The sequence below is a fragment of the Somniosus microcephalus genome, unplaced genomic scaffold, assembly GCF_052327205.1.
Source record: "Somniosus microcephalus isolate GS21.2 unplaced genomic scaffold, FLI_Smic_1.0 unresolved_chr7, whole genome shotgun sequence".
In the NCBI taxonomy this organism is placed as follows: Eukaryota; Metazoa; Chordata; class Chondrichthyes; order Squaliformes; family Somniosidae; genus Somniosus; species Somniosus microcephalus.
Window position 1 is genome coordinate 11,007,108 of NW_028225185.1, and position 71,047 is coordinate 11,078,154.

At 52.3% G+C, this 71,047-nt stretch overlaps 2 protein-coding genes and 1 long non-coding RNA gene across 3 annotated transcripts in view; 2 read left to right on the top strand and 1 right to left on the bottom strand.

The window, feature by feature from the left end:
• Positions 1–14,846: 14,846 nt before the first annotated feature.
• Positions 14,847–30,234, bottom strand: LOC147086526 (uncharacterized). The gene is made up of 4 exons (XR_015075711.1): positions 30,067–30,234; positions 26,865–26,905; positions 20,349–20,477; positions 14,847–15,072 (listed from the first exon to the last, which is right to left on the bottom strand). It is a non-coding gene; the product is annotated as an uncharacterized LOC147086526 (long non-coding RNA).
• Positions 30,235–38,689: 8,455 nt separating this feature from the next.
• mrpl9 (mitochondrial ribosomal protein L9) lies at positions 38,690–56,195 on the top strand. Its single transcript, XM_085978636.1, has 7 exons — positions 38,690–38,850; positions 44,413–44,572; positions 44,690–44,814; positions 45,024–45,077; positions 47,287–47,388; positions 50,314–50,397; positions 55,831–56,195. Exons 1-7 carry the CDS (start codon positions 38,776–38,778, stop codon positions 55,975–55,977), a joined length of 747 nt encoding a protein of 248 aa, XP_085834762.1. The 5' UTR covers positions 38,690–38,775; the 3' UTR covers positions 55,978–56,195.
• Positions 56,196–70,941: 14,746 nt separating this feature from the next.
• LOC147086528 (zinc-binding protein A33-like) overlaps positions 70,942–71,047 on the top strand; it is a 39,514-nt gene continuing 39,408 nt past the window's right edge. The window contains exon 1 of the mRNA XM_085978637.1: positions 70,942–71,047. This exon is cut by the window's right edge and continues 947 nt beyond it. The gene's annotated coding sequence lies outside the window, so the exon portion shown is untranslated.

The window sequence follows — 71,047 nt, forward strand, 5'->3', positions numbered from 1 at the left end:
TTGTGGGAGGACCTGCCGAAGGTTGGCCTGGAGGGCGCCGAAAAATTGGACGCTCCTCTGAGTTTGGAGGAGCTGTCCGGCGCCCTCCGCCAGCTCTCTAGGGGGAAGTCCCCGGGGCTGGACGGGCTGACCGTGGAGTTCCACAGGGCGTTCTGGGACGTCTTGGGGGGCGACTACGCGCGGGTCCTGGGGGAATGTTTGGCGACCGGGGAGATGCCCCTCTCTTGGCGCAGGGCGGTGATTGTCCTGCTGCCTAAGAGGGGTGATCTCCGCCTCCTTAAGAACTGGCGCCCGGTCTCCCTCCTCAGCACGGACTATAACATTTTTGCCAGGGCTATGTCTGCTCGCCTAGGCGCCGTGCTGGCCCACATGATCCACCCCGACCAGTCCTACACGGTCCCGGGCCGGACCATCCACGATACTATCCATCTGGTCCGGGACCTGGTCCACCATTCCCAGAGGGCTGGTCTGTCGGTCGCCTTCCTTTCCCTGGATCAGGAGAAGGCGTTCGACAGGGTGGATCACGAGTATCTCTTCGGGACTCTGCGCGCATTCGGGATCGGGACGCATTTTGTCGCCCGGATCCGACTTCTGTACGCTGCCGCGGAGTGTCTGATTAAAGTTAACGGGTCCTTGACGGCGCCCCTTCGCTTCGGGATGGGGGTGCGTCAGGAATGCCCCATGTCCGGCCAGTTATACGCTGTTTGCGTAGAGCCTTTCCTGCGCCTCTTGCGGAAGAGGTTGACGGGACTGGCTCTGCAAGGGCCGGGCGTGGAGGTGGTCCTCTCGGCTTATGCCGATGACGTGCTCCTCATGGTCACGGATCCCGCTGACTTGCGGAGGATGCGGGAATGCCAGCAGATTTACTCGGACGCATCCTTCGCCAAGATCAACTGGGAGAAATGTTCTGGACTCCTGGTGGGTCGGTGGCAGGTGGACCCCCTACCGGAGGAGTTCAGGCCCTTCGCACCTCCTCTACTTGGGAGTCTACCTCAGCCCTACCGAGGACGCCTGGCCGGCGAACTGGCAAGAGTTGGAGGCCAAAGTCACCACTCGCTTAGGACGCTGGACAGGATTGCTCCGAGTGTTGTCCTACAGGGGTCGAGCGATGGTCATAAACCAACTGGTGGCCGCCCTGTTGTGGTACCGGTTCGTCACTTTGATCCCTCCCCCTGCGTTTGTCGCCAAGATACAGAAGAAGCTCGTCGACTTCTTCTGGGACAAAAGGATGCACTGGGTCTCTGCCGCGGTTCTGAGTCTCCCGCTTAGGGAGGGCGGTCAGGCGTTGGTGTGCCTCCGAACCCAGGCTGCGACTTTCCGTCTTCGGACGCTGCAGAGATACCTGTACGTCGAGAATCCTCCGAGATGGTGTGCGCTGGCGACGTACTTTTTCCGCCAGCTGCACGGCCTCAATTACGACATGCAGCTCCTGTTTTTGGAAGTGGGCGGCAGGCGTACCAGCCTGCGGGAGCTGCCTGTCTTCTACCAGGAACTGCTATGGGTTTGGAACTACGTCGCCTCCAGGCGGAGCTCTCCCCCGTCAGGAATGGCGGCTGTCCTTCGGGAGCCGCTGTTCAGGAATCCGCACCTCCACGTCCGCGAGTTCGGGTGGCTGGCGGAACGCAGGGCTGTGCCTGGCAAGGTGACTAGAGTCAGGGATCTACTCGATGGCGGAGGAGCGGGCTGGATGGCGCCGGAGGAGTTGGCGCGGCGCATGTCTTGGGACAACGTCCGGCTCGCGGTCGATGCCATCGAGTCGGTGAAAGCGACGCTGCACCCCGGCGCCACGAGGTGTATCGAGGCGGCTCAAGCGCGTGGGGCGATCCCGTCCGAGCTTTCCCCCGTTCGGACGGAATTCCTTATCGGCGCCCTGCCCCGAAACCACCCTCGGGAACCGGCGCCTCACAACTTGAGCCGTCTCAAGGAGATGCCCTCCGTGCCTTTTCATTCCGCATGGAGGGGTTTCCTGTACGGGCTGCTCCTGCACACTTTCCACTTTGTCATCTTCGCCCGCCGTCCGGACACGCCGTGGCGTGCCCTTTTGCCTTCCGGCGGAGGCGGAGGTCCCCAATGGAGGGCTCTCTATACGGGAGTCCTCCCTTGTTCTATTGGGGACTTGGCCTGGAGGGTGTTGCACGGAGCAGTCCCGTGCAATATATTGTTAAATAGGTTCACGGACTCCCCGACCGCCTGTTTGTTCTGCGGTCTGGAGGAGTCCGTTTTTCATGTTTTTGTTGAATGTGAGAGGTTGCAGCCCCTCTTCCATTATTTGAAGGGGCTGCTCCTCGATTTTTGGTTGCACTTCAGTCCCACGCTCTTGATCTACGGTCACCCGGTGCGGAGGGGAGCGGGCAGGTTGGAGGACCTCCTCGTGGGTCTGCTCCTGGGCCTGGCGAAAAAAGCCATCAATTGGTCCAGGCAGCGGGCGGTCGAGGGGGTCATCCAGCCAGATTGCCTCCCTCTCTTCCGCGGCCATGTTCGCGCCCGGGTGGCCCTGGAGATGGAGCACGCGGTGTCCGCCGGCGCGCTCGAGCACTTCTGTGACCGGTGGGTGCCGCGGGGACTGGAGTGCATAATTGGATTGGACAACCAAATTTTAATTTGATTTGTTAATGTTTATTTAAAGATTTTTTTAGAGGTTTAGTTACAGATTATTTGGCCCTACCAAAAGAGGAGAAACAAGTAACAATTAACAAAGGGAAACCAACCAGTGAAGGTGCCATCTAGGGGTTACTGAAGGAACTGACCGGCACCCTCACGACCGGCTTAAGAACACAAGAAATAGGAGCGGGAGTCGGCCATTCGGCCCCTCGAGCCTGCTCCGCCATTCAATGAGATCACGGCTGATCTTCGATCTTATTGAATGGCGGAGCAGGCTCGAGGGGCCGAATGGCCAACTCCTGCTCCTATTTCTTGTGTTCTCATCAGAAAAATGTTATTAGCATCTAAACAGTGCGTTGGGTTTACGCACACGTTAGAATTGCCCTAACAATACAAGAATTCCTTCTGAATTTCCAAAATCTTCAATAATGAAATGTCTGTCCTCGACTAACCCCACCACGAAAGTCATATGCTCGTGATTGGCGCAAGTTTGATGGGAAGACTGGCAGAGAAGAAGACGCCAGGTTAGGTCGCACCACCAAAGGCGAGGTTGGCGTGGTTGCGGTGAGGTGTTCTGGCGAGGCCACATGGCACAGGATGTGCAGGCAGTGGGCCCCAGCTCTCCTGCCATGTTAGCATGCCTTTCCTCACAGCAGGCTCCCACAAACAGCAATGTGACTACCTAGAATTTACAGCCATTCGGCCCTATCCTATGCCGGTGTTTATGCTCCACAGGCGCCTCCTCCCACCTCTCTTCACCCTATCAATATATCCTGCTATTCCTTTCTCCCTCACCAGCTGATATCTAGCTTCCACTGATAAAAACCTATTAATGACCCGATCATCTGTTTTTTAGTGATGTTGGTAAAGGGATAAATATTGGCCCCAGGACACCGGGGAGAACTCCCCCCTGCTCTTCTTCCAATAGTGGCCGTGGGACCTTTTATGTCCACCTGAGGGGGCAGACGGGGCCTCGGTTTAACGTCTCATCCAAATGACAGCCCCTCCGACAGTGCGGCGCTCCCTCAGTACCGTCCCTCCGACAGTGCGGCACTCCCTCAGTACCGCCCCTCCGACAGTGTGGCGCTCCCTCAGTACCGCCCCTCCGACAGTGCAGCGCTCCCTCAGTAATGCCCCTCCGACAGTGCGGCGCTCCCTCAGTACTGCCCCTCCGACAGCGCAGCGCTCCCTCAGTACCGCCCCTCCAACAGTGCGGCGCTTCCTCAGTACTGCCCCTCCGACAGTGCGGCGCTCCCTCAGTACCGCCCCTCCGACAGTGTGGCGCTCCCTCAGTACTGCCCCTCCGGCAGTGCGGCGCTCCCTCAGTACCGCCCCTCCGACAGTGCGGCGCTCCCTCAGCACCGCCCCTCCGACAGTGTGGCACTCCCTCAGTACCGCCCCTCCGACAGTGCGGCGCTCCCTCAGTACCGTCCCTCCGACAGTGCGGCGCTCCCTCAGTACTGCCCCTCCGACAGTGCGGCGCTCCCTCAGTACTGCCCCTCCGACGGTGCGGCGCTTCCTCAGCACTGGCACTGGGAGTGTCGGCCTGGATTTTGTGCTCAGGTTTCTGGAGTGGGACTGAACCCACAGCTGACACCATGTAGAGGGGGAAGGCCTCAAAGCCAGTAAACCAATTAACAAAAGTGCTGGGACAGATTTACAGAAAAGCTGACACAGTCACATTGACAGGGCGTGCTAGCTGCAAAAACCTGTTGAACTTGAATGTCCGAGAGCAGCAACATTTCAGACAGGAACAGGTCCGTTCACAAATTAGTCATTTCAATTCTTTCTTTATTCAATCCTGGGATGTGGGCGTCGCTGGCAAGGCCGGCATTTATTGCCCATCCCTAATTGCCCTCGAGAAGGTGGTGGTGAGCCGCCTTCTTGAACCGCTGCAGTCCCGTGTGGTGAAGGTGCTCCCACAGTGCTGTTAGGGTGGGAGTTCCAGGATTTTGACCCAGCGACGATGAAGGATCGCCAGAAAACCCTTCTCACTCCCACTCACAGACCAGCATCCTCTCCCCGTCTCGCACCCACTCTCAGGGCCCAGTGACCCCCTCCCACTCGGAACCCAGTGGCCCCTCTCAGCCTCGGGCACCCTTCTATGGAACAGCCCTTAGCGATCTGTGATGGACACCACGTGCACAGAATATAAGATAGTCGGTAAAAGAACCAGAGAGGGAGATGAGGAGAATGTTTTTTTTAACGCAGTGAGTTGTTGTGATCTGGAACGCGCTGCCTGAAAGGGCGGTGGAAGCAGATTTAATAGTGACTTTCAAAAGGGAATTGGAGAAATACTTGAAGGGGAAATATTTGCAAGGCTGTGGGGAAAGAACAGGAGGTGTGGGACTAATTGCCTGCAAAGTCAATTTCAAAGGTTATTTCAAATTGTTTGTTTAGCTTTAAGGCTATTTAGTAGTTCAGCTAATAATAAAACTGTGACGTATTGTCACACGGTTTGGTATGAGCAGGCCCAGTTCGCTCTGGTCTAATAAGACAAGCACCCGGACGAGCAACTCCTGTGGCTCTGTCCTTCATTTGTTCAATCCAAGGTATATTACAACAGCGATAAAACTCTAATTGGAGAGCTCTTTCGAAGAGCCGGCACAGGAACATAGAAACATAGAAGATAGGAGCAGGAGCCGGCCATTCGGCCCCTCGAGCCTGCTCCGCCATTCAATGCGATCATGGCTGATCATCCAAATTCAGTACCCTGTCCCTGCCTTCTCCCCATATCCCTTGATCCCATTAGCCTTAAGAAATATATCCAACTCCTTCTTGAATATATTTAATGAATTGGCCTCTACTGCCTTCTGTGGTAGAGAATTCCACAGGTTCACCACTCTCTGGGTGAAGAAATTCCTCCTCATTTCTGTCCTAAAAGGCCTACCCCTTATCCTTAGACTGTGACCCCTGGTTCTGGACTCCCCGACCATCGGGAACATCCTCCCTGCATCTAGTCTGTCCAGTCCTGCCAGAATTTTATAAGTTTCAATGAGATCCCCTCTCATTCTTCTAAACTCCAGCGAGTACAAGCCCAATCGACCCAATCTCTCCTCATACGTCATTCCTGCCATCCCAGGTATCAGCCTGGTGAATCTTCGCTGAACTCCTTCCATGGCAAGAATATCCTTCCTCAGGTAAGGCGACCAAAACTGCACACAATACTCAAGGTGTGGTCTCACCAAGGCCCTGTACAACTGCAAACCCTCTCGCTATGAAGGCCAACATACCATTTGCCTTCTTAACCGCCTGCTGCACCTGCATGCTTACCTTCAGCGACTGGTGCACAAGGACACCCAGGTCTCGTTGCACTTCCCCTTCTCCCAATCTATTGCCTTTCAGATAATAATCTGCCTTCCTGTTTTTGACACCAAAGTGGATAACCTCGCATTTATCCACATTATACTGCATCTGCCATGCATCTGCCCAATCACCCAACCTGTCCAAATCATCCTGGAGTTTCTCGGCATCCTCCTCACAGCACACACGCCCACCCAGCTTTGTGTCATCTGCAAATTTGGAGATATTACATCTAGTTCCCTTGTCTAGATCATTAACATATATTGTGAATAGCTGGGGTCCAAGGACCGATCCCTGCGGTACCCCACTCGTCACTGCCCGCCACTCGGAAATAGACCCGTTTATTCCAACTCGTTGCTTTCTATCTGCCAACCAGTTCTCTATCCAAGTCAATACCTTGCCCCCAATCCCATGTGCCTTAACTTTACACGCTAATCTCTTATGTGGGACCTTATCGAAAACCTTCTGAAAGTCCAAATACACCACATCCACTGGTTCTCCCTTATCTATTCTACCAGTTACATCCTCAAAAAATTCCAGTAGATTAGTCAAGCACGATTTACCTTTTGTAAATCCATGTTGACTTTTTCCGATCCTGTCACTGTTTTCCAAGTGCTCTGCTATTACATCTTTTATAATGGACTCTAACATTTTCCCCACTACCGATGTCAGGCTTACTGGTCTATAATTCCCCGTTTTCTCTCTACCACCTTTTTTGAATAGTGGGGTAACATTAGCTACCCTCTAATCCATGGGTACAGTTCCAGATTCCATCGAATGTTGGAAGATGATCAACAAAGCATCTACTATTTCTAGGGCCACTTCCTTAAGTACCCTAGGATGTAGATTATCAGGCCCTGGTGATTTATCGGCCTTCAATCCCATCAATTTCCCTAACACCATTTCCCTACAAATACTGATTTCTTTCAGTTCCTCCCTTTCATCAGACCTTATGTTCCCCGACATTTCTGGGAGGTTATTTGTGTCCTCCTTTGTGAAGACAGAACCTAAATATGTATTTAACTGGTCTGCCATTTCTTTGTTCCCCATTATAAATTCCCCTGATTCTGACTGCAAGGGACCTACGCTTGACTTCACCAATCTTTTTCTCTTCACATATCTATAAAAGCTTTTACAGTCAGTTTTTATGTTCCCTGCAAGCTTACTCTCATATTCTATTTCCCCTTTCTTAATTAATCCCTTTGTCCTCCTTTGTTGAATCCTAAACTACTCCCAATCCTCTGGGTTACTGCTTTTTCTGGCCAATTTATATGTCCTCTCCTTGGATCTTATGCTATCCCTAATTTCCCTCGATGGGCCGAATGGCATCCTTCTGTGCTGTGTGATTCTATGCCAGCCACATTGTACATAGCAGCAGGCCCTGTACAGTCTGTAGCCTGTACTGAAACATGACCTGATAAAGCCTATGATTCAATCTATTTAAATAATGGGTTTAATTGATTTATGGGTTTATGTCCCAAAGGCACTTTAGAACTGAGTAAGCATGGGGGCGGGAGGATGGACAGGCCCTGTTCGCTGACCTTGAGGTTGGTATGGCACAAGTGTGGGTGAAAGAGGTTCTGAGGGAGCGCCGCACTGTCGGAGGGGCAGTACTGAGGGAGCGCCGCACTGTCGGAGGGGCAGTACTGAAGGAGCGCCGCACTATCGGAGGGGTAGTACTGAGGGAGCGCCGCACTGTCGGAGGGGCAGTACTGAGGGAGCGCCGCACTGTCGGAGGGGCCGTACTGAGGGAGCGCCGCACTGTCGGAGGGGCAGTATTGAGGGAGCGTCGTACTGTCGGAGGGGCAGTACTGAGGGAGCGCCGCACTGTCGGAGGGGCGGGTACTGAGGGAGCGCCGCTCTGTCGGAGGGGCGGTACTGAGGGAATGCCGCACTGTCGGAGGGGCGGTACTGAGGGAACGCTGCACTGTCGGAGGAGCGGTACTGAGGGAGCGCCGCACTGTCGGAGGGGCGGTACTGAGGGAGCGCTGCAATGTCGGAGGAGCCGTCTTTCAGATGAGATGTTAAACCGAGGCCCCCGTCTGCTCTCTCAGGTGGGTGTTAAAGAGCTCACGGCCACTATTGGAAGAAGAGCTGGGGGAGTTCTCCCCGGTGTCCCGGGACCAATATTTATCCCTCAACCAACATAACACACCAAATGATCCAGTCATTATCACATTGCTGTTTGTTGGAGCTTGCTGTGCGCAAATTGGCTGCCGCGTTTCCTACATTACATCAGTGACCACACTTCAAAAAGTACTTCATTGGCTGTAAAGCGCTTTGAGACATCCGGTGGTCCTGGTAGAAATGCAAGTCTTTTTCTTTTTGTTCTGCCCCTCGCCCCGTGTCTCTGCCTCCCCAACCCCCATCAGCAATGGAGCCTGGTCACACCAAACCGTGTCACAATACATCACAGTTTTATTATTAGCTGAACTGCTAAATAGCCTTAAAGCTAAACAAATAATTTGCAACAACCTTTCACGATCACCGGACGTCACAAAGGGCTTCACAGCCAACAGAGCACTACTGTGTTTTGGAGTGTGGTTGTAATGTAGGAAACGCGGCAGCCAAATAGTTATTTGTGTCCTCTTCCGTGAAGACAGAACCAAAGTATTTGTTTAATTGCTCTGCCATTTCCTTGTTCCCCATTATAAATTCTCCCGTTTCTGACTGTGAGGCACCTACATTTGTCTTCACTAATCTTTTTCTTTTTACATACTTGTAGAAACTTTTACAGTCCACTTTTATGTTCCTTGCAAGTTTACTGTCATACTCTATTTTGCCCCTCTTAATCAATCTCTTGGTCCTTTTTTGCTGAACTCTGAACTGCTCCCAATCCTCCCAACATTGATGGGCCAATGGCGAGAGCGTGGGGGTGGGGCGGTTTGCGCAGAGAAGTCATGTGAGGAAAACGCCAGGAATTCGCCCAAGGTGATTTGGCAGCCCTCGCACACGAGGCAAGCAGAAAGCCAGCAAGTGGGAATAGTTTTCTCAATAGGTTGCTTCAAGGAGTCTGGGCCGAGGCAAAATAAGAAATAAAATTAAGCCCCTTGTGCTCGCTGACCTACACTGGCTCCCGGTCCAGCAACGCTTCGATTTTAAAATTCTCATCCTCGTTTTTAAATCCCTCCGTGGCCTCCTCGCCCTCCCTCCCTATCTCTGTAACCTCCTCCAGCCCCACAAACCCTCCGAGATCTCTGCGCTCCTCCAATTCTGGCCTCTTGAACATCCTCCGATTTTCATCTGTAAGATTTGGTTCACAGGTCACACACAGACACCCAAAGGGTTTTAGGAGTTTTAAGGTATTTTATTAAAGAGCCATAGTTCAAACCATAATCAGATATTACACGTGGTTAAGATAAGTACAGTAGACACACAACCCGTGACTGTAGAGAGCGATCTACGACCCCCCGAAGCAGAATGCCACAACCGGACAGACAGACGGACGGTTAGATGCCCGATCTACGGCCCTGGAACCGAACGAAACGAAACGGACGGACGGTGAGGCGGTACGGTGATCTAGGATTGGCTGGATTCCTGCTGTCTGCGGCAGCGGTCACTTCCGTTGGGCCGTCCCCTCGAGCTGTCGGAGGTGTTCGGCCGTCAGCCAGCATCGATCCTCCTCAGGGGCTAAACTTGACTGAGGTTGCCACCTCGAGGAAGCCTTCGCCCCCTAGCTGCCTGGCTATTTCCTACTCGGTCCCCTATTTTACACTTTATTTCGATGGGCTGGAGATTGCCTGGTGTCAATCATCTTTACCCATCCCATTGTTCAATTACAAGGGAGAGATAAGGGGTGGGGGGGGGGGGGAATTGGGGCGCTAACTTCGCTGGGGACCTACTTTGAGCGCCCCGAAAAAGTTACCGCCCCCGCACCTGAAATTCATCAGTAGCGCCCCAAGAGGGAAGCAGGGCGCTACAGGAAGCGCGCCCCCTCCCTCCTGGGGCGCTGCGAGTGAATATCACGGTGCTACGTGCCGCAACGCCACACACTTATTAAAGGGGAGGGGCCTAGTGCAACAAAATGGCCGCCCGGCACCTGCCCTTGAATTAGCGCCGCCCTGGCCGCAGGTAGGCCCCCCTTGACCCTGTCGGACATAGCGTCCGGTGGTAAATCAGGGGGTGCTACCAAAGATCGTGAGCGGGGCGCGAGCCGGGCACTGCGCACGGCGATGACGTCACCACTGGCGGCGCAGTGCCGCGGGGCGTTAACTGTTACCGCCGCCGCTAACCCGCTGAATTTCGCGGGAGGCGTTAGCGGCGCCGCGTTCGGGCGCTAGTTGCTTTGCGCCCTCTTAGGGCGCTAACAGGAGGCGCAAATCAACCGAAGTTTTTCCCCCGCAGGGTATCCCTGACAGCCCCCTCCCTGCCTCATGAGCTGATTTTCCTTCCTATCTCTGTTCCAAAGGTCTTGTTATGTTTCTTTGAGAACATTTTGTGACTCGTTTATCATTTCCGTGCCCTGGCCTTGGCCATTTGTCTTTTGTACTTGTTATCTAACCTTGCTGCGGAATATATTCAAGGCGGAGATCGACAGATTTTGGAGCAATAGGGGAGTCGAAGGTTCTGGGGAGCGGGCAGGGAAGTGGAATTGAGGCCAAGATCAGATCAGCCATGATCTCATTGAATGGCGGAGCAGGCTCGAGGGGCCGAATGGCCGACTCCTGCTCCTATTTCTTATGTTCTTATGTTTAGCTCTCCGTTTAAATTTCTTACACATCGCTCCACCACTGGCGGCCGTGCCTTCAGCTGCCTGGGCCCCGAGCTCTGGAATTCCCTCCCTAAACCTCCCCTCCTTGAAGACGCTCCCGAAAACCGACCCCTTGGACCACGCTTTTGGTCACCTGTCCTAAATATCTCCTTATAGAGTCATAGGGGGAGAAATGCAGTGGGCTGCGCCACCCATTAGCGCTTTAAGAGGGCGCTAAGTGGGTCGCAAGCCAACTGGTGCCCGGGCGCGGCACTGCCCACGCCTCCCGCTAAATTCCGCGGGACGTTAGTGGTGGCGCTAACCGTTAGCGCTGCGCCGCTACCGATGACGTCATCGGAGTGCGCAGCGCCCCGCTGACGCCCCGGCCGCGATATTTGGCAGCGCCCCCTGATTTACCGCCGGACGCTGTGTGCGACCAGTTCAGGGGGGGGCGCACCTGCGGTGGTAGAGGCGCTAATTAAAGGAGAGGTGCGGGGCGGCCATTTTTTTTGCTGGCCGCCTGCCTGCGCTCCCGTCCCCGGGCTCCTGAACACCACCCTCCACCGCGGAGTGCCGGCTGCGCTCCAAGAGCCCGGCACTTCTCCTCGGTGCCGGGCTCTTTTGCCGGCACTCGCGAGTCCAGCTGGGCCCCAAATCGCACTGAACAAGGCCCCCTCCCCTTTAAGAAGGGGAGGAAGGCCTGCAGTACCGCAGCGCGACGTGCCACATCGTGCGGCGCTGCGGCACGTTGCGCCGCGATATTCAGCTGCAGCGCCCCAAGAGGGATGCGGGGCGCCTCCAGTAGCGCCGCGCTTCCCTTTGGGGCGCTACCACTGAATTTCCGGCGGGCGGCCGCGACTGCATCCGAGGCGATACTTTTAGCGCCCTGGCGAGGCTGGCGCCCCAAATGGGGTGAGAGCCAATTTCTCCCCCTTAGAGTCATAAAGGCACAGAAGGAGGCCATTCGGCCCATCGAGTCTGTGCCGGCTCTCTGTAGAGCGATCCAGTCAGTCCCATTCCCCCGCTCTATCCCCGTAGCCCTGCAAGTTTATTTCCCTCCAGTGCCTATCCAGTCTCCCCTTGAAAACATGGAGTGTCTCCGCTTCCACCACTTCCGTCGGCAGCGAGTTCCAGGTCCTCACCACTCGCTGCATAAAATAGTTTTTCCGCACATCCCCCCTGTATCTCTTGCCCAAAACCTTAAATCTGTGTCCCCTAGTCCTTGTACCGTCAATTAGTGGGAACAGCCTTTCCCCGTCTAGCCTTAGGTTGTCCAATCTTTTTCTGACAAGGCTCCTGCGAAGCGCCTCGCGATGTTTTGCTACATTAAAGGGGTGGTGTAAATGCAAGGTGCTATTGTTGTTGTTGACACTCCCGAAACCCAGATTCAGTCTCTGGGGCATTTGACCGTCAAGTCACCAGATGTCATCCACACCTCTGTATCCACTCTGGGGCTTCAGGGAAATCAGCAGGGAGCTGGTGCCCTCTGGTGGATGCCGGGAAATCAGCAGGTAATTCAGAGTTCCGGGGCTGCAAAAAATTCAGAGCCTCAACGCCCGGAAGCGTGCGGAGCAGGCAGAGCGTGGCGCCCAACCATCCTGCCGACGCTCTCCCTTAAAGCTCGCGCAACCGAACGCGAGGGGCCAGCTGAAGGATCTTATCCTGGCTTCAAGGCTTCTGCTGCCCCTTGGAGCACAGCATGACTCGGGGAATGAGCAGAGGGCACGCAGAGCAGGACAAGCTGCTGGAAGAGGGAGGAGGAGGAGGAGAGTACTGAGGGAGCGCCGCACTGTCGGAGGGGCGGTACTGAGGGAGCGCTGCACTGTCGGAGGGGCGGTACTGAGGGAGCGCCGCACTGTCGGAGGGGCAGTACTGAAGGAGCGCCGCACTGTCGGAGGGGCGGTACTGAGGGAGCGCCGCACTGTAGGAGGGGCAGTACTGAGGGAGTGCCGCACTGTCGGAGGGGCAGTACTGAGGGAGCGCCACACTGTCGGAGGCGCTCCCTCAGTACTGCCCCTCCGACAGTGCGGCGCTCCCTCAGGGCTGGAAAGGAGGAGAGATGTTCTGTATCCTCAGTGGGGGGTGGGGGGGGGCGGTGGCAGGAGGCTCTGCAGACACATGGGGGTCGATTTTCCCGAACCTGTCCGGAAGAATAGTGGCTGACGTAAGAAAACTACTAGGCACTTGGTCTAAGCGTTAAACAAAGATTTAATCAACTGTTTTACAACATGGCGGTCTAGTTGTGTCCTTCACTAGTTCCTTTTAAGAATGTCCTGCGCAAGCTGGGCCCGTGCACGAGTATTTATACTCTCCCTGGACAGCGCCACCTGCAGGCCGCTCAGCATTATTTCATAAGTCTTTCTTTCATGAATGAATGATTCATGTCAGTGGCTGCGGAATCTGTCGCGTCCGCCCAAGTTGGTCAGGCAGGGCCCTCGGTTTTAGCGCCTCATCAGAATGAGGGCAGCTCCGACAGTGCGGCGCTCCCTCAGTACCGCCCCTCCGACAGTGCGGCACTCCCTCAGTACTGCCCCTCCGACAGTGTGGCGCTCTCTCAGTGCCGCCCCTCCGACAGTGCGGCACTCCCTCAGTACTGCCCCTCCGACAGTGCGACGCTCCCTCAGTACTGCCCCTCTGACAGTGCGGCACTCCCTCCGTACCGCCCCTCCGACAGTGCAGCGCTCCCTCAGTACTGCCCCTCCGACAGTGCGGCGCTCCCTCAGTACTGCCCCTCCGACAGTGCGGCGCTCCCTCAGCACTGCCCCTCCGACAGTGCGGCGCTCCCTCAGTACCGCCCCTCCGACAGTGCGGCGCTCCCTCAGTACTGCCCCTCCGACAGTTACATAGTTACATAGAGATAGGAACAGGAGTAGGCCATTCGGCCCCTCGAGCCTGCTCCGCCATTCAATGAGATCATGGCTGATCTTCGTCTGAGATCATAGCTGATCTTACCAGTTCAGTACCCCGTCCCCGCCTTTTCTCCGTAACCCTTAATCCCCTTAGCCTTCAGAAATATATCCAATTCTCTCTTGAAAATATTTATTGAATTAGCCTTCACAGCCCTCTGTGGCAGGGAATTCCACAGGCTCACCACTCTTTGAGTGAAGAAATTCTTCCTCATCTCTGTTTTAAATGATTTGCCCGCTATTTTTAGACTGTGGCCCCTGGTTCTGTGCTCCCCGGCCATTGGAAACATTCTCTCTGAATTCAGCCTGTCCAGGCCTGCCATAATTTTATATGTTTCGATGAGATCCCCTCTCAATCTTCTAAACTCCAGTGAGTACAAGCCCAAACTATTTAATCTCTCTTCGTAGGTCATTCCCGCCATTCCAGGTATCAGCCTGGTGAATCGCCGTTGCACTCTTTCCATGGCAAGAACATCCTTCCGCAGATGGGGCGACCAAAACTGTACACAATACTCCAGATGCGGTCTCACCAGCACCTTGTACAGCTGTAGTAAGGTATCCCTATTCCTATACTCGAACCCCCTTGATATGAAGGCCAACATACCATTTGCCTTCTTAATCGCCTGTTGCACCTGCATGCTCTCCTTCAGTGACTGGTGCACAAGAACACCCAGGTCCCTCTGCACTTCCCCATCTCCCAATCTATTGCCATTTAGATAATAATCTACCCTCCTGTTTTTACCCCCAAAGTGGATAACCTCGCATTTATCCACATTATAGTGCATCTGCCACGTATCCGCCCATTCCCCCAACCTGTCCAAGTGTGGCGCTCCCTCAGTACCCGCCCCTCCGACAGTGCGGTGCTCCCTCAGTACTGCCCCTCCGACAGTGCGGCGCTCCCTCAGTACTGCTCCTCCGACAGTGCGGCGCTCTCTCAGTACTGCCCCTCCGACAGTGTGGCGCTCCCTCAGTACTGCCCCTCCGACAGTGCGGCGCTCCCTCAGTACTGCCCCTCCGACAGTGCGGCGCTCCCTCAGTACCCGCCCCTCCGACAGTGCGGCGCTCCCTCAGTACCGTCCCTCCGACAGTGCGGCGCTCCCTCAGTACTGCCCCTCCGACAGTGCGGCGCTCCCTCAGTACTGCCCCTCCGACAGTGCGGCGCTCCCTCAGTACTGCCCCTCCGACAGTGCGGCGCTCCCTCAGTGCTGGCACTGGGGAGTGCCGGCCGGGATTTTTGTGCTAATGTCTCTGGAGCGGCGACTCGAACCTGCAACCTCCTGGCGAGAGTGAGAGAGAGTGCTGCGCGCGAGCGACCCAGGAGAAATCAAACTGCAAACCTGCGGAAGTATGGTATAATGAAAGAGTTTATTTGGCAGCGCTAATACATCCCAATACATCAATACCCTGCCAGGGCTCTAGGACAATGATGGAGTCTTTTGAATGAGGTGGGGGGTTACTGTTCTCTCGGCTCAGAGGCTGGTCTTTATAGATGGTCTTCCCCTTCAGGTGTAGCTCTTCCAGGTACTGTTGGGATTCAGACTCAAGCAGCATTTTCATCGCCGCCTGCCGTATCTTTAAAGAAAGAAAGAAAGACTCACATTTCTCCAGCGCCTTTCACGAGCACTGGACGTCCAAAGCGCTTTACAGCCAATTAAGTACTTTTGAAGTGTGGTCACTGTGATAATGCGGCAGCCAATTTGCGCACAGCAAGCTCCCACAAACAGCAATGTGATAATGACCGGATAATCTGTTTTGGTGATGTTGGTTGAGGGATAAATATTGGCCCCAGGACACCGGGGAGAACTCCCCCTGCTCTTCTTCCAATAGTGGCCGTTGAGATCTTTTACATCCACCTGAGAGGGCAGACGGGGCCTCGGTTTAACATCTCATCTGAAAGGTGGCACCTCCGACAGTGCGGCGCTCCCTCAGTACCGCCCCTCCGACAGTGCGGCGCTCCCTCAGTACTACCCCTCCGACAGTGCGGCGCTCCCTCAGCACTGGCCTGGGAGTGTCAGCCTGGATTATGTGCTCAAGTCTCTGGAGTGGGGGCTCGAACGCACAACCTTCTGACTCAGAGGCGAGGGAGCTACCCACTGAGCCACGGCCGACACTTTAAGGGAGACATGCGGGTGGTGGTGGGGGGAGGGGAGGTTGGCAGTGGGTTAATTCGTGTCAACATTGGCGGGGAGGGGGGTGGGGAGGCGTTTCTGTAGGCACCGTCCGCCCACCCAGTCAAAGTGTGTCCAGCCTTAAATGATCACAGGATCATCGAATAGCACAGCACAGAAGGAGCCCGTTCGACTAATCGAGTCTGTGCCGGCTCGTTCGAAGAGCGATCCCGTTAATCCCGCTCCCCGGCAATGTTCCCTCATCATTTTTTTTTGCCCGGGTGCGCCGGCCCTTTAAGGGGCCGTGCGGCCCATTTAATTCTTAGCGCACGCGCGGCTATATCCGTTATAAGTGAGACCCCTAGACCGCCGCGGGGCTTGGCGGGAACGTTGCTTCCCCTGCTCATTCCCCACAGCCCTGCAATTTTTTCTCCTTCGCGTACTTATCCAACTCCCTTTGGAAAGCCACGGTTGAATCTGCGTCCACCGCCCCATCAGGCAGTGCACTCCAAACCCTGACCACTCGCTGCGTAGAAAAAAATGAGTTTCTCCTCCTGTCGTCTCTGGTTGTTTTTGCCATTGACCTTAAATCTGTGCCCTTTGGTTATCGACCCTACAGCCATTGGAAACAGTCTCTCTTTACAAATGCCCGCAGACGGTTAAGAAGGCAAATGGTATGTTGGCCTCCGTAGCGAGAGGGTTCGAGTACAGGAACAAGGATGTCTTGCTGCAGTTGTACAGGGCCTTGGTGAGACCACACCTTGAGTATTGTGTGCAGTTTTGGTCGCCTTATCTGAGGAAGGATGTTCTTGCCATGGAGGGAGTGCGGCGAAGATTCACCAGGCTGATACCTGGGATGGCAGGAATGACGTATGAGGAGAGATTGGGTCGATTAGGCTTATATTCGCTGGAGTTTAGAAGAATGAGAGAGGATCTCATTGAAACTTATAGGACTAGACAGACTAGATGCAGGAAGGATGTTCCTGATGGCCGGGGAGTCCAGAACCAGGGGTCACAGTCTAAGGATAAGGGGTAAGCCATTTAGGACAGAGATGAGGAGGAATTCCTTCACCCAGAGAGTGGTGAACCTGTGGAATTCTCTACCACAGAAGGCAGTAGAGGCCAATTCATTAAATATATTCAAGAAGGAGTTAGATATATTTCTTAAGGCTAAAGGGATCAAGGGATATGGGGAGAAAGCAGGGACAGGGTACTGAATTTGGATGATCAGCCATGATCACATTGAATGGCGGAGCAGGCTCGAGGGGGCCGAATGGCCTACTCCTGCTCCTATCTTCTATGTTTCTATTTTTATGCGGAACCTTGTCGATTGAGCCCGCCCTCCACCTGTCCGTCTGTGGGCGATTGCGGGCAACTACTACGGTTATACAGGGCCTTGGTGAGACCACACCTGGAGTACTGTGTGCAGTTTTGGTCTCCTTACCTAAGACAGGATATACTCGCCATAGAGGGAGTGCAGCGAAGGTTCACCAGACTGATTCCTGGGATGGCAGGACTGTCGTATGAGGAGAGATTGGGTCAACTAGGCCTGTATTCACCAGAGTTTAGAAGAATGAGAGGGGATCTCATTGAAACGTATAAAATTCTGACAGGGCTGGACAGACTGGATGCAGGGAGGATGTTTCCCCTGGCTGGGGGATCTAGAACGAGGGGTCACAGTCTCAGGATACGGGGCAGGACATTTAGGACTGAGATGAGGAGAAATGTCTTCACTCAGAGGGTGATGAACCTGTGGAATTCTCTACCACAGAAGGCTGTGGAGGCCAAGTCACTGAATATATTTAAGAAGGAGATCGATAGATTTCTAGACACAAAAAGGCATCAAGGGGTATGGGGAGAGAGCGGGAATATGGTATTGAGATAGAGGATCAGCCATGATCATATTGAATGGCGGAGCAGGCTCGAAGGGCCGAATGGCCGACTCCTGCTCCTATTTTTCTATGTTTCTTCTGTGTTTCTAGCACTCCCCCGCTCCCAACCCCTGCCTGCGCCACCACCCCCCGTCCCCCACCCAATACGTCCTTGCAAGCTCCACTTAAAAATTGGCTCCGACGAGACGACCAGGATAATGAGTGTCGCCGTCAGGGATGTTCGACCGGGTGGGGCGTCACCCTCGAAACCCACACAGACACCTGGGGCTGGATTTCGTCAATGGGGACGTGATGGAGGCGGGACTCCCACTTTTTGGGTTGTAGTCCCGCCTCCATTGACTTGTGGCCAACCCACGCGATTTTCCCTTGATTGACCTTGTTAAACCCGCCCAGCGAGCTCAGCAGGCCAATTAAGGGACACCTGGTTACTGGTGACGTCAGTGATTGACATTTCATCTGTCAAGAGCTTTTGACAGATGAAGAATCAGCACTTGACAGCTCTGTGAAGCTGTCAAACACTGACAGTCTGACTTCTAACTTGAGTCCTTCTACTCAGACTCAGTTAGAGATCTCTCCAGACCAGAAAGCAGAGGCTGCAGCTTTTGACAGTTCAGCGGCCATTCTGCTTTCTGTGCCGGTGAGCTCAGGGACTCCCGAGAACTGAAGGGAGGAAGCCTGCAGGAGAAAGTAAAGGTAAGTAAAACTTATTAAAACACTTTACACTTACCTCACACACTTACCTCTGCACTCATGCACCCATCACTCACCTGCACAACGGACATCTCGACCCCTCCAACCCCTGCAGACCGACGGTCCGGCCTCGCTAACTTGGCGTGGTTCGGAGCCATCGGGAAGCCCACACTTCAGGGCTAAAAATAGGGATTAGGCCAAAAGCTGCCTGTTAACTACCTGTTAACAGGCAGTTAATTGGCACTAATCCCCTCCCCGCCTCGGGGAGGCGGCTCCCAGCACAGGTCGGGTACCCCGCCTCCTGGGACATTGGCACGGAGGCGGGCTGGGGGGCGGGATGGGTTCCTGCACCCCCCCCCCCCGATTCTGCAATTTTCCCACCACTCCCGCCTCCAAACCCACCTCCACGGGGCTCGGACATTTGAGGCCCTGGACTTTGCATCAAGGGGGTGACTGATGCTGATCAGGCTTTGCACCTCTGACCTTGAGGCTAGTTGTAAAGACGGGCTCACATTTCGACCGCGCCTTTCACCAACCCCCCCCGGCCCTCCCTCCCACAGCGCTTTACAGTCAATGGAGCTCTTTTTTTTTGAAGTGTGGTCACTGTCGCAATGGGGGAAACACGGCAGCCAATTTGCGCACAGCAAGCTCCCGCAAACAGCAAATGAGATATAATCTGTAGTTTTAACATAGAAACACAGAAGATAGGAGCAGGAGTAGGCCATTCGGCCCCTCGAGCCTGCTCCGCCATTCAATGAGATCATGGCTGATCATCCAAATTCAGTACCCTGTCCCTGCTTTCTCCCCATATCCCTTGATCCCTTTAGCCTTAAGAAATATATCCAACTCCTTCTTGAATATATTTAATGAATTGGCCTCCACTGCCTTCTGTGGTAGAGAATTCCACAGGTTCACCACTCTCTGGGTGAAGAAATTCCTCCTCATCTCTGTCCTAAATGGCTTACCCCTTATCCTTAGACTGTGACCCCTGGTTCTGGACTCCCCGCCATCGGGAACATCCTTCCTGCATCTAGTCTGTCTAGTCCTGTTAGTATTTTATAAGTTTCAATGAGATCCCCTCTCATTCTTCTAAACTCCAGCGAGTATAAGCCCAATCGACCCAATCTCTCCTCATACGTCATTCCTGCCATCCCAGGTATCAGCCTGGTGAATCTTCGCTGGACTCCTTCCATGGCAAGAACATCCTTCCTCAGATAAGGCGACCAAAACTGCACACAATACTCGAGGTGTGGTCTCACCAAGGCCCTGTACAACTGCAGCAAGACATCCTTGCTCCTGTACTCGAACCCTCTCACTACGAAGGCCAACATACCATTTGCCTTCTTAACCGCCTGCTCCACCTGCATGCTTACCTTCAGCGACTGGTGCACAAGGACACCCAGGTCTCGTTGCACTTCCCCTTCTCCCAATCTATTGCCATTCAGATAATAACCTACCTTCCTGTTTTTGACACCAAAGTGGATAACCTCGCATTTATCCACATTATACTGCATCTGCCATGCATCTGCCCAATCACCCAACCTGTCCAAGTCATCCTGGAGTTTCTCGGCACCCTCCTTACAGCACACACGCCCACCCAGCTTTGTGTCGTCTGCAAACTTGGAGATATTACATCTAGTTCCCTTGTCTAGATCATTAATATATATTGTGAATAGCTGGGGTCCAAGGACCGATCCCTGCGGTACCCCACTAGTCACTGCCTGCCACTCGGAAAAAGACCCGTTTATTCCAACTCTTTGCTTTCTGTCTGCCAACCAGTTCTCTATCCAAGTCAATACCTTGCCCCCAATCCCATGTGCCTTAACTTTACACGCTAATCTCTTATGCGGGAGTGATGTTGATTGAGGATAAATATTGGCCCCAGGACACTCACACTCACACACTCACTCACACACTCACTCACACTCACACACACTCACTCACACTCACTCACACTCACACACACACTCACACACACTCACACACACACTCACTCACACTCACACACACTCACTCACACACTCACTCACACTCACACACACACACACTCACACTCACACACACACTCACTCACACACACACACTCTCACATACACACACACTCACACACAAAGTGTGTAAGAAATTGTGGAAGTTTAAAAAGAAAAGTTTGAATTACGAGAAGAAGTGCTTTTGACGCCAATTTAGTTTCTCCGTTGATTTGCTTCAATTGTTGTTGGTATATCTTTCGATGGACCCCGCTTCAAGGTACTTCAGTGTGGCGTTACAGGCAGCGACTTTTCTCCACCTGCCAAGGCACAACACAGAGCTCAGAGAGTTAAACATCAACACCTTGTGACGTAAGCAAACTACTAGGCACTTGGTCAAAGCGTTAAACAAAGCTTTAATCAACTGTTTTACAACATGGAGGTCTAGTTGTGTCCTTCACTAGTTCCTGTTAAAGAATGTCCTGAGCAAGCTGGGCCCGTGCCCGAGTATTTATACTCTCCCTGGATAGCACCACCCGCAGGCCGCCCAGTATTATTTCATATAAGTCTTTCTTTCATGAATGACTGATTCATGTCACCTTGCATTTATATAGTGCCTTTAACGTAGTAAAACGTCCCAAGGCGCTTCGCAGGAGCGATTATCAGACAAAATTCGACACCGAGCCACATAAGGAGGTATTAGGAATAAAAACAGAAAATGCTGGAGACACTCAGCAGGTCAGGCAGCATCTGTGGAGAGAGAAACAGAGTTAACGTTTCAGGTCGATGACCCTTTTCGTCAGAACTGGAAAAAGCAGAGATGGAACAGATTTTTAAGCAAGTGTAGGAGCTGGAAAGGGGGGAGGGGAGGAAAGAACCAAAGGGAAGGTCTGTGATAGGAGAGAAAGCAGGAGAGATTAAGAGACATTGAGAGATATTCAAGGCGAGAGGAGATGGTAATGGGACAGGTTAAGGAACAAAGGATGGCTCGAGATGAAGTGTGAATTGCGCTGGCAGAATGAAGGACAGCTGGCACGTGGGAGGGAAGAACAGAAGACACAAACAAAAGAAAAGGGTGGGAAAAAATATATATACGATAGGGGCCGAGGTTATGATCTGAAATTGTTGTGTAAGGAGATATTAGGACAGGTGACCAAAAGCTTGGTCAGAGAGGTCGGTTTTAAGGAGTGTCTTAAAGGAGGAGAGAGAGGCGGAGAGGTTTAGGGAGGGAATTCCAGAGCTCGGGGCCCAGGCTGCTGAAGGCACGGCCGCCAATGGTGGAGCGATGGAAATCGGGGGGGGGGATGCGCGAGAGGCCAGAATTGGAGGAGCGCAGAGATCTCGGAGGGTTGTAGGGGCTGGAGGAGGTTACAGAGATAGGGAGGTGGGGTGAGGACCATGGAGGGATTTGAAAACAAGGATGAGAATTTTGAAATCAAGGCGTTGCCGGACCGGGAGCCAGTGTAAGTCGGCGAGCAACAGGGGGCGATGGGCGAACGGGACTGGGTGTGAGTTAGGACACGAGGCAGTGAGCACAGGGGGCGATGGTGTGAACGGGACTGGGTGCGAGTTAGGACACGGGGGCAGCAGAGTTTTGGATGGGCTGATGGTTACGGAGGGTGGTAGGTGGAAGGACGGCCAGGAGGGCGTTGGAATAGTTGAGTCGAGGTACCAAAGGCTCGGACGAGGGTTTCAGGAGCAGAACTGTGTGAAGTTTGCACATTCTCCCCGTGTTTGCGCGGGTTTCCTCCGGGTGCTCCGGTTTCCTCCCACAGTCCAAAGATGTGCGGGTTAGGTTGATTGGCTATGATAAATTGACCCTTAGTGTTAGGGGATTAAATACGTGGGGTTATGGGGATAGGGTGGGATATGTGTTGGTGTAGGGGTTACGGGGATCGGGTGGGATATGTGTCGGTGCAGGCTCGATGGGCCGAAATGGCCTCTATCTGCACTGTGGGGTTTCTGTGATTCTGTGAGAACGGTCTCAACACGGGTTCTCAACTTCACCCTTTTCTCTCTCCCACATGGCAGCTGTCGCTCATTCTGCCATCGCCATTTAAGAACATAAGAAATAGGAGCAGGAGTAGGCCAATCGGCCCCTCGAGCCTGCTCCACCATTCAATAAGATCATGGCTGATCTGATCCTAACCTCAAATCTTCTATCACTCTGCATCCCACCTGAACCCATGTGATCTCCCGGGAGAGGCGAAAAACCAGATAAAAAACCCAATGGCCAATTTGGGAGAAAAAAATCTGGGAAATTCCTCTCCGACCCATCTAGGCGATCGAAATTCTTCCAGGAGATCACTCTGTCCCTATAATTTCTACAGTACTTGCCTTCTGTAAAAGGTGATCTCCACCCCAGCCAGGAACAGGAATAAAACCATCTCCTGAAGTCTAACACAGAATTAGAACACAAGAAGTAGGAGCAGAACAAGGCTACACGGCCCCTGGGCCCGCTTCACTACCCACAGGGCCATGACCATTCCGAACCTAGACTCATGTCCAATTTCCTGCCCGCTCCCTGTAACCCCTAATTCCCTTTACTTCTAGGAAACTACCTATTTCTGTTTTAAATTTATTTAATGATGTAGCTTCCACAGCTTTCTGGGGCAGCAAATTCCACAAACCTACCACCCTCTGAGTGAAGAAGTTTCTCCTCATCCATCTCAGCTTTGAAAGAGCAGCCCCTTATTTTAAGATTATGCCCCCTAGTTCTAGTCTCACCCATCATTGGGAACATCCTCCCCGCATCCACCCGATCAAGCCCCTTCACAATCTTATATGTTTCAATAAGATCATCTAGAGCCAGCTTTTGTTTCTTAACTTGTCCCATTACCATCCCCTTTTGCCTCGCACCGACATCCCTTTTGTCTTTTAATCTCTCCTGCCCTCCATCCCATCACAGACATAGATACATAGATACATAGAAGATAGGAGCAGGAGTAGGCCATTCGGCCCTTCGTGCCTGCTCCGCCATTTAATGAGATCATGGCTGATCCTTTAATTCAGTATCCCGTCCCCGCCTTCTCTCCGTAACCCTTAACCCCTTTTGCCCGTAGAAATATATCTAATTCCCTCTTAAATATATTTAATGAGCTGGCGTACACTGCCCTCTGTGGCAATGAGTTCCACAGGTTCACCACTCTCTGAGTGAAGAAATTCCCCCTCATCTCTGTCCTAAATGGTTTAGCCCTTATCCTTAAATTATGTCCTCTAGTTCTGTTCTCACCCGCCAAGGGAAACATTCCTTCTGCATCCAGTCTGTCTAGACCTGTCAGAATTTTATACACTTCTATGAGGTCCCCTCTCAATCTTCTAAACTCCAGTGTGTACATCCCTAAACTACATAGTCTCTCCTCATAGGTCATTCCCGCCATTCCCTTTTCTTTCCTCCCCTCCCTCCCCTTTCCCTGCCCCCTGCATTTACTAAAAAATGTTACATCTCCAACTTTTTCCAGTTCTGACGCAGGGTCATCGACCTGAAACGTTAACTCTGTTTCTCTCTCTCCACGGATGCTGCCCGACCCGTCGAGTGTTTCCAGCCTTTTCTGTTTTTATATTTCTTGCATTTCTCCAGCGCCTTTCGCCACCTCAGGACGTCCCGAAGCCCTTTACCGCCAATCCAGCGCCCTTGTCGAAGTGTGGTCACTGTTGTAATGTGGGAAAACGCGGCAGCCAATTTGCGCACAGCAAGCTCCCACAAACAGCAAATGCGATTACATCGTATTTACAGCACAGAAACCGGCCATTCGGCCCAACTGGTCTATCCCGGTGTTTATGCTCCACACGCGCCTCGTCCCACCCCTCTTGGAATGGATAGAGGATTGGTTAACGGACAGAAAACAGAGAGTAGGGATACATGGGTTGGCAGGCTGTAGCTAGTGGCGTGCTGCAAGGATCAGTGTTGGGGCCTCAGCTATTCACAATCTATATTAATGACTTAGATGAAGGGATCGAGTGCAATGTATCCAAGTTTGCAGACGATACAAAGTTAGGTGGGACAGTGAGCTGTGAGGAGAACACAAAGTCTGCAAAGGGATGTAGATAGACTGAGTGAGTGGGCAGTAAGCTGGCAGATGGAGTGTAATGGGCAGAAATGTGGTACAGAGTACTGGTGAGGCCACACCTGGAATACTGCGTGCAGTTTTGGTTTCCATATTTAAGAAAAGATATACTTGCTCTCGAGGCGGTTCAGAGAAGGTTCACTCGGTTGATTCCAGAGATTAGGGCGTTGACGTATGAGGAAAGGTTGAGTAGGTTGGGCCTCTACTCATTGGAGATCAGAAGAATGAGAGGCGATCTTATCGAAACATATAAGATTGTGAGGGGGCTTGATCGGGTGGATGCGGTGAGGATGTTTCCACTGATGGGTGAGACTAGAACTAGGGGGCATAATCTTAGAATAAGGGGCTGCCCTTTCAAAACTGAGATGAGGAGAAACTTCTTCACTCAGAGGGTAGTAAATCTATGGAATTTGCTACCCCAGAGAGCTGTGGAAGCTGCGACATTAAATAAATTTAAAACGGAGATAGACAGTTTCCTAGCTGATAAGGGAATTAGGGGTTACGGGGAGCGGGCAGGGGAGTGGACGTGAGTCTAGGTTCGGATCAGCCATGATCCTATTGAATGGCGGAGCAGGCCCGAGGGGCCGTGCGGCCTACTCCTGCTCCTACTTCTTATGTTCTTATGTAAATGTGAGGTTATTCACTTTGGTAGGAAGAATAGAAACACAATATTTTTTAAATGGTGAGAAGCTATTAAATGTTGTTCAGGGAGACTTGGGTGTCCTCGTACAGGAAACACAAAGTTAGCATTCAGGTACAGCAAGCAATTAGGAAGGCAAATGGTATGTTGGCCTTTATTGCAAGGGGGTTGGAGTATAAGAGTAAGGAGGTCTCGCTACAATTGTACAGGGCCTTGGTGAGACCACACCTGGAGTACTGGGCACAGTTCTGGTCTCCTTATCTGAGGAAGGATAGACTTGCCTTGGAGGCGGTGCAACGAAGGTTCACTAGATTGATTCCTGGGATGAGAGGGCTGTCCTATGATGAGAGATTGAGTAGATTGGGCCGATACTCTCTGGAGTTTAGAAGAATGAGAGGCGATCTCATTGAAACATACAAGATTCTGAGGGGGATTGACAGGGTAGATGCTGAGAGGCTGTTTCCCCCTGGCTGGAGAGTCTAGAACCAGGGGTCACAGTCTCAGGATAAGGGGTCGGCCATTTAGGACTGAGATGAGGAGGAATTTCTTCACTCAAAGGGCGGTGAATCTTTGGAATTCTCTGCCCCAGAGGGCTGTGGAGGCTCAGTCGTTGAGTATATTCAAGGCCGAGATCGAGAGATTTTTGGACTCTCGGGGAATCAAGGGCGATCGGGCGGGAAAGTGGAGTTGAGGTCGATGATCAGCCATGGTCTTATTGAATGGCGGAGCAGGCTGGAGGGGCCGAATGGCCGACTCCTGCTCCTAATTCTTATATTCTCTTCTTCTCAGCCTATCAACATATCCTTCTATTCCTTTCTCCCTCATGTGTTTATCCAGCCTCTCCTTAAATGCATCTGTGCTCTTCGCCTCAACCACTCCCTGTGGTAGCGAGTTCCACATTCTCACCACTCTCTGGATTATTGAGTAGATTGGGACTCTACTCATTGGAGTTCAGAAGAATGAGAGGCGGTCTTATTGAAACATATAAGATTGTGAGGGGGCTTGATCGGGTGGATGTGGTGAGGATGTTCCCAATGATGGGTGAAACTAGAACTAGGGGGCATAGTCTTAGAATAAGGGGCTGCTCTTTCAAAACTGAGATGAGGAGAAACTTCTGCACTCAGAGGGTGGTAGGTTTGTGGAATTTGCTGCCCCAGAAAGCTGTGGAAGCTGCATCATTAAATACATTTAAAACAGAAATAGACAGTTTCTTAGAAGTAAAGAGAATTAAGGGTTACAGGGAGCGGGCAGGAAATTGGACATGAGTCTATGTTCGGAATGGTCATGGCCCTGTGGGTAACGGAGCGGGCCCAGGGGCCGTGTAGCCTGGTTCTGCTCCTACTTCTTGTGTTCTAATTATGTGTTAGATTTCAGGAGTTGGTTCTATTCCTGTTCCTGGCTGGGGTGGAGATCACCTTTTACAGAAGGTAAGTACTGTAGAAAATATAGGGACAGAGTGATCTCCTGGACGAGTTTCGATCGCCTAGATGGGTGGGAGAGGAATTGTCGGAGAGGAATTTCCCAGATTTTTTCTCCCAAATTGGCCAGTGGGTTTTTTATCTGGTTTTTCACCTCTCCCGGGAGATCACATGGGTTCGGGTGGGATGTAGAGTGATAGTAGATTTGAGGTTAGGATCAGATCAGCCATGATCTTATTGAATGGTGGAGCAGGCTCGAGGGGCCGATTGGCCTACTCCTGCTCCTATTTCTTATGTTCTTATGTTCTTAAAGAAGTTTCTCCTGAATTCCCGATTGGATTTATTAGTGACGATCTTCTATTGACGGCCCCTAGTCCTGGTCTCCCTCACAAGTGGAAACATCTTCTCTGCGTTGACCCTATCGAACCCCCTTCATCATTTTAAAGACCTCGATCAGGTCAACTCTCGATCTTCTCTTAGGTCCAGCCTGTTCAGTCTTTCCTGATGGGTATAAGCTCTCAGTTCTGGTATCATCGTGGTAAATCTTTTCTTGCACCTTCTCCAGTGCCTCGACATCCTTACCTTGCTAGATTCTGCTCAATGTCTTGAATAAAGGCTTCTCTCTAAAACGGAAAATACAAAACAGTAACGAAAGGTCATCGAGCTGAAACGTTAACTCTGTTTCTCTCTCCACAGAGGCTGCCCTGACCTGCCTGAGTATCTCCAGCATTTTCGGTTTTTATTTCAGATTGCCAGCGCCTGCGGTATTTTCTTTTTGTGTTGTTGTTGTAACATATAACCGTTTGAGTGAAATCCAGGCCGTGTATTTACCCTCTTACATCTGTGAGTTTTGGCAGGCTATTCGACTGCGGGCTTCCTCACAGCCAAGCTTGGTCACGTCCTCATCCCTGACACCTAGCCTCATGCAATTTCTGGAATTGCGGGGGGGTTGGGGAATTGCAGGAGAGCGATGAGGACTGTGGCTGGAATTATCATAGACTCATGCAGCACAGAAGGAGGCCATTCGGCCCATCGTGCCTGTGAAAGAGCTCTCCAATTAGTCCCACTCCCCCCTGCTCTTTCCCCATAGCCCGGCGAATTTTTCCTTTTCGAGTATTTCTCCAATTCCCCTTTTGAAAGTCACTATTGAATCTGCTTCCACCGCCCTTTCAGGCAGCGCGTTCCAGATCACAACAACTCGCTGCGGAAAAAGAACACTTCTCCAAGCAGCACTTGGTGCGAGTTCGGAGACGGGACAACAGAGCGTCGGAGGAGCTGAGGTTTACGGAGGGCGGAAGATGAGAGGAGACCATTCAGCCCCTCGAGCCTGTTACACAGGAACAGGAGGAGGCCATTCAGCCCCTCGAGGTTGTTACATTAGGAACAGGAGGCCGTTCAGCCCCTCGAGCCTGTTACACAGGAACAGGAGGAGGCCATTCAGCCCCTCGAGCCTGTTACACAGGAACAGGAGGAGGCCCATTCAGCCCCTCAAGCCTGTTACACAGGAACAGGAGGAGGCCATTCAGCCCCTCGAGCCTGTTACACAGGAACAGGAGGAGGCCATTCAGCCCCTCGAGCCTGTTACACAGGAACAGGTGGGGGCCATTCAGCCCCCTCGAGCCTGTTACACAGGAACAGGATGAGGCCATTCAGCCCCCTCGAGCCCGTTACACAGGAACAGGAGGAGGCCCATTCAGCCCCCTCGAGCCTGTTACACAGGAACAGGAGGAGGCCCATTCAGCCCCTCGAGCCTGTTGCATTAGGAACAGGAGGAGGCCGTTCAGCCCATCAAGCCTGTTACACAGGAACAGGAGGAGGCCCATTCAGCCCCCTCGCGCCTGTTACACAGGAACAGGAGGCGGCCCATTCAGCCCCTCGAGCCTGTTACACAGGAATAGGAGGAGACCCATTCAGCCCCTCGAGCCTGTTACACAGAAGAGAAGGAGGCCACTCAGCCCCTCGAAACTGTTACATAGGAACAGGAGGAGGCCATTCAGCCCCTCGAACCTGTTACATAGGAACAGGATGAGGCCCATTCAGCCCCTCCAGCCTGTTATATAGGAACAGGAGGAGGCCCGTTCAGCCCCTCGAGTGTGTTACACAGGAACAGGAGGAGGCCGTTCAGCCCCCTCGAGCCTGTTACACAGGAACAGGAAGAGGCCATTCAGCCCCTCGAACCTGTTACATAGGAACAGGATGAGGCCCATTCAGCCCCTCCAGCCTGTTATATAGGAACAGGAGGAGGCCCGTTCAGCCCCTCGAGTGTGTTACACAGGAACAGGAGGAGGCCGTTCAGCCCCCTTGAGTGTGTTACACAGGAACAGGAGGAGGCCGTTCAGCCCCCTCGAGCCTGTTACACAGGAGGAGGCCATTCAGCCCCTCCAGCCTGTTACACAGGAACAGGAGGAGGCCATTCAGCCCCTCCAGCCTGTTACACAGGAACAGGAGGAGGCCACTCAGCCCCTCGAAACTGTTACACAGGAACAGGAAGAGGCCATTCAGCCCCTCGAACCTGTTACATAGGAACAGGATGAGGCCCATTCAGCCCCTCCAGCCTGTTATATAGGAACAGGAGGAGGCCCGTTCAGCCCCTCGAGTGTGTTACACAGGAACAGGAGGAGGCCGTTCAGCCCCCTCGAGTGTGTTACACAGGAACAGGAGGAGGCCGTTCAGCCCCCTCGAGCCTGTTACACAGGAGGAGGCCATTCAGCCCCTCCAGCCTGTTACACAGGAACAGGAGGAGGCCATTCAGCCCCTCCAGCCTGTTACACAGGAACAGGAGGAGGCCACTCAGCCCCTCGAAACTGTTACACAGGAACAGGAAGAGGCCATTCAGCCCCTCGAACCTGTTACATAGGAACAGGATGAGGCCCATTCAGCCCCTCCAGCCTGTTATATAGGAACAGGAGGAGGCCCGTTCAGCCCCTCCAGCCTGTTACACAGGAACAGGAGGAGGCCGTTCAGCCCCCTCGAGCCTGTTACACAGGAGGAGGCCATTCAGCCCCTCCAGCCTGTTACACAGGAACAGGAGGAGGCCATTCAGCCCCTCCAGCCTGTTACACAGGAACAGGAGGAGGCCCATTCAGCCCCTCCAGCCTGTTACACAGGAGGAGGCCATTCAGCCCCTCCAGCCTGTTACACAGGAACAGGAGGAGGCCATTCAGCCCCTCCAGCCTGTTACACAGGAACAGGAGGAGGCCATTCAGCCCCTCCAGCCTGTTACATAGGAGCAGGCCGTTCAGCCCCTCCAGCCTGTACTGCAATCCAATCATGGCTTATCTGTACCTTAACTCCATCTAACAGCCTTGGTTCTGTAACCCTCAGTACCCTTGACGAACAAAAATCTATCAATCTCAGTCTTGACATTTTCAATTGACCCCCCCAGCCTCGACAGCTTTTCTGAGGGGCGGGGAGAGTGCCAGATTTCCACCACCCTTTGTGTGAGGAATTGCTTCCCGACATCAACCCCCCCCCCCACCCCCCCGGATGGCCTGGCTCTAATTTCAAGCTCCGCTTGTCAGGGTCCCCTCGAGCGCGAAAGATTCAAGCCCCTCCGCCATCCGCGTCCCGGATGGACGAGGGTTTAAAAAAATATATATATATATAAATTTTGGGGGGAAAAAATATAAGAATTGATAGTGGATGCTGACAGATTGCAGCAAGGTCAAAGGAGTGGTGTTGGGAGAGTTGGGCCAGTTTGAAAGGCTGCAGGGGAGATTGGAAAGGGGGCGTTTTGTAGGTTCTGTGCGCCCCCCATGGTTGAATAGCCGGCTGGGTCCTGCACCTTTAAGTTGTCGCCGACCTTGCTCAGCTTGATCTTTTGGGTCTTCGTGAGATCGCACATGTCGGCGGGGGGAAGAAATCGCGATTTAACAAGTCAAAAACAGCCGGCCGGCTGAGGTTTGGAAAAGTTCCGAAAACGCGGCCCCTTTTATTTGTTGACGGAAGCGGCGTCCGGTTGCCAGGGTAACGACGTCGCAAAAGACGTCTTAAAGGGACAGAGGCACCGGCAGAATCCTTAAAGGGCCCCGGCTGAAATGGAAGGACCTGCATTCTTATTGCACCTTTCACCACCTCAGCACCTCCAAAAAGCGTTTCACAGCCAATTAAATACTTTTCTTTTTTGAAGTGTGGTCACTGTTGTAATGTGGGAAACATAGAAGATAGGAGCAGGAGGGGGCCATTCGGCCCCTCGAGCCTGCTCCGCCATTCAATGCGATCATGGCTGATCATCCAAATTCAGTACCCTGTCCCTGCTTTCTCCCCATATCCCTTGATCCCTTTAGCCTTAAGAAATATATCTAACTCCTTCTTGAATATATTTAATGAATTGGCCTCCACTGCCTTGTGTGGTAGAGAATTTCACAGGTTCACCACTCTCTGGGTGAAGAAATTCCTCCTCATCTCTGTCCTAAATGGCTTACCCCTTATCCTTAGACTGTGACCCCTGGTTCTGGACTCCCCGCCATCGGGAACATCCTTCCTGCATCTAGTCTGTCCAGTCCTGTTAGAATTTTATATGTTTCAATGAGATCCCCTCTCATTCTTCTAAACTCCAGTGAGTATAAGCCCAATCGACCCAACCTCTCCTGATACGTCATTCCTGCCATCCCAGGTATCAGTCTGGTGAATCTTCGCTGCACTCCCTCCATGGCAAGAACATCCTTCCTCAGATAAGGCGACCAAAACTGCACACAATACTCAAGGTGTGGTCTCACCAAGGCCCTGTACAACTGCAGCAAGACATCCTTGTTCTTGTACTCGAACCCTCTTGCTACGAAGGCCAACATACCATTTGCCTTCTTAACCGCCTGCTGCACCTGCATGCTTACCTTCAGCGACTGGTGCACAAGGACACCCAGGTCTCGTTGCACTTCCACTTCTCTCAATCTATTGCCATTCAGATAATAATCTGCCTTCCTGTTTTTGCCACCAAAGTGGATAACCTCGCATTGATCCACATTATACTGCATCTGCCATGCACCTGCGAGAGGATCAGAGTGAAGAGCGAGAGAGGGGATCGGAGTGAAGAGAGAGAGGATCGGGGTGAAGAGAGAGAGGATCGGTGTGAAGAGAGAGAGGATCGGAGGGGGGGAGAGAGAGGATAGGAGTGAAGAGAGAGAGGGGATCGGAGTGAAGAGAGAGAGGATCGGAGTGAAGAGAGAGAGGGGATCGGAGTGAAGAGAGGGGATCGGAGTGAAGAGAGAGAGGATCGGAGTGAAGAGAGAGAGGGGATCGGAGTGAAGAGAGAGAGGGGATCGGAGTGAAGAGAGAGGATCGGAGTGAAGAGAGAGGATCGGAGTGAAGAGAGAGAGGGGATCGGAGTTAAGAGAGAGGATCGGAGTGAAGAGAGAGAGGGGATCGGAGTGAAGAGAGGGGATCGGAGTGAAGGGAGGGGATCGGAGTGAAGAGAGAGAGGATCGGAGTGAAGAGAGAGAGGGGATCGGAGTGAAGAGAGGGGATCGGAGTGAAGAGAGAGGATCGAAGTGAAGAGAGAGAGGGGATTGGAGGGGGGAGAGAGAGGGGATCGGAGGGGGGAGAGAGAGGATCGGAGTGAAGAGCGAGAGGGGATCGGAGTGAAGAGAGAGAGGATCAGAGTGAAGAGAGAGAGGATCGGAGTGAAGAGAGGAAGGGGCTCAGAGTAAAGAGAGAGGATCGGAGGGGGGGAGAGAGATCGGAGTGAAGAGAGAGGATCGGGGGAAGAGGATCAGAGGTGGGAGGGAGAGGGGATCGGAGGGGGGGAAGAGAGGAGATCGGAGTGAAGAGAGAGAGGGGATTGGTGGATCGGAGGGGGACAGAGGATCAGGGGGGAGCGAGAGGATCGGAGGGGGAGAGAGGGAATCGGAGTGAAGAGAGAGAGGATCGCAGGGGGGAGAGAGGAGATTGGAGGGAGAGAGGGGATGGGGGAGAGAGGAGATCGGGGGGGGGAGAGAGGGGATCGGAGGGGGAGAGAGAGGATCGGAGTGAAGAGAGAGAGGATCGGAGGGGGGGAGAGAGAGGGGATCGGAGGGGGAGAGCGAGGATCGGAGGGAGGGGGAGAGAGAGGATCCGGGGGGAGAGAGAGAGGGGCTTGGAGTGAAGAGAAAGAGGGGATTGGTGGATCGGAGGGGGACAGAGGATCAGGGGGGAGAGAGAGGATCGGAGGGGGAGAGAGGGAATCGGAGTGAAGAGAGAGAGGATCGGAGTGAAGAGAGAGAGGGGATCGGAGTGAAGAGAGGGGATCGGAGTGAAGAGAGAGGATCGAAGTGAAGAGAGAGAGGGGATTGGAGGGGGGAGAGAGAGGGGATCGGAGGGGGGAGAGAGAGGATCGGAGTGAAGAGCGAGAGGGGATCGGAGTGAAGAGAGAGAGGATCAGAGTGAAGAGAGAGAGGATCGGAGTGAAGAGAGGAAGGGGCTCAGAGTAAAGAGAGAGGATCGGAGGGGGGGAGAGAGATCGGAGTGAAGAGAGAGGATCGGGGGAAGAGGATCAGAGGTGGGAGGGAGAGGGGATCGGAGGGGGGAAGAGAGGAGATCGGAGTGAAGAGAGAGAGGGGATTGGTGGATCGGAGGGGGACAGAGGATCAGGGGGGAGCGAGAGGATCGGAGGGGGAGAGAGGGAATCGGAGTGAAGAGAGAGAGGATCGCAGGGGGGAGAGAGGAGATTGGAGGGAGAGAGGGGATGGGGGAGAGAGGAGATCGGGGGGGGGAGAGAGGGGATCGGAGGGGGAGAGAGAGGATCAGAGTGAAGAGAGAGAGGATCGGAGGGGGGGAGAGAGAGGGGATCGGAGGGGGAGAGCGAGGATCGGAGGGAGGGGGAGAGAGAGGATCCGGGGGGAGAGAGAGAGGGGCTTGGAGTGAAGAGAAAGAGGGGATTGGTGGATCGGAGGGGGACAGAGGATCAGGGGGGAGAGAGAGGATCGGAGGGGGAGAGAGGGAATCGGAGTGAAGAAAGAGAGGATCGGAGGGGGGGAGAGAGAGGGGATCGGAGAGGGGAGAGAGGGGATCTGAGGGGGGGAGAGAGAGGAGATTGGAGTGGGGGAGAGGGGAAAGGAGGGGAGGGGGGGGATTTAAAAAAAAATTATATGTTTATGGGATGTTGGCATCGCTGGCAAGACCAGCATTTATTGCCCTTCTCTAGTTGCCCTTGAGAAGGTGGCGGTGAGCCGCCTTCTTGAACCGCTGCAGTCCCGTGTGGTGAAGGTGCTCCCACAGTGCTGTTAGGGAGGGAGTTCCAGGATTTTGACCCAGCGACGATGAAGGATTGGCGATATACCTCTAAGTCAGGATGGTGTGTGACTTGGAGGGGAACTTGGAGGTGGTGGTGTTCCCATGCGCCTGCTGCCCTCGTCCTTCGAGGTGGAAGAGGTGGCGGGTTTGGGAGGTGCTGCCGAAGAAGCCTTGGCGAGTTGCTGCAGTGCATCTTGTAGATGGTACACACTGCAGCCACGGTGCGCCGGTGGTGGAGGGAGTGAATGTTCAAGGTGGTGGATGGGGTGCCGATCAAGTGGGCTGCTTTGTCCTGGATGGTGTCGAGCTTCTTGAGTGTTGTTGGAGCTGCACTCATCCAGGCAAGTGGAGAGTATTCCATCACACTCCTGACTTGTGCCTTGTAGATGGTGGAAAGGCTTTGGGGAGTCAGGAGGTGAGACACTCGCCGCAGAACACCCAGCCTCTGACCTGCTCTTGTTGCCACAGTATTTATGTGGCTGGTCCAGTTAAGTTTCTGGTCAATGGTGACCCCCAGGATGTTGATGGTGGGGGATTCGGCGATGGTAATGCCGTTGAATGTCATGGGGAGGTGGTTAGACTCTCGCTTGTTGGAGATAGTCATTGCCTGGCACTTGTGTGCGCGAATGTTACCTGCCACTTATCAGCCCAAGCCTGAACGTTGTCCAGGTTTTGTTGCATGCGGGCATGGACTGCTTCATTATCTGAGGAGTTGCGAATGGCACTGAACACTGTACAGTCATCAGCGAACATCCCCATTTCTGACCTTATGTTTGAGGGAAGGTCATTGATGAAGCAGCTGAAGATGGTTGGGCCTAGGACTCTGCCCTGAGGAACTCCTGCAGCGATGTCCTGGGGCTGTGATGATTGACCTTCAACCACCACAACCATCTTCCTTTGTGCTAGGTATGACTCCAGCCAGTAGAACGTTTTCCCCCCAATTCCCATTGCCTTCAGTTTTACTAGGGCTCCTTGATGCCACACTCGGTCAAATGCTGCCTTGATGTCAAGGGCAGTCACTCTCACCTCACCTCTGGAATTCAGCTCCTTTGTCCATGTTTGGACAAAGGCTGTAATGAGGTCGGGAGCTGAGTGGTCTTGGCAGAACCCAAACTGGGCATCAGTGAGCAGGTTATTGGTGAGTAAGTGCTGCTTGATAGCACTGTTGATGACACTTTCCATCATTTTGCTGATGATTGAGAGTAGACTGATGGGGCGGTAATTGGCCGGATTGGATTTGTCCTGCTTTTTGTGGACAGGACATACCTGGGCAGTTTTCCACATTGTCGGATAGATGCCAGTGTTGTAGCTGTGCTGGAACAGCTTGGCTAGAGGCACGATTGAAGGGGGGAGAGGAGATCGGAGTGGGGAGAGAGTGGATCGGAGTGGGGGGAGAGAGGATAGGAGGGGGGAGAGGGGATCGGAGTGGGGGTAGAGAGGATAGGAGGGGGGAGAGAGACTGTATCGGAGAGGGGGCGAGAGAGAGGGGATTGGAGTAGGGGGAGAGAGAGTGGATCGGAGTGGGGGGGAGAGAGGATAGGAGGGGGGAGAGAGGAAGATCGACCTACTGCTCACCTCTTGGCTGCAGCACAGTAGACTATATGATTACAGACTTGGACCCATCCTCTTTCAGAGCATTCACAGTCAAACCACAAACAACACTGTCAGATCACAGTCAAATTACTATGTTTCTCAAAAAGACAGAAACAAACAACATAGAAACACAACCCAGTAAACTGTACAACACCAAAAAATCGTACAGATGGGCCAAAAACGACACGGAAAAATACCAGAAAACAATTAGCAATGCATCAACTCAAGCTCTCTTAGACACCTTTCTGGATAACATATACACTCACAATAAAGAAGGCGTAAACCGGGCAGTTAGTAAACTAAACAATATTTTTGATAATTTGGCAACAAATGCAAACTTGAAAGCTCGCAAGAACAAACCCAAAACAAAAAACTATGAAAAATGGTTTGACCATGATTGCCATAACATGAGGAAAAAACTTAGAAAACTATCAAACCAAAAACACAGACATCCAGAAAACGAGGAATTACGCCTTACTTATTGTCAGACGCTAACACAATACAGAAACACACTCAGGACCAAAAAAGAGCAATTTATTAAGAATACACTCAGCTCCATGGAGGAATCCATTGAGTCGAATTGTTTCTGGGACAACTTGAAAACACTACACAAAAAACAACACGACGATTTGTCCATTCAAAATGGGGACACATGGGTAAACCACTTTGAAAAATTATACCAGAAAAACACACTAGGACCAGAGCAACACCAAATACGCAAAAAACTTGAAAAGCTTGAAATGGCCATAAAAGATAACCAAAACCCGCTAGACGCCATAATAACAGAAAAAGAACTTCTTGAAAAACTCAAGGACCTGCGACCAGGAAAAGCTTGCGGGACAGACGGCATACTAAACGAGATGATTAAACACGCAGACGACAAACTGAAACTGGCTATCCTAAAACTCTTCAACTTGGTTCTGAGTGTCGGTTATTTCCCTGACATCTGGAACAAAGGACTCATAACACCCATATACAAAAGTGGGGACAAAATCGACCCAAACAACTATCGAGGCATCTGTGTAAACAGTAACCTGGGGAAGGTATTCTGTAGCATCATAAACAAAAGACTTATAAACTTCCTTGAAGAGCACAATGTCTTGAGTAAAAGCCAAATTGGATTCCTGCCAAACTATAGAACATCCGATCATATCTTCACCCTACAGACCCTAATTGACAAACACGTTCACCATAACAAAAGCAAAATCTACGCATGCTTTGTAGATTTCCAGAAGGCTTTCGACTCCATCTGGCATGACGGTTTATTCCTGAAACTTATCGAAAGCGGGGTAGGAGGGAAAACATATGATGTAATTAAATCAATGTATACAAACAATAAATGTGCAGTTAAAATTGGAGACAAACAAACAAAATACTTCCCACAGGGGCGGGGGGTGACGCAGGGCTCGCCAATCTCACCGACACTCTTTAATATTTACATTAATGGATTGGCAAAACTACTTGAACAATCTACAGCACCCGGCCTCACCCTATATGAATCCAAGGTTAAATTCCTCCTCTATGCCGACGACCTGGTTCTGCTGTCACCAACTAAGGAGGGTCTACAGCAGAACCTGGACCTGCTGGAGTCGTACTGCCAGACTTGGGCCCTGACAATAAATCCCCAAAAAACCAAAGTCCTTGTGTTCCAGCAAAGATCCAAACAACATGGACCCACAATAAATTTCACAGTAGGAACAACCAAAATTGAACAAACCACTCACTACACATACTTGGGCTTAAAAATCAGTTCTACGGGAAACTTCAAACTGGCTGTGAGTGAACTGAAAGAGAAAGCAAGAAGGGCTTTCTATGCCATCAAAAAATCAATCCAAATAGAAATCCCAATTAGCATTTGGCTCAAAATTTTCAAATCAGTAATTGAACCAATTGCACTCTATGGCAGTGAGGTCTGGGGACCACTAACACAACAAGATTTTGCAAAATGGGACAAACACCCAATTGAGATCCTACATGCGGAATTCTGTAAAAGTATCCTCCGGACTCAAAGGAAAACAGTAAACAACGCATGCAGGGCGGAACTAGGCCAATACCCATTAATAATCACTATCCAAAAAAGAGCCACCAAATTTTGGAATCACCTACAAATGAGCAACCCCCAATGCTATCACTACGACGCCCTGAAATGCCAAGAGCTGACCATAAAGAAGAATACCCTCAGTCAACTAGTCCTGGGACTCAATAAAGTAACTAATAACAATACTAACAATAACCAGCCCCAGGACAGTGACAGGGTAACACAAAGAATTCGACCCAACACAATCGTCGCTGAGCAAAAGGAAAAATATCTGTCATATTGGGCAGAAACAACAAAAACCCAAAGCAAACTCAATTGCTACTTGGCCCTAAACAGACAATACAACATAGCTGATTACCTGACCATGGTAAAGGATAACAAACTGAGAAGAACCTTGACAAGGTACAGACTTAGCGAACATAGCCTAGCGATCGAAAAAGGCAGACACAGGCAGACCAGGCTGCCAAGAGAAGACAGGATATGCTCTCACTGCAGTCAGGGAGTAGTTGAGACAGAGATGCACTTCCTCACAGCCTGTGGAAAATATCAGGGCATCAGAGAGAATTTCTATCAAAAATTCTCACAAATATGCCCTGAATTCAGAAATCTGACTGACAACCAAAAACTCCCATTCCTACTGGGGGAGGAGAGAAGCTGTGTAACACTGGCGGCACACTATGTTACAGCTTGCCATGAACAGAGAGACAACCAGTAAACTAAGACAAGAGTATATATAAACAAGGCGAAAATATATTTATAAACTCAAGGATATACCTGTTTAAACACTGTATGAATGGAACCGCGTTTATGTGTTCAACCATAAATGTATTTTGATGCTTTGGCAACATAAGATGTACCTTATCATGCCAATAAAGCGATTTGTATTGTATTGTATTGTATATTGAGAGGATCGGCGGGGGTGAGAGAGAGGATCGGAGGGGAGAGAAAGCGGGATTGGAGGGGGGAGAGAGGGATCGGAGGGGATGAGAGAGAGGATCGGAGGGGAGAGAAAGAGCGGGATTGGAGGGGGGAGAGAGAGGAGATCCGATGGGAGCAGAGAGCATGGAGGGGGGTGAGAGAGGGGATCGGAGGGGGAGAGAGGAGATAGGAGGGGGGGAGAGAGTGAGGAATTGGAGGGGGAGAGAGGGATTGGAGGGAGAGAGGAGATCGGAAGGGGAGAGAAGGATCGGAGGGGGAGAGATGAGATCGGAGGGGGGGGAGAGAGAGGGATCGGAGGGGGGGAGAGAGAGGGATCGGAGAGGGGGAGAGAGAGAGGGATCGGAGGGGGGAGAGAGAGGGGAGTTGGGCTGTGGCTTTGAAAGTGTTTGTGTGGATAATCAATCCTTAAATTATTAGCTCCAAAACATTGTAAATGGAGAAAAACAAATGAATTCTCCTGAAACAAGATTTAAAATTTAAAATTTTTAAATTTCAAAAGTGCTCTGTTTATAAAAAATGTAAAGATTGAAAAGCCACTGATTATAAAAAATGTAAAGATTGAAAAGCCACTGATTATAAAGCAGGTGAAGTTTGAAAAGCTGGGTTTTGTGAGGGGTTTTCAGTCAGGCGGCGCGGTGGACGGCCGGTCGCGCGGTTGCCGGGGAGACGCGGCCTAGTCGGCGGCCCGAAGCCTCAGCCTTTCCCTCCAGGTGCGGGATGTGGTGGCTGGCCGGCTGGCGGTGGCTGCTGCGGAGGAGCGGGGAGCGCGGGCTGAGGCTCAGCGCCGCCCCGGTGAGGAGATGGCGGCGGATGAGCGCCGTTCTCGTTATTATCGCGGATTCCTCTCCTCCCCTCCCCTCAATGCGATTAATGCCCATTATTGTTGATTATCGGCCGTCATCGTGAATCAGCGCCCATTATTGCCCCATATCGTGGATTAGCGCCCATTCGCGTTGATTATTGGTCGTTATCGTGGATTAGTGCCCATTATCGCCAGTTAGCGCCCCGTATCGTGGATTAGTGCCCATTATTGCCGGTTAGTGCCCCATATCGCCGGTTAGCGCCCCATATCGTGGATTAGCGCCCATTATCGCTGGTTAGCGTCCCATATCGTGGATTAGTGCCCATTATCGCCAGTTAGCGTCCCATATCGTGATTAGTGCCCATTATTGCCGGTTAGCGCCCCATATCGTGGATTAGCGCCCATTATCGCCGGTTAGCACCCCATATTGTGGATTAGCGCCCCATATTGTGGATTAGCGCCCCATATTGTGGATTAGCGCCCATTATCGCCAGTTAGCGCCCCATATTGTGGATTAGCGCCCCATATTGTGGATTAGCGCCCACTATCGCCGGTTAGCGTCCCATATTGTGGATTAGCGCCCATTATCGCCAGTTAGCGTCCCATATTGTGGATTAGCGCCCCATATTGTGGATTAGCGCCCATTATCGCCGGTTATTGTCCCATATTGTGGATTAGCGCCCCATATCGTGGATTAGCGCCCATTATCGCCGGTTAGCGCCCCATATCGTGGATTAGTGCCCATTATTGCCGGTTAGCGTCCCATATTGTGGATTAGTGCCCATTATCGCCGGTTAGCGCCCCATATCGCCGGTTAGCGCCCCATATCGCCGGTTAGCGCCCCATATCGCCGGTTAGCGCCCCATATCGTGGATTAGCACCCCATATCGTGGATTAGTGCCCCATATCGTGGATTAGCACCCACTATCGCCGGTTAGCGTCCCATATTGTGGATTAGTGCCCATTATCGCCGGTTAGCGCCCATTATCGCCGGTTAGCGCCCCATATCGTGGATTAGCGCCCCATATCGTGGATTAGCGCCCATTATCGCCAGTTAGTGCACATTATCGCCGGTTAGCGCCCCATATCGTGGATTAGCGCACATTATCGCTGGTTAGCGTCCCATATTGTGGATTAGTGCCCATTATCACCGGTTAGCGTCCCATATCGTGGATTAGCGCCCATTATCACCGGTTAGCGCCCCATATCGTGAATTAGCGTCCATTATCGCTGGTTAGCGCCCCATATCGTGGATTAGCGCACATTATCGCTGGTTAGCGTCCCATATCGTGGATTAGTGCCCATTATCACCGGTTAGCGTCCCATATTGTGGATTAGCGCACATTATCGCTGGTTAGCGTCCCATATCGTGGATTAGTGCCCATTATCACCGGTTAGCGTCCCATATTGTGAATTAGCGCCCATTATCGCCAGTTAGCGCCCCATATCGTGAATTAGCGTTCATTATCGCTGGTTAGCGCCCCATATTGTGGATTATCGCCAGTTAGTGCCCCATATCGTGGATTAGCGCCCCATATCGTGGATTAGTGCCAATTATCGCAGGTTAGCGCCCATTATCGCTGGTTAGCACCCCATATCGTGGATTAGCGCCCATTATCGCCGGTTAGCTCCCCATATCGTGGATTAGCGTCCATTATCGTCGGTTAGCGCCCATTATCACCGGTTAGCACCCCATATCGTGGATTAGCGCCCATTATCGCCAGTTAGCGCCCCATATTGTGGATTAGTGCCAATTATCGCTGGTTAGCGCCCCATATCGTGGATTAGCGTCCATTATCGTCGGTTAGCGCCCCATATCGTGGATTAGCATCCATTATCGCCAGTTAGCACCCCATATCGTGGATTAGCGCCCATTATCGCCGGTTAGCGCCCCATATCGTGGATTAGCACCCATTATCACCGGTTAGCGCCCCATATCGTGGATTAGCGCCCCATAACGTGGATTAGCGCCCATTATCGCCGGTTAGCGCCCCATATCGTGGCTTAGCGCCCATTATCGCTGGTTAGTGCCCCATATCGTGGATTAGCGCCCCATATCGTGGATTAGCGCCCATTATCGCCGGTTAGCGCCCCATATCGTGGCTTAGCGCCCATTATCGCTGGTTAGTGCCCCATATCGTGGATTAGCGCCCCATATCGTGGATTAGCGCCCATTATCGCCGGTTAGCGCCCCATATCGTGGATTAGCGCCCATTATCGCTGGTTAGTGCCCCATATCGTGGATTAGCGCCCCATATCGTGGATTAGCGCCCATTATCGCCGGTTAGCGCCCCATATCGTGGATTAGCGCCCATTATCGCCAGTTAGCACCCCATATCGTGGATTAGCGCCCCATATCGTGGATTAGCGCCCCATATCGTGGATTAGCGCCCATTATCGCTGGTTAGTGCCCCATATCGTGGATTAGCGCCCATTATCGCCGGTTAGCGCCCCATATCATGGATTAGCGCCCATTACCGCCAGTTAGCACCCCATATCGTGGATTAGCGCCCATTATCGCCGGTTAGCGCCCCATATCGTGGATTAGCGCCCATTATCGCCTTTTTTTATTCGTTCCTGGGATGTGGGCGTCGGTGGCGAGGCCGGCATTTATTGCCCATCCCTAGTTGCCCTCGAGAAGGTGGTGGTGAGCCGCCTTCTTGAACCACTGCAGTCCGTGTGGTGAAGGTGCTCCCACAGTGCTGGTAGGGAGGGAGTTCCAGGATTTTGGCCCAGCGACAATGAAGGAACGGCCCGATCTATTTCCAAGTCAGGATGGTGTGTAACTTGGAGGGGAACTTGGAGGTGGTGGTGTTCCCATGCGTCTGCTGCCCTCGTCCTTCTAGGTGGTAGAGGTCGCGGGTTTGGGAGGTGCTGCCGAAGAAGCCTTGGCGAGTTGCTGCAGTGCATCTTGTAGATGGTCCACACTGCAGCCACGGTGCGCCGGTGGTGGAGGGAGTGAGTGTTTAAGGTGGTGGATGGGGGGCCAATCAAGCGGGCTGCTTTGTCCTGGATGGTGCCGAGCTTCTTGAGTGTTGTTGGAGCTGCACTCATCCAGGCAAGTGGAGAGTATTCCATCACACTCCTGACTTGTGCCTTGTAGATGGTGGAAAGGCTTTGGGGAGTCAGGAGGTGAGACACTCGCCGCGGAATAACTAGCCTCTGACCTGCTCTTGTTGCCACAGTATTTATGTGGCTGTAGTTAGCACCCCATATCGCGGATTAGCGCCGGTTAGCGCCCCAGATAGCGGATTAGCGTCCATTATCACCAGTTAGCGCCCCAAATCGCGCGGGGGGGATTGTCGCAGGGGCGGGGGAGATTATAACGAGGGGAGCGTGGATTATCGGGGGGGGGGGGAGGCGGGGGGAGTTTATAGTGTGGGGGGGGATTATCAGGGCCGGGAGCAGATTATTGGAGAGCCTATAACTGAATTTAAATACAATTATGAATGTACCTCCACCTTCTCGAGGGCAATTAAATAATGAATTTGTCTCATTTATATTGAACGCACAGGGTTACGCTGATGTGGCGGTCACGTTACTGGACTAATAATCCAGAGAACGGGAGTTCACATCACACCGCAGCATTTTGAGAATGTGAATTCAGTTTGGAAACTCTGTAAAACTCCGTAAAAGTGACCATGAAGCTGTCGGGTTCTTGTAAAAGCCCAACGGGTTCACTAATGTTTCTTTTTAGGGCAGGAAACCTGCTGTCCTTACCCGGTCTGGGCCTGTATATGACTCCAGTCCCACATCAACGTGGTTGGCTAACTGCCTCTCTGAAGTGGCCCCGGCGAACTAACATAGAAACATAGACGATAGGAGCAGGAGTCGGCCATTCGGCCCCTCGAGCCTGTCCCGCCATTCAATGAGATCATGGCTGATCATCCAAATTCAGTACCCTGTCCCTGCCTTCTCCCCATACCCCTTGATCCCTTTAGCCTTAAGAAATATATCCAACTCCTTCTTGAATATATTTAATGAATTGGCCTCCACTGCCTTGTGTGGTAGAGAATTCCACAGGTTCACCACTCTCTGGGTGAAGAAATTCCTCCTCATCTCTGTCCTAAATGGCCTACCCCTTATCCTTAGACTGTGACCCCTGGTTCTGGACTCCCCGACCATCGGGAACATCCTTCCTGCGTCCAGTCCTGTCAGAATTTTATAAGTTTCAATGAGATCCCCTCTCATTCTTCTAAACTCCAGCGAGTATAAGCCCAATCGAACCAACCTCTCCTCATACATCATTCCTGCCATCCCAGGTATCAGCCTGGTGAATCTTCGCTGCACTCCCTCCATGGCAAGAACATCCTTCCTCAGATAAGGCGACCAAAACTGCACACAATACTCAAGGTGTGGTCTCACCAAGGCCCTGTACAACTGCAGCAAGACATCCTTGTTCCTGTACTCGAACCCTCTCGCTACGAAGGCCAACATACCATTTGCCGCCTTAACCGCCTGCTGCACCTGCATGCTTACCTTCAGCGACTGGTGCACAAGGACGCCCAGGTCTCGTTGCACTTCCCCTTCTCCCAATCTATTGCCATTCAGATAATAATCTGCCTTCCTGTTTTTTGCCACCAAAGTGGATAACCTCGCATTTATCCACATTATATTGCATCTGCCATGCTTCTGCAGTTTATACCGGGTGTATAAACTAATAAACAGGCAGCAGGGTGGCATAGTGGTTAGCACTGTTGCCTCACAGCGCCAGGGACCCGGGTTCAAATCCGGCCTCGGGTGACTGTCTGTGTGGAGTTTGCACATTCTCCCCGTGTTTGCGTGGGTTTCCTCCGGGTGCTCCGGTTTCCTCCCACAGTCCAAAGATGTGCGGGTTAGGTTGATTGGCCATGATAAAAAATTGGCCCTTAGTGTTAGGGGGGATTAAATACGTGGGGTTACGGGGATAGGGCTTGGGTGGGATGGCTGTCGGTGTAGAGCCCGGGTGCTAGGGTTTGGATGATCAGCCATGATCTCGTTGAATGGCGGAGCAGGCTCGAAGGGCCGAATGGCCTACTCCTGCTCCTATCTTCTATGTTTCTATGTTTCTAAATGTCCTCCTCGCCTACGACCCCAACACCACAATCTCCTCTAAAGGTCATTTCTGGGAGAAACTCTTTCTTCTGGCAAGTGGGTCGGTAACCAAAGCTCACAGATTTAAAATAATTGGCAGAGGAACCAGAGGAGAAATTTCTTCACACAGAGGGTTGTTAACATCTGGATCGCTCTACCTGAAAGGATTCAGATTCTGTAGGAACTTTCAGAAGGCAACTGGACAAGCACCTTGAAGAGGGGTAATTTGCAGGGTTAGTGGGGGGGGGGGTGGGAAGCTGGAGTGAGGGAAAAAATTGGACAGCTCTTTCAAAGAGCACGACGGGCCAAATGGCCCCATTCTGTGCTGTAAGAGTCTTTGCTACCAGGCCCCAGTGACTTTCCCCGACAGTCGCCCGCTCAGTGCCTGGGCCACCTCAACTGTGCAATCCTAGCAGGGGTCCTCCGGTCCTGTGCGGAAAGCCTGCTAGCGGCTTCTTAACGGTGCTCTGTTCTCACAGCGGACGGTGATCGTGGAGCGCTGGTGGCAGGTTCCGCTCCCTAAGGAAGGCAAACCGGCCAGACTGCACCCCAGGAGACACCGGGTGTATAAACTGGTGGAAGACACGAAGCGGACACCCCAGGAGAAGCTGGAGCTGATTCTGACGCAGACGGTTCCCAGTATGTATTTACAGTAATTGCAGCAATAAAGCCACGTAACTGGTAACGTTCTGGTAAATCTTTTTGATGTGCTTTTTTTTTTGTCTAACCCCCCACCCCGCCCCCCACCAAACCAAGAACTCGGAGGCCGAGGGGACACGGTGTTTGTGAAAAAGTCGATCGGTCGCAACCAGCTACTTGCGCAGGCTCTCGCCGTTTACGCATCCCCGGAGAACAAGGCCGTGTTCGAGCAGGAGCGACGGGTCAGTGCCGTGTTGCCGCGCCGCCTTTTTTACTTCTTCCGCCCCTCGATTCAACGGTCTCCTCTCCTGCAGAGCGTAGGCTTCCGTTCCCAGTGCGCGCAGGTGTCGGCTGGGAGGAGGGGTGTGGGAGAGGGGAGGGGAGGGGTGGGGTGGGGGGAGGAATTGAAATAGAATAATCCTTCTAAACGAGGTTTCTTGTGTTGCGACAGCTGCTCCGAGAGGGGAGACCAGAGGAGAGAACGCAGACACGGACCGGAGAAATGGTGAGTGCGTCTCGCTGCTCTTGTAACCTCCCCATCTCTGTAACCCCCTCCAGCCCCTACACCCCTCCCCATCTCTGTAACCTCCTCCAGCCCCTACACCCCTCCCCATCTCTGTAACCTCCTCCAGCCCCTACACCCCTCCCTATCTCTGTAACCTCCTCCAGCCCCTACACCCCTCCCTATCTCTGTAACCCCCTCCAGCCCCTACACCCCTCCCTATCTCTGTAACCTCCTCCAGCCCTACACCCCTCCCTATCTCTGTAACCCCCTCCAGCCCCTACACCCCTATCTCTGTAACCTCCCCCAGCCCTACACCCCTCCCTATCTCTGTAACCTCCTCCAGTCCCTACACCCCTCCCTATCTCTGTAACCCCCTCCAGCCCCGACACCCCTCCCCATCTCTGCAACCCCCTCCAGCCCTACACCCCTCCCTATCTCTGTAACCCCCTCCAGCCCCTACACCCCTCCCTATCGCTGTAACCTCCCCCAGCCCTACACCCCTCCCTATCTCTGTAACCTCCTCCAGTCCCTACAGCCCTCCCTATCTCTGTAACCCCCTCCAGCCCCTACACCCCTCCCCATCTCTGCAACCCCCTCCAGCCCCTACACCCCTCCCTATCTCTGTAATCTCCTCCAGCCCCCTACACCCCTCCCCTATCTCTGTACCCCCCTCCAGCCCCTACACCCCTCCCTATCTCTGTAACCCCCTCCAGCCCCTACACCCCTCCCCATCTCTGTAACCCCCCCTCCAGCCCCTACACCCCTCCCCATCTCTGTAACCCCCTCCAGCCCTACACCCCTCCCCATCTCTGTAACCTCCTCCAGCCCCTACACCCCACCCTATCTCTGTAACCCCCTCCAGCCCCTACACCCCTCCCCATCTCTGTAACCCCCTCCAGACCTACACCCCTCCCTATCTCTGTAACCTCCTCCAGCCCCTACACCCCTCCCTATCTCTGTAACCCCCTCCAGCCCCTACACCCCTCCCCATCTCTGTAACCCCCTCCAGACCTACACCCCTCCCTATCTCTGTAACCTCCTCCAGCCCCTACAACCCTCCCCATCTCTGTAACCTCCTCCAGCCCCTACACCCCTCCCCATCTCTGTAACCTCCTCCAGCCCTACACCCCTCCCTATCTCTGTAACCTCCTCCAGCCCCTACACCCCTCCCCATCTCTGTAACCTCCTCCAGCCCCAGAACCCCTCCCTATCTCTGTAACCTCCTCCAGCCCTACACCCCTCCCTATCTCTGTAACCTCCTCCAGCCCTACACCCCTCCCCATCTCTGTAACCTCCTCCAGCCCTACACCCCTCCCCATCTCTGTAACCTCCTCCAGCCCTACACCCCTCCCCATCTCTGTAACCTCCTCCAGCCCTACACCCCTCCCCATCTCTGTAACCTCCTCCAGCCCTACAACCCTCCGAGATCTCTGTAACCTCCTCCAGCCCTACACCCCTCCGAGATCTCTGCGCTCCTCCAATTCTGCGCTCTTGCCCATCCCCCGATTTCCATCGCTCCACCATTGGCGGCCGTGCCTTCAGCTGCCTGGACCCCGAGCTCTGGAATTCCCTCCCTAAACCTCTCCGCCTCTCTCTCTCCTCCTTTAAGTCGCTCCTTAAAACCGACCTCTTTGACCCAGCTTTTGGTCACCTGTCCTAATATCTCCTTATATGGCTCGGTGTCAAATTTTGTCTGATAATCGCTCCTGTGAAGCACCCTGGGACGTTTTACGTTACAGGCGCTGTATCAATACAAGTTGTTGTTGTACAGTGCAGTTTTTTATGTTTAGTTTTATTGAGGAGCCCAGGTGAAGGGTTGAGGCCCACGGTGCGGGATAGCGCCATGGTTTAAAAGAGCATTTGAGAAGATGAGGTTATCGGTAACCAGAGGACACCGATTGAAGATAACTGGCAAAAGAACCAGAGGGGGAGATGAGGAGAATGTTTTAACGCAGCGAGTTGTTGTGATCTGGAACGCGCTGCCTGAAAGGGCGGTGGAAGCAGATTCAATAGTGAGTGACTTTCAAAAGGGGAATTGGAGAAATACTTGGAAAATGAAGATTTTGCAGGGCTGTGGGGAGAGAGCAGGAGGGGAGTGGGACTAATTGGAGAGCTCGTTCAAAGGGCCGACACAGGCCCGACGGGCCGAATGGCCTCCCCCTTCTGTGCTGTCCCCCATTCTGAGAGTCCCTCTGCTTCCGCCACTCAGACCGTCGAGTTCCTGAAGAATACCAAGCTGATGGTGAGGATGAAGAACAATGTGAAGTGGGAGCTGACAAAGGAGATCGTCTGTCGCCAGTTCCTGAAGGAGGTGAGTGAGACGGCGATGGAAGGGCCCAGGTACCGCCCCCCCTCCCCTCCCCAGGCATTAAAACGAGGCCCCCCGTCTGCCCTCTCAGGTGGGTGTAAAAGTTCGCACGGGCCACTATATCGAAGAAGAGCAGGTGGGAGTTCTCCCCGGTGTCCTGGGCCAATATTTATCCCTCAACCAACAGAGGATCTGCTCATGATCACATTGCTGATTGTGGGAGCTTGCTGTGCGCAAATTGGCTGCCGCGTTTTCTACATTACAACAGGACCACACTTCAAAAAGTATTTCATCGGCTTTGGGATGTCCTGAGGTCGTGAAAGGCGCTACAGAAATTCAAGTCTTTCATAGAAACACAGAAGATAGGAGCAGGAGTCGGCCATTCGGCCCCTCGAGCCTGCTCCGCCATTCAATGAGATCATGGCTGATCATCCAAATTCAGTACCCTGTCCCTGCCTTCTCCCCATATCCCTTGATCCCTTTAGCCTTAAGAAATATATCTAACTCCTTCTTGAATATATTTAATGAATTGGCCTCAACTGCCTTCTGTGGTAGAGAATTCCACAGGTTCACCACTCTCTGGGTGAAGAAATTCCTCCTTATCTCTGTCCTAAATGGCTTACCCCTTATCCTTAGACTGTGACCCCTGGTTCTGGACTCCCCGACCATCGGGAACATCCTTCCTGCATCTAGTCTGTCTAGTCCTGTTAGAATTTGATAAGTTTCAATGAGATCCCCTCTCATTCTTCTAAACTCCAGCGAGTATAAGCCCAATCGACACAATCTCTCCTCATACGTCATTCCTGCCATCCCAGGTATCAGCCTGGTGAATCTTCGCTGAACTCCCTCCATGGCAAGAACATCCTTCCTCAGATAAGGCGACCAAAACTGCACACAATGCTCAAGGTGTTCTTTTTATATGACATGTTATTGTGCCTCTAGGTCCCTCCCTACCCCGAGGTAAAGGAAGGGGAAAATCAGCCAGAGTTCCTGTACGTGCAGGGCGGGGAGAGGGTTGGACCCAGCCAAGATTAAACGTCCTGTTGGTGCTCATACCTGAAGCATGTCTCGGTAACAAGGGGTGGCAGATATGTAGCTGTTCGCAAGCACTGTCAGCGTAGCTCAGTGGGTAGCACTCTCTCTCACCCCTAAGTCAGACGATCGTGGGTTCGAGCCCCACTCCAGAGACTTAGGCCCATAATCCAGGCCGACACTCCCAGTGAAGTACCGAGGGAGCGCCACACTGTCGGAGGGGCAGTACTGAGGGAGCGCCGCACTGTCGGAGGGGCAGTACTGAGGGAGCGCCGCACTGTCGGAGGGGCACTACTGAGGGAGCGACGCACTGTCGGAGGGGCAGTACTGAGGGAGCGCTGCACTGTCGGAGGGGCAGTACTGAGGGAGCGACGCACTGTCGGAGGGGCAGTACTGAGGGAGCGCCGCACTGTCGGAGGGGCAGTACTGAGGGAGCGCTGCACTGTCGGAGGGGCAGTACTGAGGGAGCGCCGCACTGTCGGAGGGGCAGTACTGAGGGAGCGCCGCACTGTCGGAGGGGCAGTACTGAGGGAGCGCCGCACTGTTGGAGGGGCAGTACTGAGGGAGCGCCGCACTGTCGGAGGGGCAGTACTGAGGGAGCGCCGCACTGTCGGAGGGGCAGTACTGAGGGAGCGCCGCACTGTCGGAGGGGCAGTACTGAGGGAGGGTATGCTGTGAGGAGGATGTCGTGAAACTCCAGTGTGATTTGGACAGGTTGGGTGATTGGGCAGAAACATGGCAAATGCACTATAATGTGGATAAATGTGAGGTTATCCACTTTGGTGGCAAAAACAGGAAGGCAGATTATTATTTGAATGGCAATAGATTGGGAGAAGGGGAAGTGCAAAGAGACCTGGGTGTCCTTGTGCACCAGTCGCTGAACGTAAGCATGCAGGTGCAGCAGGCGGTTAAGAAGGCAAATGGTATGTTGGCCTTCGTAGCAAGAGGGTTCGAGTACAAGAACAAGGATGTCTTGCTGCAGTTGTACAGGGCCTTGGTGAGACCGCACCTTGAGTATTGTGTGCAGTTTTGGTCGCCTTACCTGAGGAAGGACGTTCTTGCCATGGAGGGAGTGCAGCGAAGATTCACCAGGCTGATACCTGGGATGGCAGGAATGACGTATGAGGAGAGATTGTGTCGATTGGGCTTATACTCGCTGGAGTTTAGAAGATTGAGAGGGGATCTCATCGAAACCTATAAAATTCTGTCAGGCCTGGACAGACTAGATGCAGGAAGGATGTTTCTGATGGCTGGGGAGTCCAGAACCAGGGGTCACAGTCTAAGGATAAGGGGTAAGCCATTTAGGACTGAAATGAGGAATTTCTTCACCCAGAGAGTGGTGAACCTGTGGAATTCTCTACCACAGAGGGCGGTGGAGGCCAGTTCATTAAGTATATTCAAGGAAGAGTTGGATATGTTTCTTAAGGCTAAAGGGATATGGGGAGAAGGCAGGGACAGGGTACTGAATTTGGATGATCAGCCATGATCTCATTGAATGGCAGAGCAGGCTCGAATGGCCTACTCCTGCTCCTATCTTCTATGTTTCTATGGAGCGCCGCACTGTCGGAGGGGCAGTACTGAGGGAGTGCCGCACTGTCGGAGGGGCGGTACTGAGGGAGCGCCGCACTGTCGGAGGGGCGGTACTGAGGGAGCGCCGCACTGTCGGAGGGCGGTACTGAGGGAGCGCCACACTGTCGGAGGGGCGGTACTGAGGGAGCGCCGCACTGTCGGAGGGGTGGTACTGAGGGAGTAGGGCGTTCTAACCTCCCAAGAGATTGTTATTTTGATTCACCACCTGCAGTGATTTAGTAGCTTGGACTGCAGTGTGAAAGAGCTGAGGGATCCCCGGGAAGGTTAACAAAATAACTAAATGAAAGCTGCATATTTCTTTCCCAGCTCCGAGTGTTTGTGCCGCTAGAGGCGTTGAAGATTCCCGATGATCTGATCACCACCTGGGGCGAGCACTGGTGCGAGGTCACGGTGAGTAATTGCCAACATCTTCATTCAGAGTAAAACTCCCTCTACACTGTCCCATCACACACTCCCAGGGCAGGTACAGTACGGGTTAGATACAGAGTAAAGCTCCCTCGACACTGTCCCATCACACACTCCCAGGGCAGGTACAGTACGGGTTAGATACAGAGTAAAGCTCCCTCGACACTGTCCCATCAAACACTCCCAGGGCAGGTACAGCACAGGTTAGATACAGAGTAAAGCTCCCTCTACAGTGTCCCCATCAAACACTCCCAGGGCAGGTACAGCACGGGTTAGATACAGAGTAAAGCTCCCTCGACACTGTCCCATCAAACACCCCCAGGGCAGGTACAGCACGGGTTAGATACAGAGTAAAGCTCCCTCTACACTGCCCCATCAAACACTCCCAGGGCAGGTACAGCACGGGTTAGATACAGAGTAAAGCTCCCTCTACACTGTCCCCATCAAACACTCCCAGGGCAGGTACAGCACGGGTTAGATACAGAGTAAAGCTCCCTCTACACTGTCCCCATCAAACACTCCCAGGGCAGGTACAGCACAGGGTTAGATACAGAGTAAAGCTCCCTCTACACTGTCCCATCAAACACTCCCAGGGCAGGTACAGCACGGGTTAGATACAGAGTAAAGCTCCCTCTGCACTGTCCCCATCAAACACTCCCAGGGCAGGTACAGCACGGGTTAGATACAGAGTAAAGCTCCCTCGACACTGTCCCATCACACACTCCCAGGGCAGGTACAGTACGGGTTAGATACAGAGTAAAGCTCCCTCGACACTGTCCCATCAAACACTCCCAGGGCAGGTACAGCACAGGTTAGATACAGAGTAAAGCTCCCTCTACAGTGTCCCCATCAAACACTCCCAGGGCAGGTACAGCACGGGTTAGATACAGAGTAAAGCTCCCTCTACACTGCCCCATCAAACACTCCCAGGGCAGGTACAGCATGGGTTAGATAGAGAGTAAAGCTCCCTCTACACTGTCCCATCAAACACTCCCAGGGCAGGTACAGCACGGGTTAGATACAGAGTAAAGCTCCCTCTACACTGTCTCATCAAACACTCCCACGGCAGGTACAGCACGGGTTAGATACAGAGTAAAGCTCCCTCTACACTGTCCCATCGAACACTCCCAGGGCAGGTACAGCACGGGTTAGATACAGAGTAAAGCTCGCTCTACACTGTCCCATCAAACACTCCCAGGGCAGGTACAGCACGGGTTAGATACAGAGTAAAGCTCCCTCTACACTGTCCCATCAAACACTCCCAGGGCAGGTACAGCACGGGTTAGATACAGAGTAAAGCTCCCTCTACACTGTCCCATCAAACACTCCCAGGGCAGGTACAGCACGGGTTAGATACAGAGTAAAGCTCCCTCTACACTGTCCCATCAAACACTCCCAGGGCAGGTACAGCACGGGTTAGATACAGAGTAAAGCTCCCTCTACACTGCCCCATCAAACACTCCCAGGGCAGGTACAGCACGGGTTAGATACAGAGTAAAGCTCCCTCTACACTGTCCCATCAAACACTCCCAGGGCAGGTACAGCACGGGTTAGATACAGAGTAAAGCTCCCTCTACACCGTCCCATCAAACACTCCCAGGGCAGGTGCAGCACGGGTTAGATACAGAGTAAAGCTCCCTCTACACTGTCCCATCAAACACTCCCAGGGCAGGTACAGCACGGGTTAGATACAGAGTAAAGCTCCCTCTACACTGTCCCATCAAACACTCCCAGGGCAGGTACAGCACGGGTTAGATACAGAGTAAAGCTCCCTCTACACTGTCCCATCAAACACTCCCAGGGCAGGGACAGCACGGGTTAGATACAGAGTAAAGCTCCCTCTACACTGTCCCATCAAACACTCCCAGGGCAGGTACAGCACGGGTTAGATACAGAGTAAAGCTCCCTCTACACAGCCCCATCAAACACTCCCAGGGCAGGCACAGCACGGGTTAGATACAGAGTAAAGCTCCCTGTACACTGTCCCATCAAACACTCCCAGGGCAGGTACAGCACGGGTTAGATACAGAGTAAAGCTCCCTCTACACAGTCCCATCAAACACTCCCAGGGCAGGTACAGCACGGGTTAGATACAGAGTAAAGCTCCCTCTGCACTGTCCCATCAAACACTCCCAGGGCAGGTACAGCACGGGTTAGATACAGAGTAAAGCTCCCTCTACACTGTCCCATCAAACACTCCCAGGGCAGGTACAGCACGGGTTAGATACAGAGTAAAGCTCCCTCTACACAGCCCCATCAAACACTCCCAGGGCAGGCACAGCACGGGTTAGATACAGAGTAAAGCTCCCTGTACACTGTCCCATCAAACACTCCCAGGGCAGGTACAGCACGGGTTAGATACAGAGTAAAGCTCCCTCTACACAGTCCCATCAAACACTCCCAGGGCAGGTACAGCACGGGTTAGATACAGAGTAAAGCTCCCTCTACACTGTCCCATCAAACACTCCCAGGGCAGGTACAGCACGGGTTAGATACAGAGTAAAGCTCCCTCTACACTGTCCCATCAAACACTCCCAGGGCAGGGACAGCACGGGTTAGATACAGAGTAAAGCTCCCTCTACACTGTCCCATCAAACACTCCCAGGGCAGGTACAGCACGGGTTAGATACAGAGTAAAGCTCCCTCTGCACTGTCCCATCAAACACTTCCAGGGCAGGTACAGCACGGGTTAGATACAGAGTAAAACTCCCTCTACACTGTCCCATCAAACACTCCCAGGGCAGGTACAGCACGGGTTAGATACAGAGTAAAGCTCCCTCTACACTGTCCCATCAAACACTCCCTGGGCAGGTACAGCACGGGTTAGATACAGAGTAAAGCTCCCTCTACACTGCCCCATCAAACACTCCCAGGGCAGGCACAGCACGGGTTAGATACAGAGTAAAGCTCCCTCTACACTGTCCCATCAAACACTCCCAGGGCAGGTACAGCACGGGTTAGATACAGAGTAAAGCTCCCTCTACACTGTCCCATCAAACACTTCCAGGGCAGGTACAGCACGGGTTAGATACAGAGTAAAGCTCCCTCTGCACTGTCCCATCAAACACTCCCAGGGCAGGTACAGCACGGGTTAGATGCAGAGTAAAGCTCCCTCTACACTGCCCCATCAAACACTCCCAGGGCAGGTACAGCACGGGTTAGATACAGAGTAAAGCTCCCTCTACACTGTCCCATCAAACACTCCCAGGGCAGGCACAGCACGGGTTAGATACAGAGTAAAGCTCCCTCTACACTGTCCCATCAAACACTCCCAGGGCAGGTGCAGCACGGGTTAGATACAGAGTAAAGCTCCCTCTGCACTGTCCCATCAAACACTCCCAGGGCAGGTACAGCACGGGTTAGATACAGAGTAAAGCTCCCTCTACACTGTCCCATCAAACACTCCCAGGGCAGGTACAGCACGGGTTAGATACAGAGTAAAGCTCCCTCTACACTGTCCCATCAAACACTCCCAGGGCAGGTACAGCACGGGTTAGATACAGAGTAAAGCTCCCTCTACACTGTCCCATCAAACACTCCCAGGGCAGGTACAGCACGGGGTTAGATACAGAGTAAAGCTCCCTCTACACTGTCCCATCAAACACTCCCAGGGCAGGTACAGCACGGGTTAGATTCAGAGTAAAGCTCCCTCTACACCGTCCCATCAAACACTCCCAGGGCAGGTACAGCACGGGTTAGATACAGAGTAAAGCTCCCTCTACACTGTCCCATCAAACACTCCCAGGGCAGGTACAGCACGGGTTAGATACAGAGTAAAGCTCCCTCTACACTGCCCCATCAAACACTCCCAGGGCAGGCACAGCACGGGTTAGATACAGAGTAAAGCTCCCTCTTAACTGCATTGAATTGTGACAGTGGGGACATCATCGCCTTGATAAGGGGTAAAGAAAATAGATTATTAAAACACTGCGAAAGGTGATGATGTTTGCAACATACACGTGTATGTTCAGGTACTTTATTACAAATGCAAATTGAAGTGTGGCATTTAAAATAAAAAATAAAAGGCCAGTCTGTTGCTGTAACATAAGAATTAGAAGCAGGAGTCAAGCATGCAGGTGCAACAGGCGGTTAAGAAGGCAAATGGTATGTTGGCCTTCGTAGCGAGAGGGTTCGAGTACAGGAACAAGGATGTCTTGCTGCAGTTGTACAGGGCCTTGGTGAGACCACACCTTGAGTATTGTGTGCAGTTTTGGTCGCCTTATCTGAGGAAGGATGTTCTTGCCATGGAAGGAGTTCAGCGAAGATTCACCAGGCTGATACCTGGGATGGCAGGAATGACGTATGAGGAGAGATTGGGTCGATTGGGCTTATACTCGCTGGAGTTTAGAAGAATGAGAGGGGATCTCATTGAAAGTTATAAAATTCTAACAGGGCTAGACAGACTAGATGCAGGAAGGATGTTCCCGATGGCGGGGGAGTCCAGAACCAGGGGTCACAGTCTCAGGATAAGGGGTAGGCCATTTAGGACAGAGATGAGGAGGAATTTCTTCACCCAGAGAGTGGTGAACCTGTGGAATTCTCTACCACAGAAAGCAGTTGAGGCCAATTCATTAAATATATTCAAGAAAGAGTTGGATATATTTCTTAAGGCTAAAGGGATCAAGGGATATGGGGAGAAGGCAGGGACAGGGTACTGAGTTTGGATGATCAGCCATGATCTCATTGAATGGCGGAGCAGGCTCGAGGGGCCGAATGGCCGACTCCTGCTCCTATCTTCTATGTTTCAATGAGTCGGCCATATTGCCCCTCGAGCCTGCTCCGGCCATTCAATAAGATCATGGCTGATCTTCGACCTCAGCTCCACTTTCCCGCCCGATCCCTTGATTCCCCGAGAGTCCAAAAATCTCTCGATCTCGGCCTTGAATATACTCAACGACTGAGCCTCCACAGCCCTCTGGGGCAGAGAATTCCAAAGATTCACCGCCCTCTGAGTGAAGAAATTCCTCCTCATCTCAGTCCTCAATGGCCGACCCCTTATCCTGAGACTGTGACCCCTGGTTCTAGACTCTCCAGCCAGGGGGAAACAGCCTCTCAGCATCTACCCTGTCAATCCCCCTCAGAATCTTGTACGTTTCAATGAGATCACCTCCCATTCTTCTAAACTCCAGAGAGTATCGGCCCATTCTACACAATCTCTCCTCATAGGGCAGACCTCTCATCCCAGGAATCAATCTAGTGAACCTTTGTTGCACCGCCTCCAAGGCAAGTATATCCTTCCTCAGATAAGGAGACCAGAACTGTGCCCAGTACTCCAGGTGTGGTCTCACCAAGGCCCTGTACAATTGGAGCAAGACTTCCTCACTCTTATACTCCAACCCCCTTGCAATAAAGGCCAACATGCCACAGGAGGGGCTGGCGGTTTTGTTTAAACTCTGATCTGACTCCTGGCCCCTGCAGGTGAACGGCATCGAGATGATCCGAATGCCCATGTCGGTGGTGAACTTCGAGCTCCCGAAGACCCGGCGCTACAAGTACTGGCTCAGTCAGCAGCAGCGGCAGAAGGAGGAGGAACAGGCGGGAGAGGCGCCGGAGGGGGAGAGCTGACCGCGGGACCGGACTCCCGGAGTCTACGCTCGTCGTCGCTGGGACCGGGGTCAGCAGCCGCTTTGGGACTCGTGTGGGTCGGGAAGGTGTGTGGGTGTCGGTTGAGGCCCCCGCCCTCCCCCCCGGCGTACCCACCGTTAACGCGCGTGCTTCGGGTGTGACGTGAACTGTACCGGACCAGAGTTATCTGCGGCCGATCAATAAAGGAGTCGTATCGAGTGACGTGTGGAGCCGTGCGTACAACAAAAAACACCTCCTCCCGCGAGTCGTCCTGGGTTACGGTTCCATGAGGATGCCCCTCCTCTTCCGCAGCCCCCTGGGTGATCTGAGAGAGTGTTCGTCCAAGGGCTGTTCGGCCATGGGGGGCAGTCACCGCCGAGCCGAATCCTGTCCACGCGCATGTTTTACCCGTGCTGCACGTGTACAGGAGCTGACACTGCGACACACACGGGCTGTACAGTTCCAGACGGCGAGATGTTGAACCCCCTTCTCTACTCACTTTCCCCACCCCCCCCCGCCCGCCTCTTTTTAATATTCATTCCCGGGATGTGCGCAGCGCTGGCCAGAACGGGATTTAGCGTCCATCCCCAGCTCGTTCGGACACTTCAGAGGGGCAGTTAAGAGCCCAACCACGTTGGTGTGGGACTGGAGTCACGTGTAGACTCAGACTGGGTAAGGACGGCAGGTTTCCGTCCCTAAAGGGACATTAGTGAGCCCATTAGGGTTTTAGGAGGGGCGGTACTGAGGGAGCGCCGCACTGTCGGAGGGGCGGTACTGAGGGAGCGCCACACTGGAGGAGGGGCAGTACTGAGGGAGCGCCGCACTGTCGGAGGGGGGGGTACCGAGGGAGCGCCGCACTGTCGGAGGGGCAGTACTGAGGGAGCGCCGCACTGTCGGAGGGGCAGTACTGAGGGAGCGCCGCACTGTCGGAGGGGCAGTACTGAGGGAGCGCCGCACTGTCGGAGGGGCGGTACGGAGGGAGCGCCGCACTGTCGGAGGGGCAGTACTGAGGGAGCGCCGCACTGTCGGAGGGGCAGTACTGAGGGAGCGCCGCACTGTCGGAGGGGCAGTACTGAGGGAGCGCCGCACTGTCGGAGGGGGGGTACTGAGGGAGCGCCGCACTGTCGGAGGGGCAGTACTGAGGGAGTGCCGCACTGTCGGAGGGGCGGTACTGAGGGAGCGCCGCACTGTCGGAGGGGCGGTACTGAGGGAGCGCCGCACTGTCGGAGGGGCGGTACTGAGGGAGCGCCGCACTGTCGGAGGGGCAGTACTGAGGGAGCGCCGCACTGTCGGATGGGCGGTACTGAGGGAGCGCCGCACTGTCGGAGGGGCGGTACTGAGGGAGCGCCGCACTGTCGGAGGGGCAGTACTGAGGGAGCGCCGCACTGTCCAAGGGGCGGCACTGAGGGAGCGCCGCACTGTCGGAGGGGCGGTACTGAGGGAGCGCCGCACTGTCGGATGGGCGGTACTGAGGGAGCGCCGCACTGTCGGAGGGGCGGTACTGAGGGAGCGCCGCACTGTCGGAGGGGCAGTACTGAGGGAGCGCCGCACTGTCGGAGGGGCGGTACTGAGGGAAGCTGCACTGTCGGAGGGGCCGTTTTTCGGATGAGACATTAAACCGAGGCCCCGTCTGCCCTCTCAGGTGGATGTAAAAGATCCCACGGCCACTATTTGAAGAAGAGCAGGGGGAGTTCTCCCCGGTGTCCTGGGGCCAATATTTATCCCTCAACCAACATCACTAAAGCAGATGATCTGGTCATTGTCACGTCGCTGTTTGTGGGATCTTGTGTGCAAATTGGCTGCAACCTTTCCTACATTACAACAGTGACCTCACTTCAAAAAGTACTTCATTGGCTGTAAAGCGCTTTGGGACGGCCTGAGGTTGTGAAAGGCGCTGTAGAAATGCGAGTCTTTCAAAATGCTGGTTGAAATATGCGTTATAGTGGAAAGTGGTGCATTGTAACCTTACAGCACAGGAGGAGGCCATTGGGCCCACCGTGCCTGTGCCGGCTCTTTGAACGAGCTCTCCAATTAGTCCCACTCCCCCCTGCTCGTTCCCCACAGCCCTGTGAATTTTTCCCCTTCAAGTATTTCTCCAATTCCCTTTTGAAAGTCACTATTGAATCTGCTCCCACCGCCCTTTCAGGCAGCGCGTTCCAGATCACAACAACTCGCTGCGTAAAAAACATTCTCCTCATCTCCCCCTCTGGTTCTTTTGCCAATTATCTTAAATCCGTGTCCTCTGGTTACCGACCCTCCTGCCACTGGAAACAGTTCCTCCTTATTTACTCTATCAAAACCCTTCACAGTTTTGAACGCCTCGATTAAATCTCCTCTTAACCTTCTCTGCTCCAAGGAGAGCAATCCCAGCTTCTCCAGTTTCTCCACGTAACTGCAGTCGCTCATCCCTGGTCTGCAGTGGCTCCCAAACCAACTCGGGTCAGCCTGTAGGCTCCTGGCACACTGGATCAAAGAACAAACACGAACTTGAAGGTGGAACTGTTGCAAATGGAAACGGAGAACAGTTTTAAACTCACTAAATATCCCCTCACTGGGTACGACATTTTTTTAAAGCACGGTTTTGTGTTCTGAAAGAAAGAAAAATTCTGCAGACGCTGGCAGTCGGAATCGAAAGAGAAAAGGTTGCAAACACTCAGCAGGTCAGACAGTGTTTGGTTTGTGCTACAGGCCCTTCCCCCAGAACTGGAAGATGTTACACAGGAACACAATTTGAAAAGGAACAGAAGAGGGGAAAACCACAAGGGGAAAAGAAATAGGATAAGTCATTCAATTTCTTTGTTCTATGAAGGAATTGTGATGTGACAAACACGTAAAACACTATTTGATACCGTTTTCCAGAAATTGCAGGGTTATCTAGCTCAGGAGGTGGAAACGATCATTCTGGGGACCAGAGAAAGCCGTCGGGGGAGTATTGATAAGATGGTGGAATGGGCCAAAAAGCGGCGTATGCAGTTCAGTGCCAGTAAGTGCGCTGGTACAGTTTGGTTCAAAAAAAATAGTAATTAGGGTAGATTTTGATTATATATAAAACGGGTGATTGCAAACAGGTAGCCCAGCCCGTCTCCCGATTGAACCGGGGGCACAGTCTCAGAATAAGGGGTCGCCCATTGAGGACTGAGATAAGGAGGAATTTCTTCTCTCAGAGGGCGGTGAATCTTTGGAATTCTCTACCCCAGAGAGCTGTGGAGGCGGGGTCACTGAATATATTCAAGGCGGAGAGAGACAGATATTTGAAAAACAGGGGAATCAAGGGGTATGGGTAGCGGGCAGGGAGTTGAGGCCAAGATCGGATCAGCCGTGATCTCATTGAATGGCGGAGCAGGCTCGAGGGGCCGAATGACCGACTCCCGCTCCTATTTCTTACGTTCTTATTGACTTCAGTGGAAATAAAAATGGGGAGAGATATAAAACAGGCTGCCGACTCGCTGTCGCCGGTTTAACACTTGTCGCCCAAAGTCAAGATCTACCCCATTGAGGGACGGGGAAGAGTCGATGGATTTGAGAGTTCAGGTTGATGAGACATTAAAAGCGGCACCTCAAGTGGATAAAAATGTTATGGAATATTGGCTTCCATATAAATAGGTAGAGAATGTGATAGTTGAGGCATAATGGTAAATCTACATACAACCTTAGACCACAGCTGGAGTTGTGTGAGCAATTTTGGGCTCCACGCTATAGGAAGGATGAGGCAGTGGAGAGGGTGCAGGGCAGATTCACGAGGATAAGGACATTTCAACAGTTTAGCAGGGCGGAGGAGATTTCGGGATGATTGATGGAGGTGTTTTAAAATTATGAAAGGATGGGACAGAGCAGATAGAAACAGATTGTAGTTGAGGGGGGTTCAAGAACATGAGGACGTAGATAGTGGGAAGTACCAGAGGTTGTGAGTGAAGCAGAAACAACATTTAAGAATAGGTTAGATGATGGTAGAAGGAAAGGATAGGGGAATAGGGTGGCAGTAGGACTCTCTCTTGGGCAGTCCCTCGGAAGCGAGGATGACTTGCTTCCACTCTCTGGATGAAGAAATTCCTCCTCATCTCAGTCCTAAATGGCTTACCCCTTATCCTTAGACTGTGACCCCTGGTTCTGGACTCCCCGACCATCGGGAACATCCTTCCTGCATCTAGCCTGTCCAGGCCTGACAGAATTTTATAAATTTCAATGAGATCCCCTCTCATTCTTCTAAACTCCAGTGAGTATAAGCCCAATCGACCCAATCTCTCCTCATACGTCATTCCTGCCATCCCAGGTATCAGTCTGGTGAATCTTTGCTGCACTTCCTCCATGGCAAGAACATCCTTCCTCAGATAAGGCGACCAAAACTGCACACAATACTCAAGGTGTGGTCGCACCAAGGCCCTGTACAACTACAGCAAGACATCCTTGTTCCTGTACTCAAATCCTCTCGCTACGAAGGCCAACATACCATTTGCCTTCTTAACCGCCTGCTGCACCTGCATGCTTACCTTCAGCGACTGGTGCACAAGGACACCCAGGTCTCGTTGCACTTCCCCTTCTCCCAATCGTGACATGAGGAAAAACTTTTTTACGCGACGAGTGGTTAGGATTTGGAATGCACTGCCCGATAGGGTGGTGTATACAGATTCAATAGCAGCCTTCAAAAGGGAATTGGATGAATATTTGCAGGAGAGAAAATTGCAGGGATATGGGGAAAGAGTGGGACTAACGGGACGAGGGGATAGATCTTGAGTGAGTGGGCAGCCTGATTTACATCTCTCCTGATTTTTAGCTATATGTTTGTATTCATTCATGGGATGTGGGCGTCGCTGGCAATGCCAGCATTTATTGCCCATCCCCTAGTCGCCCTTGAGAAGGTGGTGGTGAGCCACCTTCTTGAACCGCTGCAGTCCGTGTGGTGAAGGTGCTCCCACAGCGCTGTTAGGGAGGGAGTTCCGGGATTTTGACCCAGCGACGATTAAGGAACGGCCCGATATATTTCCAAGTCGGGATGGTGTGGGACTCGGAGGGGAACTTGGAGGTGGTGGTGTTCCCATGCGCCTGCTGCCCTTGTCCTTCTAGGTGGTGGAGGTCGCGGGTTTGGGAGGTGCTGCCGAAGAAATTCAATGAAAATAAAGAGACATAAAACTCCTTAGAACAGAGAAGGTTAAGAGGTGATCAAATTGAGGTTTTCAAGATGAGAGCTTTTAATAGAGTAAATAGGGAAAAAATATATTCCCTCTAGCAAGTGGGTCAATAACTAGAGGTCACAGATTCAAATTCATTGGCAAAAGATCTAGAGGAGAGATGAGGAGAAACCTCTTCACTCGGGGAGTTGTCGGGGATCCGGAACGCTCGCCCCGCAAAGGTGGCGGAAGCTGCTTCCATCAATAATTTTGAAAAGGGAGTTGGACAGGTCCTCGAGGATGAGGAGCTCACAGGATTACGGGTAAAAAGCAGGGGGGTAGTGGGACTAATCACGACAGCTCTTTCAGAGAGCCGGCACAGGCACGACGGGACGAGTGACCTCCTCCTGTGCTGTAGCTTTCCGTGATTCCGTGAAAACGAGCAATCGACCGTTTTATTCATCCGCACAAAGACAAAATTACCCCCGGGGAGATTCCCCGTCCTGATACAACAGCTCCAACAACCTAATATAGGACATGAGATACCGAACAAGGATATAGATAAGGACGTGTTGCTGACACTCAAATTAATTTAAACATGAAGTGATATTTTTTTCGGCCACTGTGTGAATTCTAAGCCCGCCCCATCGGCGGATGGGTTTAACGGGACTTTAAAACGAGAACCTTTCGATTCCTCCCAGTTTGACTCGGGTTCTGCACCTGATCTGATCCGGGGACCAGCCTTGGTTTAAACCGTGTCCCATTCAGATGGGAAATTGGACCTCCGTCTTCCTGCTGCTTAATCCACCGGCCTTTAAAAATCGATCGCACTCGGCCGTGTCTGATTCACCTGCATTAAATACTTTGAACATCACAAATATTTGAAGGGGACTAAGTTTGCAGGGCTACGGGGGGGGAAGGAGCAGGGGGGAGTGGGACTAATTGGAGAGCTCTTTCAAAGAGCCGCTACAGGCACGATGGGCCGAATGGCCTCCTCCTGTGCTGTATCTAGTAACACCTAACACAAAGGAAGATGGTTGTGGTGATTGAAGGTCAATCATCACAGCCCCAGGACACCGCTGCAGGAGTTCCTCAGGGCAGTGTCCTCGGCCCAACCATCTTCAGCTGCTTCATCAATGACCTTCCCTCCAACATAAGGTCAGAAATGGGGATGTTCGCTGATGACTGCACAGTGTTCAGCGCCATTCACAACTCCTCAGATAATGAAGCAGTCCATGCCCGCATGCAACAAGACCTGGACAACGTTCAGGCTTGGGCTGATAACTGGCAGGTAACATTCGCGCCACAGAAGTGCCAGGCAATGACTATCTCCAACAAGCGAGAGTCTAACCACCTCCCCTTGACATTCAACGGCATTACCATCGCCAAATCCCCCACCATCAACATCCTGGGGGGTCACCATTGACCAGAAACTTAACTGGACCAGCCACATAAACACTGCGGCAACAAGAGCAGGTCAGAGGCTGGGTATTCTGTGGCAAGTGTCTCACCTCCTGACTCCCCAAAGCCTTTCCATCATCTACACGGCACAAGTCAGGAGTGTGATGGAATACTCTTCACTTGCCTGAATGAGTGCAGCTGCAACAACACTCAAGAAGCTCGACACCATCCAGGACAAAACAGCCCACTTGATTGGCACCCCATCCACCACCTTAAACATTCACTCCCTCCACCACCGGCGCACCGTGGCTGCAGTGTGTACCATCTACAAGATGCACTGCAGCAACTCGCCAAGGCTTCTTCGGCAGCACCTCCCGAACCCGCGACCTCTTCCACCTAGAAGGACAAGGGCAGCAGGCGCATGGGAACACCACCACCTCCATGTTCCCCTCCAAGCCACACACCATCCCGACTTGGAAATATATCGGGCCATTCCTTCATCGTCACTGGGTCAAAATCCTGGAACACCCTCCCTAACAGCACTGTGGGAGTACCTTCACCACACGGGACTGCAGCGGTTCAAGAAGGCGGCTCACCACCACCTTCTCAAGGGGCAATTAGGGGATGGCCAATAAATGCCGGCCTTGCCAGCGACGCCCACATCCCATAACCAAATTTAAAAAAAATCATTCAACGATTGGAGCCGCTTAATATTCAGTTGGATTCACGTCCCTTAAAGTCACCTCTTCTGTGTCAAAGGAACTTTTTTTTAAAGTCGCCATGCATCCTTTTTCAAACAGGACATCAACTCCTCCTACACTGCGCTTGATGCAAGTTCCGTGACCCCAGGAAATGAGGACAAATTCACCTAACCGGCGAATTTAGCCGAACTCCCGATTTCTGCGCGTCAAACCGCGGTGCCGTCGTCGTCCACCTGAGGGCAGCTGTGAGCACAGAGCGTGGCAGCAGGTGAAGAAGATTCATCGCTCACAGAATGGTACAGCGTAGGAGGAGGCCGCTCGGCCCATGGTGCCTGTGCCGGCTCTTTGAAAGAGCCCTCCAATTAGACCCGCTCCCTCCCGCCACCCCTGCTCTTTCCCCACAGCCCTGCAATTTTTTTTCCTTCTCAAGTATTTATCCATTTCCCCTTTTGAATGTCACTATTGAATCTGCTTCCACCGCCCTTTCAGGCAGCGCGTTCCAGATCACAACAACTCGCTGCGTAAAAAAACATTCTGACATGAATCTTGTCATTTATGTGGAAATGACTTATGAAATAATACTGGGCGGCCTGCAGGTGGCGCTGTCCAGGGAGAGTATAAATACTCGGGCACGGGCCCAGCTTGCTCAGGACATTCTTTAACAGGAACTAGTGAAGGACACAACTAGACCTCCATGTTGTAAAACAGTTGATTAAAGCTTTGTTTATCGCTTAGACCAAGTGCCTAGTAGTTTTCTTACGTCACATTCTTCTCATCTCCCCCTCTGGTTCTTTTGCCAATTATCTTAAATCTGTGTCCTCTGGTTACCGACCCTCCTGCCACTGGAAACAGTCTCTCCTTATTTACTCTATCAAACCCCCTCGTAATTTTGAACGCCTCTATTAAATCTCCTCTTAACCTTCTCTGCTCTAAGGAGAGCAATCCCAGCTTCTCTAGTTTCTCCACGTAACTGCAGTCGCTCATCCCTGATCTCATTCATCCTCGGGATGTGGGCGTCGCTGGCAAGGCCGGCATTTATTGCCCATCCCTGGTGGCCCCTCGGGAAGGTGGCGGTGAGCCGCCTCCTTGAACCGCTGCAGTCCCGCGTTTCTCCTTATTTACTCGATCGAAACCCCTTCATGATTTTGAACGCCTCGATTGAATCTCCCCTTAACCTTCTCTGCTCTAAGGAGAACAATCCCCAGCTTCTGCAGTCTCTCCACAATAACTGAAGTCCCTCATCCCTGGAACCATTCCGGTAAATCGCCTCCTCACCCTCTCCGAGGCCTTGATATCCTTGTTGAAGACAAATTAAGGTGGATTAGAAACTTCATTGTAATGAAACTAGAAGCAACACGAACGCATTGCAAATCTGAGTAATGGTGTAAATGTAGTAGAAATAAATACAGAAAAGGGAATTCTGACACCACCGCTCTACCTCCGTTAGAATATAATCTCTTTTATTACTTTCAGTATTAAGCTTTGCTAGATTTCAGTTTACTATTAAATTTTGTTGGTGTATAATTTTTTTTTATTCCTTCCTTGGATGTGGGCGTCGCTGGCATTGCCAGCATTTATTGCCCATCCCCTAATTGCCCTTGAGAAGGTGGTGGTGAGCCGCCTTCTTGAACCGTTGCAGTCCGTGTGGTGAAGGTGCTCCCACAGTGCTGTTAGGGAGGGAGTGCCAGGATTTTTACCCAGCGACGATGGAGGAACGGCCGATATATTTCCAAGTCAGGATGGTGTGTGACTTGGAGGGGAACTTGGAGGTGGTGGTGTTCCCGTGCGCCTGCTGCCCTTGTCCTTCTAGGTGGAAGAGGTGGCGGGTTTGGGAGGTGCTGCCTGTTACATCCGTGTATAATCAGACACAGACTGCAGAGAACGGTACAAACGGTGTTTACTCAACGTGGCTCAGACTACAACTGATCTGTACAGATTACTACTCAACGTTATATACAGGTGTGGTCACTGCCGGTACTACAGTATACATGAGCTGTAAAAAGTAGTCCCCCCCTTAAAGGTACATACATTACAATTCCTCCCCTTTTAGATTAACAGTACCATAACACTCATTTAACAATTAAATATCAAACTAATTACAATTAACACTTTTAACATGCAACATTAGCTGAAAATAGTCTATTTATAAATTCAGTCTTTGGGGAGGCTTCCTGATCCTTTCTGGATAGCGCCTTTCCCGAGTGTCTTGCTCTTGGTGCGGAGGCGATTCTGGCCCCCTGTCGTCAGTTGGTTCATCAGCTTCCGATGCTACTGTTTCTGGGGTAGATGCGACCTGTACATCGGGTTCATCACCAGGTACGTATGGGCGAGGCATGGGGTTGACTTGTTCCTGTGACTCTAGGATCTGGTCAGCATGGCATCTCACGATGCCCTCCCCAACGTCCACTGTGTACATTAGTGGGCCCTGCCGTGTGCATATCGTTCCTGGCTGCCATTTTTCTGTTCGGTAGTCGCGGGCCAAGACTGGTTGCCCTACATTGAAGCTCCTTGTTGGCTTCTCATGGATGTGCTGGAATTGCTTACTCTCAACATCTCTTCGTACGTTTGGTCTGAGCAAATCCAGGCGAGATCTTAACTTTCGGTTAAAGAACATCATGGCTGGGGCCTGGTTGGTGACTGCATGTGTCGCATTCCGGTAGGCGAACAGGAAATTGTCCACCTTGTGCTGCAGCGGAATGTTGTCATTGTACATAGCCTTTATTGCCTTCTTAAAGGTTTGTACGAACCTCTCAGCCAATCCATTTGTGGCTGGATGATACGGGGCGGATGTGTAATGCCTTACCCCATTCTTTTTCAAGAACCTCCGGAACTCTTCGGACACAAACTGTGGTCCGTTGTCGGAGCAAATCTGTTCTGGCAAGCCATTCCTGGCAAAAATGGTCCGTAGGACTGCAATAGTTTTCTCCATGGTGGTGGAGGACATTTTGATGACCTCAGGCCATTTCGAGTGCGCATCCACGGCTATTAAAAACATTGAGTCCATGAATGGACCAGCAAAATCAATATGCACCCGTTGCCATGGAGATGAGGGCCACTCCCATGGGTGTAGAGGGGCCTGTGGTGGTGCATTTTGGACTTTCTGGCATCCTGAGCAGCTCTTGGTCAGGTCCTCGATTTGTTTATCGATTCCCAGCCACCACACATAAGCCCTGGCTAGACTTTTCATTTTTACCCCTCCCAGATGACCCTCATGAAGCTCATTGAGCACTCTATCCCTTAACTTGGGTGGAATTACCACTCGGGATCCACACATCAAGGTCCCCCGGCACACTGACAGCTGTTCTCTCCTTGTCGAGAATGCTGGCAACAGTGAGTCGCCAGGTGCTGGCCATCCCTTCACCGTCAAATCATATACCCGAGACAGTGTCGGGTCATTTCGGGTTTCTTTTTCGATACAAGCGTTAGTTACCGGTAGGTATTCAACTATAGTCGAATGGAATATTTCGACAGGATCCACTGCTGGTGCTTCCTCCGCAGTAGGCAGTGGCAGGCGTGATAGCCCATCAGCATTTCCATGCTGTTTCGTGCCCTTATATTCAATCTCATAGTGGTGCGCCCCTAGAAAAAGTGACCATCTTTGTAGTCGTTGCGCAGTCATCACTGGAACGCCCTTCTCTGGATTAAAAATGGAGACAAGAGGCTGGTGATCAGTCAGCAAGGTGAATTTCTGCCCGTGCAGATAGTGATTGAACTTTTTCACTCCCCACACTAGGCTGAGGGCCTCCCTGTCAATCTGGGCGTAGTTACGCTCGGCTGACGTTAGTGATCGTGACGCAAAGGCTATTGGCCTCTCTGAGCCGTCCGAGAATTTGTGCGACAGCACCGCTCCAATGCCGTAGGGTGACGCATCACATGCCAACCGAATTGGTAATGCTGGGTTGTAATGGGCCAATACCTCTTTCGATGTGATTAGTGTTTTGCTCTTCTGGAAAGCTCGTCTACATTCGTCACTCCACTTCCATGGTACCCCAGTTTGCAGTAGGGTGTTCAGTGGGTGTAGTATTGTAGACAAATTTGGCAAGAACTTATGGTAGTAGTTTACCAGCCCGAGGAACGACCTCAGTTGTGACACATTTTCCGGTGCTGGAGCCTTGACTACTGCCTCAATCTTCTCTGGGGACTTACGTAACCCCTCTTTATCGATAACGTGGCCACAATACGAGATCTGTTTTCTAAAAAACTCGCATTTGGGGCGGTTAGCTCGGAGCCCATATTCCTGCAATCTAGTGAGCACCTGCTCCAGGTTGGCAAGGTGATCACTGTCATTTTCGCCCGTGACCAGGATGTCGTCCAAATAACACTGGGTCCCTGGGATCCCTTGCAGGACTTGTTCCATTGCCCTCTGCCAAATAGCCGGAGCTGATGCTACCCCGAATACCAGCCGGTTGTATTGGTAGAGACCTTTATGGGTGTTGATTGTGAGGTATTTTTTTGATGCTTCTTCTACCTCCATTTGCAGATACGCCTGGGCCAGATCAATCTTAGTGAAGCGTTTCCCTCCAGATAGCGAGGCGAAAATATCTTCAATCCGCGGAAGTGGATATTGTACGGTGTGAAGGACTGGGTTCACTGTTACCTTAAAGTCCCCACAGATGCAAACCTTCCTTGGTTCCCCAGGCGTGCTGCTCAACGACTTTTTCATCACAGGGACGATGGGTGTAGCCCACTCGCTCCAGTCTACCTTGGACAGTACACCTGAACATTCCAGACTCTCCAGCTCTGCTTCGACGGCTGGGCGGATCGCATAAGGTACTGGTCTGGCCTTAAAAAAATTTGGACTTGCGTTTTCTTCAATTTTAATCGTCACTGTCATGCCTTTTAGTGTTCCAAGTCCTTGCTGGAACACTTCTTTCGTGTCAGTTAGGATCTTTGACAGTCGCCCAGGTGTGACGTCGTCATCCTTTTTGTCAGCCACAGTCAGTGCCTGTATGGAATGCCAATCCAGTTGTATTTTCTGGATCCATTCACGTCCCAGTAATGGTGGTCCTCCATCTTGCAATACATACAGGTCTAGTTTTGGTGTTTCCTTATTGTTATATATAACGGTCACCCTTATTTTTCCTTTGGGGTAGACTTTTTGCCCCGTGTACGTCTTCAAAATAATTTTTGTGTCTCTCAAGGGTATGTGTGGGAATAGCCGCTCATAGTCCCGTCGGTTTATGACTGTTAGGGCTGATCCTGTGTCCAATTCCATCTTTACCTGGACTCCTGCTATCTTGAGAGTGACCCAAATGGTTCGGTGATCCTCTGTTGTGATCACATTATGTAGTTTCAGACAACTCAGTTCCCTGCTTTCGGAGTCGTTATCACTCTTTTGTTCGTCTGAACTATTCTCTGTTATCTTATGTACCTTCTTCTACTTTCCTTTGGTCGGTTTCTTATTGCTGGTTTTCTTTCCCGACCTGCAGACTCGTGCTATGTGTCCTACTTTTCCACACTGTCTGCACACTGTCTTTGAACCAGCAATCATGCTGGTCGTGTGTTGTTCTGCCACAGCGATAGCACTTCTCTGTTCCATATGACATTTCGTTTGTGCCATATTCTTGCGGTCTCTGTTGTATCTCTGCAGCGCCCCGTGCTGCTGCTTCATATGATACCGCAATGCTGAAAGCCTTTTCCAGCGTACGGTCCTTTTCAGATAAAAGCCGTTTCTGGGTTCCTTCACTTTGAAGCCCACACACAAACTTGTCCCTTAAGGTATCTGCCAGTCCCGCTCCAAACTGGCAGTGTTTCGATAGTTTGCGCAGTTCTGTTAAATAATCAGCATTGCTTTCATCCTTATGCTGGTTCCGTTTGTGAAACTTGAATCTTTCTGCTATCAGCAGCGGTGTGGGGTTTAAATGTTCCTTTAGTATCGTTACTATGTCTTCAAAACTCTTTTCCATTGGCTTCGTTGGGGTTACTAGATTTCGCAATAACCCATACATCTTTGCACCCATTAAATTCAACAATACCGACGCTTTCTTGTCATCTGACACCTCATTTGCCTTGCAGTATACCTCTATTCGTTCGACATATGTAGTCCAATCTTCGACTTCATTGTCAAATACGGTGATACTGCCACTCTTTGGCATTTTGGGTGTGGTTTAAAATGGCGTCTCCCGCGCTTTCCTTCCTCCCCCGCTGCTGCCGGTTCTCGTGGCAATGGCGGCGCCCTGTAGGTTTCGCGCGCTTCTCCTGCGCTGCTGCCAACGCCGCTCTCGGCGGTCCTCGTGGCAATGGCGGCGCCTCGCGGGTTTCTGCGCGTCTCTCTCTCCCTCTCTTCAACGCTGCTCGGCCCCTGAACACCGGCTGCGCCCTGTGCGCTCTGCCCTCTCTCTCTCTCCCCCGTTGACGCTGCTCGGCCCTTTGTTTTGACGCTGCTCGGCCCTTTGTTGTGCCGCTCGGTCGGGCTCTAACCCGCCGCTGTCCGGGAAGGGTCTGCGCACTACCTGTTGCCAGCCCGTTTTGCTGGACTACCTCGACTGGAAAGCCAAGCCTGGCTCTCGACAGCCTCCCCCGCAATTCTCGAGTCTCTGCTGGATGACTCGGCGGTTGCCCGTGGTCGACGCCCGAGTCTCTGGCCTTGACCTCCAATCCACTGATCTTCAGGAACGAATCCCCGGGAGGTGATGCAGAGTTGCAGGTAGGTTCGAACCTGCCTCGTCGCCAATGTTACGTCCGTGTATAATCAGACACAGACTGCGGAGAACGGTACAAACGGTGTTTACTCAACGTGGCTCAGACTGCAACTGATCTGTACAGATTACTACTCAACGTTATATACAGGTGTGGTCACTGCCGGTACTACAGTATACATGAGCTGTAAAAAGTAGTTCCCCCCCTTAAAGGTACATACATTACACTGCCGAAGAAGCCTTGGCGAGTTGCTGCAGTGCATCTTGTAGATGGTGTACACTGCAGCCACGGTGCACCGGTGGTGGAGGGAGTGAATGTTTAAGGTGGTGGATGGGGTGCCGATCAAGCGGGCTGCTTTGTCCTGGATGGTGTCGAGCTTCTTCAGTGTTGTTGGAGCTGCACTCATCCAGGCAAGTGGAGAGTATTCCATCACACTCCTGACTTGTGCCTTGTAGATGGTGGAAAGGCTTTGGGGAGTCAGGAGGTGAGAAACATAGAAACATAGAAGATAGGAGCAGGAGTCGGCCATTCGGCCCCTCGAGCCTGCTCCGCCATTCAATGAGATCATGGCTGATCATCCAAATTCAGTACCCGGTCCCTGCTTTCTCCCCATATCCCTTGATCCCTTTAGCCTTAAGAAATATATCCAACTGCTTCTTGAATATATTTAATGAATTGGTCTCAACTGCCTTCCGTGGCAGAGAATTCCACAGGTTCACCACTCTCTGGGTGAAGAAATTCCTCTTCATCTCAGTCCTAAATGGCTTACCCCTTATCCTTAGACTGTGACCCCTGGTTCTGGACTCCCCGGCCATCGGGAACATCCTTCCTGCATCTAGTCTGTCTAGTCCTGTTAAAATTTTATAAGTTTCAACACTCAGGGTTTCGCCGATGAAAGAAAGAAAAGAAAGTCTTGCATTTCTACAGCGCCATTCACGACCACCGGGTCGGGCAGCATCTTTTTTTTGTTTCATCATCTTCTCTAACTCCCTCATCATCCAAGGAGCCCTTGCTTTGGTTCCCTTACCCTTCCCTCTTGTTGGAACGTACCTAACCTGTATTTGGAACATCTCCTCCTTAAAGATCACCCACTGCAGGATATCTACCCCCGAGAGGTGCCGGGGGAAGGCCCTGAGAATCATTAAAGACGCGAGCCACCCCACCCACAACCTCTTCGCCCTGCTCCCGTCCGGTAAGAGATACCGAAGCATACGGTCTTGTACC

Coding starts and splice junctions, on each gene's coding strand:
- mrpl9 (XM_085978636.1), top strand. CDS start 38,776: ATGTGGTGGCTGGCCGGCTGGCGGTGGCTGCTGCGGAGGAGCGGGGAG. Junction 45,078..47,286: donor AGACACGGACCGGAGAAATG/GTGAGTGCGTCT, acceptor TCCGCCACTCAG/ACCGTCGAGTTCCTGAAGAA. Junction 50,398..55,830: donor AGCACTGGTGCGAGGTCACG/GTGAGTAATTGC, acceptor TGGCCCCTGCAG/GTGAACGGCATCGAGATGAT.